Raw genomic sequence first — 72,089 nt, 5'->3', positions numbered from 1 at the left:
AACCCAAATCCGAAAACATCAAAATGATCGTGGAGTATTTAAGTGTCCCATACCGTCCGAGGAGTAGATTTGTCCTCGGAATGTTAAGCCGAGGATACACAGTATACGTGGAGGACAGTAGAAAGAGCGGTGGAACGTCTAAAGTAAAGCTGCTACCACCGCCCATATATTAAAGACCCTGTAATTGATACGCTGACAGTATAGATGGAAGGATGGGACCTGAGCATAGAGCTTGGAACTTGGTCCCAAATCCCAGCGGGCTTTAGGGAAGAATGGATGGGACAAGTATCCAAAAATCAGGGTCGCGGCCATAAAGTGGAAGATGATGAAGAGAAGAGGAGGAGTATAAATAGGAGGGAAGGCATACGAAGAAAGGGGGAGGCTTTTTGAGAAAGAAAAAGTGTATGATAATCAATATTTGTATCCACACTTGAGAAATACTATTAGAAACTATCCTCGGAAACAGTCCGAGGAGGAATTCTCAATCTTACTCTTTGCAAACGATTCTTTGTTTTGTTCCATTGGGTCCAAAGCCCGTTCTTTTTGTGATTGTCTAAAACCATCATTGAAATCTAAATTACAAACCCATCATCTACAAATTCATTGTGAAGAAAGGCCTTTCAAGCCCATTTTCCTCCCAGTCGTGGTTTGGGAATTTGAATTGTGTCCTTACATATATATATATATATATATATATATATATATATATATATATATATATATATATATATATATATATTTGAGAAGATAATACCCAAATTATGTTTTTTTTTTTTATGGGAATACCCAAATTATGTTAATTGCTTTATATGTGACATGTAATATTTAAAAATCACATAAAGGCTAACAAAGGAAAATAAATAAATAAATAAGTTCAATTAAAGAGAGTCTTTCCTCCCCTTTTATTTTCTCATGCAAAACATAGTTTTAAAAAGATTTAAAAAAAAAAAAAAGAAGGCCAAACCAAATAAATACATACTCAACTGTCGTAAATTACCTGATTACCCCCAAATATTTACCTGGCAAATCTGATCAGATGCTGAAACTGTCATAGTAATCTTCCAGAGCAGGGAAACGATCAATCAACTGGTCCAACCCCAAGAACATGAACTTCCATACTATCATAGAGGGCCACCACTTCGATTGAGCACTGATCATATTTCAGATCTCGCATAAAGTAAAAATCTTGATGATAATGATAGCTCCCTATTCAACCAGTTGTTTAAACCCTGTAGTCTGTAGGTATGTTTTTTATTTATGAGAGATTAAGGGTCCCATTAGAAATATCATCAAACAAGAAAACGAAGCAGAAAGCAAAGCAGTGAATTTTTATAGGATTGTTTTTTTTTTTTAAATTTTTACTGTGTGCCCTAAGAAATATCATCAAACTAGACCCTTAAAAAATGATTTTTTAACCGAACCCTTAAAATCTCCAGCAAATTTTTTAAATTTTTGTACTGTTTGAAGAATGAACAGTAACATTTAGCTATTACTTACACACTTTTTCAAATACACTTTCTAATAGATTATCTATCACATTCTCTATCTCATTTAAATATTATTTCTTCATTCATTCTTTATTCATTTATAATAACTACACATTTTTCAATATTTTTTTTATCCAATATCTTATTATTATAATAGGAAAAAAACATTTGAAGAATGAATAGTAGCCCATCAGATTTGATGAGTTACTGTTCATGAGCAAAAAAAAATTCAAGTATAGAAAAGCTATTGGAGGCTAGTTTTATAGTCTCATTCTCTATTATAGGCAATATTTTACCTTTACATATACTATTGGAAACTTATGTATACAATAAAAACGTCTTTTACATATTATATATAATTTTTTTTTTTAAAGTATCATTTTTGTCCTCATTCATTTCACACTAATCCGTAACACCCTTCCCTAGATGTGTATCCAAAGGAGTAGTTATAAATATCGGCCAAGTTCGGTTAGTTGGATCTTAGTGAACCGCTATTTAAGTCATTTTGGTCGTTTTATGCAATTAAATATGTAGAAATTTAGAGCAATTTGTTTCAACCCATGCATAGAATTGTAAATAAACTAAGTTGTTCATAAATAGTTTGAATTAAGCTTGATAAAAAACTTGCTTATGTTTATTTATTTATAAATAAGCCAAATTTGAGTTTGATATGGTATAAGAATAATAAAAAATATCCATCATTTATATAAAATTATCTACTTATTTTGATTTGGTGAATAAGGAATTATATAAGAGAAATAAGAATATAATTTTTTTATGAAAATAAGAATATAAAAAATAATGCATAATCATATACATAAATGTAGTTTTTTTTTTTTTTTTATAAATTTAGGGGGACATTATTTAAAATTTCACAAACACCATGTTTCACCATCAAAGCCGCACGCAGAACTAGCTGCACTACTGCCCTTTCAAACCAAACCAACATTCTATCACCCTCAAATTTCCAAATCATTCACTTTAATAAGGAAAAAAATTGAGAAAAAAATTCTTTCCAATATTCTACGCAACGCAAAATCCAATATTCTAATTAATTTATTTTTCCCCTCCTCACTTGTTACAAGAAAAAAAAAACTCAATTATCCCCCAATAAAAAAGAAGAAAACCATGCTACATAACTACACATAAGTGATGTTTATTTATTTATTTATTTTGAGAATCAAGTGATGTTTATTTTTAGTTAGGGTAAATGGTGTCTTTTATATGCTATTATGTGTCAATTGACTCAATTTGCTTTAGTAAAATTCAAACGGTTTGATACATGAGTTTAGTAAATTAACCAGGTTAATGTGAATAGGTATAAGAGGTGAATTAAAATGTTTTTGAAAGATCAAGCTTTCAATTGATAAAATTAGAAAGTTGGGGTTTAATTTAAAATAAGGATAAATCTTTTTTTTTAATTTCCACAAAAAAAAAAAAAAAACAAGTACCGCACGATTAGGAGATTTATTATCCAGACAATAGTAGGTGATAATTTATTTTTATTTTTTTCTAAATAAGTAATAATGTGATCTTAATGAAATAGACAAGTTTATTTCAATCACATGATTGACAATCACACTTTGCAAGAGGTGCTTGCGAGTATGATCACTTTGAACTATCAGTTTACTCTGAATAGGAATTGGGGTAAAAGAATAACAGAACCCACCTTTTATCTTTTTTTATAAAGAACTTACTATTTATCTGTATGGAGATATTTTAATAGAAATTTCCATTTCCTCCTAACAGTGATATCTTATATGCAACTTTTATTCTTATGACCAACTGAAAAAAAAAAAAATTGCTTATATTTTAAAAGGATAAAGTAAGATATCATGAGTAATACTAAAACTATATAATGTTTCATTTAAATATATTTATATTAAATAAATTTTCAAATAATTTTATAAAAGAAAACATAAAGTTCAATATGTTATTATAAACTTGATAAATTTGGACACGAACCTATTAACTTGACACGTAGTAAAGAGGTTCAACCCATACTTGACTCATTGAAATGTCAAGTTAAGCTGATTTAACCTGTACCCGATCAAACCTATCCCCTTTTTTAAAGAAGGGATTATTTTTTTTTTCTTTTTTGCTTTTTCATATTTGAAAGTAATATGCAAAGTTGAATGTTCTATTTTGGTGGAAAGATAATTAAGGCTTCATTTGAGATCTGTTTATTTTGTTGAAAGTATTATAAATAAAGGTAAAAGTTAATTGAAATAGTTCAGTGAGACTCATGAATAATACCAAAAAATACAGTGAGACCCATAAATTGTAACAAAAATATGTTGAATAGTAAAATAAATTGGGAATAATAATCTTTAACAAACGGACACTAAAACTGGATTTTTTTTTGGACTTTCATTAATAGAATGCTGTAAGGACATAATTCAAATTCCCAATCTACAACCGAAAGGAAAATGGCTTGAAAAACCTTTTTACAATTAATTTGTAGAGAATGAGCTTGTAATCTAGATTTCAAGGATGGTTTAAATAACAAAGAAAAGAAACGGGCTCCGGGCCCAATGGCACGAAATAAAGAGTTATTGTAAGAGTATGAATGAAAGTTCTTCCTCGGACACAATCCGAGGATAGTTTATAATATTGTTTCCTAAGGTTGATTACAATTATAGATCGTCAGATTATCATATACTATTGTCTTTCTTTTCAAAAGAAAAAGCCTCCCTTCTTCCGAATGTCTTTTCCCTTATTTATACTTCCTCTTCTTCTCTTTATCATCTTCCACCTCATGGTTTTAACGTTGACTTTGGATACTTGTCCCATCAATTTTTCCCCGAAGTCCGCAGGGGTCAGGGACCAAGTTCCGAACCTCATGCTCAGGTCCAATCTTTCCATTAATACAGTCAGTATATCAATTACAGAGCTTTTAATGGGTGGGCGGTGGTAGCAGCTTTACCTTAGATATTCCACCGCTCTTTCTATTGTCCTCCACGTGTGCCGCACCTTCCTGTAGTCATAGGATTTCTTATAACATAGCCCGGGGACATTAAACCTTTCTTCCTATGACCTCAGCTTAACTATCTGAGGACAAATCTATTCCTTAGACATTATTGGTCACTCGTTTATCACCTCTTGCCTGACATTTTCTTTATGAGGTACATTCATGCACTCCTAGATTATTTGATATCCTCGGATTTGAGTTTTTAGCCCAAAAGACTTTGTTGGGCCATCCTTTGTAAATTACTGGGCCCAATGTCCCTACAATAGCCCCTCGAGATTCTTTATTTCTTCACCTCGGAAGAAAAAGAAGATCTCGACTTAAATCTCCTTTTATCTTGCGGATTTTTGGCAACATTGCTGACGGGGACAATAACTTTTGAACTACCCGTCGCGTGTTCCGGATGCTTCGACATGTGAAGCGCCCCTGAATTAAATTCTGGCGTCTCTATGTCCCCTATGTTTCAATGATGCGACACATATCCAACGGTTGAGAGCTGTTCCTGGGTTGAGGCGGGAATTCTCCCGCTTCATAACTCCTATCTGATATATAAATACCAATTTCCTTCAAATTTTTTTCACTTCAAATAATCTTATAACGTACCTGCCACATTTACTACCTTCACGAGCCTTCTCCTTTTACCCAATACCCTGTCCGAGGTGACTGTGCCTTCTTCTTTTTTAAAGTAAGTTCTCCCATACTCTCTCCCCTTCTTATCAGCTTCTTTGTTTCTTTTGTTTTTCTCTCCCTTTCTTTTTCTTTTTCTCTGTATCTTTCGTCCTCGGCATAGTCTTTTTAGTTTCTTCACACCCTCTTTTTCAAAGATGGGTAGATTTGCATCCCTGGTGGATTCAAACGAAAAAAATAGAGCAGTTCAAGGCTAAGTACCGAATCCCCTCGAACGTATCTATTAGGTACTGTAACGAGGATGAATATTTTGTAAAAAGAAAAACGGGGGAGGTAGTAATCCCGATGATTGCATTCATCGAAGGGGGAATGAGAATCCCAATGGGAACCGTGACTAGGGATTACCTTAGGGCTTTTAGATTAACTCCCACCCAGTGCGCCCTAAATATCTTTAGGATCTTAGGTTCCATAGATGCCTTAAACGAGAAGATGAACCTAGGACTCACTTATCACAACGTAAACTGGGTTTATAACCTCCACTACCTAACAAAGAAATATGAATATTACCTAAAATTTAGACACCTAGCAGTTAGGCTAATTCAGTGTCTGCCTGAATCTAATAAGGGTCTAAAAAACGACTTCCTGATCATATCAGGAAATTGGCACGACGGCTTACCCTGTCCGACAAGGGAAGGGACCCCAGGTGAAGTTTTTGGATTTTATCTAGAATCCTCAAAACCAATTTTTTTTTTTGTCTTTTTATTTACTCTTACCCCTTTTCTTTTTGGATAATTCTACAGATCCACACGCAGCAGATCGTCATCCTCTCCTTGTCGATTTTGGACGGTTGGACAGGATCCTACAAGCCGAAGTTTTTGTGCATATTGACGGCCAACTCCGAGTGGCTCATCTCATCCTCGGCTACGATCCTATTTCCAAAGCTTTTCAGGCACCGAAGTGTGTGATCAAAGCCAAGGACCCCCGCCTTCCCCGGATTAGTGTTGCCGTTGAAGATTTCCTGCTACTCGAAGGGGCTCCTATTCCTCAGGGTACTTTGGTCACTCAACCTATACAACCCCCACAACCCGTTCCAGTTGGGATTCCCCTAGTACCTATCCATACACAAAACGTACTTGGTGAAACCACATCTTCCCATCCCACTGTAAAGGAGGAAGAAGACATCATCAAGGTATCTGATTTTGGGGACGAGTTCGAGGTTTTCAACCAACCCCACTCTCCCGAAGACTCATTTTCTATCCTTGGCACCTTTTCACAAGTCTCCCAATCCATTGTTCAATAGTCCGAAAACATGGGCATTCAGCGTAAGGTCAAGCCCAGCTTAAAAGACGTACTTGAGGGTCACGCAAGTTCTCAAGAGCCTCCTAAAGAACTGCGCTCTCGGGCCCAAGAAAAGGTTGCTGACAAAGGCCCTGAGTCTAGGCTCCCTCCTCCTTCTCCTCTTTCCCAAACTCAACGTACCAATCTAGCTGACTTTAAAAGGAAAAGGGACCAGCAAAAAGGAAAGGAAGTGATGGAGGTAGGAAAGGGCTCTCTTCCTAAAGAGCCAGAGATTGAAAAGGGGGGTAAGCAGGCCCGCACCGTGCAGACCAGGTCTGACAAAAGGACCGAATCGCAGGTGGCCGTGCACGCTCCTCTATGGCTCCTTGACATGACCATGGACGACCGGGCTATTACCGTGGACGTGTCCATCAGAAACTTTGATGAGGGAACTGCTGCATGCGTGGCAGACGCATTGGAGCAAGCGTTGCTGCTCCACGAGGACATGGGTGAGCTCAGAAAGAAAAGAGACCACAATGTCTTCATGATTTTGAAGAAGGAGCTTGCGATAGTAAGTTTTTTCTTCTAAACCTTGTCTTTTTTTTTATATTATATATATATATTTTTTTATTTTCGTAAAACTTATACATATATATATATATATATATATATTTTGTTCACAGGCTGTTCAATCTGCCCATAGGGCAGAAGAGATTGCCATCAGCTCGTACAAATCTCTGAGGGCCGAGGAATCAAGGCGCAAAACCGCCCAAAGGATCTCGGACCTGCAGAAGAAGAAGTTGCAGGAGGTCTCAACCAAGTTGGTTAAGGCAGAGAGTGAGAGGTCAGGTTTAGAGGCTGATCTCAAAACAACCACTAAACAGGCCGAGGACCAACGACTGATGCTCCGACAAGCCGATGAGAACCTCGCTGCAGCACGAAAGCTTATTGAGGATCTCAAAAAAGATCTAAAGGAGTCTGAGAGGGTCAAGGAGGAAGCCATCAAGGGCAGGGAGAAAGCCCTTCAAGAAAGGAAAAAGCTGAAAAGGCAAAAGAAGAGGCCGAGAATTCAAAGGACCGAGCTGAACAAGAAGGTTACGAGATCGGTGTGAAGGAGGTCACGGAAACCTTCAAGGCAGGTATGTAGACATTACTGCCTCCAAGTGTGGAACGAGGCACTTTCCCAAGCTGTGGTTGATGCCTCTTCTACTCTTTGGAAAGCAGAGAGTGTCTACTATCCTCCAGCAATTCGAGCCTCTGACGTTCCTCAAGCTGACGATGATGCTGCCCAGGTATCATCTGAGGATAAGAGAAGTGAACTGGCTGAAGACTTAGCTCTTTCTGAAGATCTTCCCAAGCAAGTTGATCCAATACTAGAAAAGGCACTAGAAGACATACAGCCTTCAGGTGACCTTCATGAATCTTCCAAGGATGAGTTGGGTGATCAAGCGAATTCGATAACTTTGAAGGATGATCCCAAAGGCAAAGGAATTGCCGATGAGTCTTCGGTGCAACTTCCACCTCCTCAAGACCCTAAAGGCCCTCTGAAGATAAAGTTGAAGCAGTGACTGCTCTTCCTTAGTTTTGGTCTTTTCTTTATTTTCTGCTAAGTGTAATTTCGCAAGTTCTTTGTATTTACAAAAGTACTCTTTGAATCTAATGTAAGTGCTAATTATACTTTCTTTGTTTGATGCCCTTTGCCTTTGTTTTGTTTTGATCATATCACTTCATATTTGTTTTGCTATATATTTAGAACAGTAATCCTTTTACCCTTGTTAATTTACTAAAGTCAAAGCCACAACCTGGATCGAACTTGATACCATAGGCAGGTTCAATATGCCAGGAGATGCGTGATGCTCATGGATTTCTTATCCATTTATTACTATCTCAGGGAGACTTTAAGCAGTTGAATTTTCATTTAGATGGGGCACGTCTAAGGGTCAAAAAATCCTCTAGTAAACTATGTTAAATACTTTAAATAAGGCATATGGTCTAATGATCTAGGCATACCAAGCTTTGATACTTTAATAAAAAGAAAAGGAATGTTAATTTCCCCAAAGTAGATGATCCGAGGACCAGACATAACTAAGGTTTTGTTTAACACTTGGTAAAAATTATCAATTTAGACGAGGTATGTGGTTCGAGGATCCAGGCATACCAAGCTTCAGTTTGATACTTAGATGAAACAATTGAAATGTTAATTTTCCCAAAGTAGATGATCCGAGGACCAGACATAACTAAAGTTCTGTTTAACACTTGGTAAAAAATATCAATTTAGACGAGGTATGTGGTCCGAGGATCCAGGCATACCAAGTTTCAGTTTGATACTTAGATGAAACAATTGAAATGTTAATTTTCCCAAAGTAGATGATCCGAGGACCAGACATAACTAAGGTTCTGTTTAACACTTAGTAAAAAATATCAATTTAGACGAGGTATGTGGTCCAAGGATCTAGGCATACCAAATTTCAGTTTGATACTTAGATGAAACAATTGAAATGTTAATTTTCCCAAAATAGATGATCCGAAGACCAGACATAACTAAGGTTCTATTTAACACTTGGTAAAAAATATCAATTTAGACGAGGTATGTGGTCCAAGGATCCAGGCACACCAAGTTTCAGTTTGATACTTAGATGAACAAAGACAATGAACGCAATACAGTTTTAACAAAAATGGCCGAAGTGCCTTTCATTTAATAATAGTACCTTCGTAGGTTATTTACATTCTAAGGATGTTGTACAACACGTTTGTCCAAATCCTCAAGATTGTAAGCCCCTATTCCTGCGATTGAAGTAATACGATAAGGTTCTTCTCAGTTGGGCCCCAGTTTTTCCCATGCTGGGTTCTTTGTTGTGCCCAAAATTTTCCTCAATACCAAGTCCCCAGGTGTAAGAGGTCGCAGTTTTACATGAGAATCATACCCCTGCTTGAGCTTATGTTGATAATAAGCTAGTTGAACCATGGCATTCTCTCATCGTTCCTCAACTAAGTCTAAATTTCTTCTCAATAGATTATCATTGTTATCTGGAACGAAGGAGCTTTTCTTTAGGGTTGGGAACCCAGTTTCTAGGGGTATTACTGCCTCGGCTCCATAAGTCATGGAGAAGGGTGTTTCTCATGTGGATCTTCGTGGGGTAGTTCAATATGTCCACAAGACATGTGGCAGTTCTTCCACCCATCTTCCCTTAGCGTCACCCAACCTTTTTTTGAGTCCATTAACTATCATTTTATTGACGGCCTCGGCTTGGCCATTCCCTTGAGGGTAAGCTGGAGTGGAATATCTATTCGTGATGCCCAGATCACAACAGTATTTCCTAAAGGCTTTGCTATCAAATTGTAGACCATTATCTGAAATAAGAGTATGAGGGATGCCAAACCTGATAACGATGTTTTTCCATACAAACTTTTTTGCTTCCATGTCTCTGATATTTGATAATGGCTCACCTTCAACCCATTTGGTGAAATAATCCGTTCCGACGAGGAGCCATCGCCTGTTTCCTATTGCTTTTGGGAAAGGTCCAACAATGTCCAAGCCCCATTGAGCAAAAGGCCAAGGGCTAGATAGAGAATTAAGGACACCTCCTGGTTGATGTATATTTGGAGCGAATCTTTGACATTGGTCACACTTCTTCGCATAATCCTGCGCCTCCCTCTGCATAAGGGCTCTATGAGCTAAAGACCTTCCCCCAGTGTGACTTCCACAAATCCCTTCATGCAACTCTTCCAAACGTAACTCCGTCGCCTCGGGGTGCATACATAACAAATATGGTCCCGAAAAAGAGCGTTTGTATAATTTCTGGTCCTCGGATAACCAGAACTGAGTTGCTTTCTTGCGAATTTTATCTGCTTCAGATTTTTCTCTAGGCAGGATGTCATCTTTGAGAAATGTTACTATTTGATCCATCCAACTAGGCCCTGTCTTAATTTGAAGAATTCGAGTGGCGTTACCATTCGTCTCAGCGGGTTCCAACAGATCTTCAACAAGGATAACCCGCGGTAGGCTTTACATCTGGATACATGTAATAAAGAAAAAGACTCAAATTTAGATTGCATACACCTGACCTGGGTTAGGTATCCTTGCATTCTTGAATCTCTTGCTTCTAGCTTCCCTTCTTCTTGGCCTACCACCAATAGTGAATCCGAGAACATTTGTACCGTCTTCCCTTCCATTTTATGAACCATGTTCATCCCTGCGAGGACGGCCTCATATTCTGCTTCGTTGTTGGTGGCCGAGAACCCCAATCTCAAAGATTTCTCAAAAGTAATTCCCTCCGGGGATACCAAAACTAGCCTTACACCAAATCCTTTCTGATTTGCTGCTCCATCAACGTGTACTTTCCATAACGGAGGCTCTTTCTATGAAATCATGCCTACTGATTTTTTACCCACGCCTGATCCTTCACTATATCCTTCTAATGAGGGCTTAGTAAATTCTGCCACAAGATCCGCGATGACTTGCCCCTTTATAGAGGTGTGAGGCATATATTTGATGTCGAAAGCTCCTAGGACAGTGCCCCATTTGGCAATTCTTCCCATATAATCCGCACTCCGAAGTATAGATTTAAGAGGGAGTTGTGTAAGGATAACAACCGTATGGGATTGGAAGTAATGAGGAAGCCTTCATGTAGCATACACTACCGCCAAGATAGCTTTCTCCAGTGGCAAATAACTCACCTCGGCCTCATGCAGAGACTTGCTTACATAATAAACTGGCCTCTGGATATTATTATCATCTCGGATAAGAACCAAACTAACTGCATGGTTAGCTACTGCAATATATGCAAACAGAACTTCATCAATTTCTGGTCGAGACATAATGGGCGGTTGTGAGAGATACTCTTTAAGCTGTTGAAAAGCCACCGTACACTCCTCGGTCCATTCAAAACCCTTCCATTTATTCAACAACTGAAAGAAAGGTCTGCATCTATCCGCGGACCGAGATATAAATCGGTTGAGGGCAGCGGTCATACCTGTTAGTCTCTGCACTTCTTTAGGATTCCGAGGTGGGTGTAAGTTGTTAATGGCCTTAACCTGAGCAGGATTCACCTCAATTCCCCGGTAAGTTACCATATAGCCTAGAAACTTGCCCAATCCCACACCAAAAGAACATTTAGAGGCATTGAGTCGCAGTTTATACTCTCTTAGCGTTTGAAAAGTGTTGCTCAGATCTTCTAAATGCGTAGAAACTGTTTTACTCTTTACCACCATATCATCCACATATACCTCAATAGTTGCTGTGTCTCAAACATTCTCGTCATCATCCTTTGATAGGTAGTCCCTGCGTTTTTTAAACCAAAGGGCATTACCTTATAATGGTAATTTCCTGTGGGAGTGACAAATGCAGTCTTCTCCTGGTCCTCCGCAGCTAAAGGTATTTGGTGGTAACCTTGAAAAACGTCAAGAAAACTCATCTGAGGATGTCCAACAGTAGCGTCCACCAATTGATCAATCCGAGGCATTGGGAAAGAGTCCTTCGGGCAAGCTTTGTTTAAATCTATGAAGTCCACACAAACTCTCCATTTCCCATTCTTCTTCTTCACCACTACCGTATGGGCTAACCATTCAGGATAAAAAACTTCTTTGATAGCACCCGCCTTCTTGAGTTTCAGCACTTCCTCTTTTACAGCCTCGGAATGCTCTTTGAAGGACCGTCGAGGTGGTTGCCTCCTCAGTACCACAGCTGGATTGACTTTTAAATGATGACAAATGAAACTCGGATCAACCCCAGGGGCCTCATAAGCATTCCATGCAAATACATCCATATTTTTCCTCAAAAACAAAATCAGCTCTGCCTTCTCCTCCTGTGGCAATTGAACCCCTACCTGAAAGAACTTCTCAGGGTCGTCGTCTATGAAAATCTTCTCCAATTCTTCACATGCAGGTTCATCTACCTTGGCTGCGGCAAAAGACTTTGATTGCTATGTCTCTTCGTCAACCGAGACCGAGGACTCCGGCTCAGGTTAACGCAGAATTGCAGCCATGACACACTGTCAAGCCACAGACTAACTCCCAAGTAGCTCCACCACCTGGTCTCCAGAATGAAATTTAACCTTGACATGCAAGGTTGAGGAAACAGCGCCCAACACATGCAGCCAAGGTCTTGCCACAATAACCGTATAGGGAGAATAAGCATCCACCACGATGAAATCTACGTTTACCACCTCTGGGCCTGATTGGACAGGCAGTCTAATTTGTCCTTTTGGAACGACAACCTTTCCTTCGAAGCTTATCAAGGGTGAGTCATACACTGTAAGATCTTCAAGCTTCAATTTCAAACCTCTAAACAGGTCAGGGTACATGATATCTGCATCACTGGCTTGATCGACCATCACCCTCTTCACATCATAGTCCCCTATTCTTAAGGTTACAACCAAGGCATCATCATGTGACTGGATAGTCCCAACTTTTTTCTCCCCCGAGAAACCCAAAACTGGTAGGATATTCGCCTTAATTCTCTTCGGCTGATCCCTTGATTCTTCGGCCAAAGTCCGAGCCACTGACATCACCCTAAAAGGAGCTGAACCAATCCTTCCAGGTGCTGTGAAAATTACATTGATTGTACCTAGAGGAGGCCTTGACGAAGGGCCACCGTGGTTTGCCACTCCTGATTGGTTTCCTTGCCAATTAGCCCGATACAGGAATTACTTTAGCTTTCCCTCCTTAACCAACTGCTCCAAATGATTCCACAGAGTGCGACAATCCTCGGTGGTGTGACCCCTTTCTTGGTGATAATGGAAATGGAGATTTTGGTTGCGTCTCAAAGGGTCCCCTGCCATCTTATTTGGCCATTTGAAGAAAGACTCATGCCTAATTTTCTCCAACAGCTGTTGAACTGGTTCTTTGAAAACGGTGTTGACCACCTGTGGGGGCATATGACCAGCTTGTTTGGAAAAATCTCTTGCAGGCCTATTGTTGTTGTATCTGTCAGACTTGAAATCTCTCCTTTCCTGTGGGATAACCTTCGCCTTACCCTTCCCCTGCTGCTGATCTTCCTCAACCCTTTTGTACTCGTCGATGCGATCCATGAGCTAGCGCACGCTTCTGACAGGTTTCTTCGTCAAAGACTTCCTTAAGTCATGCTCCGTCGATAGGCCGACCTTGAAGGTCCTTATCGCCACATCATCAAAGTCTCCGTCAATTTCATTGATCATCTCCCAATACCTATCCGAATACGTTCTCAGGGTTTCCCCATCCCTCATGGCCATGGATAATAATGAATCCAATGGCCGAGGAACTCTACTGCACGTGATGAAGCGAGAACCAAATGCTCTAGTAAGCTCTTTGAAAGAACTAATAGAGCCTGCCCTCAAGCCATCAAACCATCTCATGGCCATGGGCCTCAAGCTAGAGGGAAAGATCTTGCATATCAAGGTCTCATTCTTGGAATGTACTGCCATTCTTTGGCTGAAATGGCTCACGTGCTCCACGGGATCCGTCCGGCCATTGTAAATAGTGAAGGTTGGTTGTGTGAAGCACCGAGGTAACCTCCCTTCTTCCAACCTGCGCGTGAAGGGTGACTTGGAGATTTGGTGCAACGCCCTACCCATTGCATCATTTCCTAAGCCTTTAGAGGAGTAGTCTTTGCCATTCCTCCCATGCAGGTTGTCCTCCTCGGAAGAAAAAGATTCACCCGGGGGAGTCCTGGACCTCTGCCTATAATTGTCATCTTCGGATCCCTCCGAAGAGGGGTCGGAGACCGAAGGAGTTCGCCTTTGCCTCTCGTGACGTAACTTTCTTTTTAGGCAGTCAATCTCCTTCTGCATGGCCTTGGTATTCCTCTCGTGAGGAACTCTGTTTTCTCCTTGTGAATGACTCGTACTTCTGATAGTGTGCGTAGTATGCACACTACCTTCCCGGTTCTCTCCGTGATCAGGATGCAAGGAGTGATCCTCATGTTGGGAACCTACGGACTCCGCACTGCGTTGTGGTCCTGAGCCCACCATGATGTTCTAAACTTCCTTAAAGACTAAATTCCCACAGATGGCGCCAATTGTAAGGACACAATTCAAATTCCCAATCTACAACCGAAAGGAAAATGGCTTGAAAGGCCTTTTTACAATTAATTTGTAGAGAGTGGGCTTGTAATCTAGATTTCAAGAATGGTTTAAATAACAAAGAAAAGAAACGGGCTCCAGGCCCAATGGCACGAAATAAAGAGTTATTGTAAGAGTATGAATGAAAGCTCTTCCTCGGACACAATCCGAGGATAGTTTATAATATTGCTTCCTAAAGTTGATTACAATTATAGATCGTCAGATTATCATATACTATTGTCTTTCTTATCAAAAGAAAAAGCCTCCTCTCTTCCGAAGGTCTTTTCCTTTATTTATACTTTCTCTTCTTCTCTTTATCATCTTCCACCTCATGGTTGTAACGCTGACTTTGGATACTTGTCCCATCAATTTTTCCCCGAAGTCCGCAGGGGTCAGGGACCAAGTTTCGAACCTCATGCTCAGGTCCAATCTTTCCATTAATATAGTCAGTATATCAATTACAGAGCTTTTAATGGGTGGGCGGTGGTAGCAGCTTTACCTTAGATATTCCACCGCTCTTTCTATTGTCCTCCACGTGTGCCGCGCCTTCCCGTAGTCATAGGATTTCTTATAACATAGCCCGGGGACATTAAACCTCTCTTCCTATGACCTCGGCTTAATTATCCGAGGACAAATCTATTCCTCGGACATTATTGGTCACTCGTTTATCACCTCTTGCCTGACATTTTCTTTATGAGGTACATTCACGCACTCCTAAATCATTTGATGTCTTCGAATTTGGGTTTTTAGCCCAAAAGACTTTGTTGGACCATTCTTTGTAAATTACTGGGCCCAATGTCCCTACAAATGCTATTTCTTAAGCATTTCTATGACCACAATTGTTTTTTTTTTGTCCACAATGTTTAGTATTTTATAGTGATAATATGTTATACCTAATAAAAAAAAGTATGGTTCACGACATTAAGTATATATATATTTTTCTGTTTATTTATGATGTTGAGATTATTAGTGAACTATGGATTACGTAAATAAAGCTAAATTTTTATGTATTACTTAAAATTTATTTTTGAGTATTTTATCATTTAATCTTTTATTTGTATTGAAAGGAAGACAAACAATTTGATCATATTAATATTATCATGCATGTAATAAAATACAGTCAACACATATTTCAATTATCCCAATCTACTTACAACTTGTTTAGGCCGATATACTTCGAACCCGAACCAAATCTGAGGTGTAATTCATTTGAACAAAACTCGCCTTATTTGCAAAATAGTAAGTCTAAAGTCCGTTTTGTAAAAGATTTTTAATAACGTTGTTATTATTTTGTGAAAATATGTGTGAGGAAGAAAGTACATGAAAATATATATAATATTATTTAAATAATAAAAATTATTATTTAAATAATGATACGGAATATTCAATCTTTTAAAATTTCCTTTTATTTTATTTTATTTTGTTTTATAAATGGGCATGAAGGGTAGGGATGGCAGGTTTGGCAAACCTCACGTGGTGGAAGGGAGTGTTGAGTTTGGGGCATTGTATTACTTTAGACTTTAGTAGAGATTTTCACGGGTGTCAAACTTCTTTGGGAACATAAACACACCCAGCTGCGGCACTGAAAAAGATTATATATATAGAAGCAACCGAACCTCTCTCTCCCTGTGCAGAGTCCTGAGCAGTGAGGTCGTATCTAGGATCTCCCAGAAAATCTTTTGATGAGAGACTGAACTATCATACAGATAACAGATTCTTTAACCACGAGGCAGCAAGGACTGAGTTTATAGACTCTTGATTCCAAGGATCTGAACCTAACCCCCCTACCCTATGCTTTGCATGTAGCCTAATAATGTTTCGTCAACTCACAACAAATACAACTTTGCTTTCTGTAGGAAAATCAGAAATCTTTGGTGGTGTTTAGGTACCAAGGTGTGTCACTACTGACTAGTTGAAAATTGAATGACATACATGGTCAAATTTTGTGAAAAGGAAAATATGTCGGTGTCGTGTTTCGGACTCTACAGACAGACGACAGAGAGAAGAAACCTGTGTACATCATGGACTTTTTGTTTTTTTCACCCTGAAAAAGTTATATACACTTTAACAAAAAGCTAATAATAAAAGAAATTTTTACCACGTTAATTTAGACACGTGTTTTTAAGTTTTAAATAATATTATTTTTTTAATATATTTTTTTACATGTATTTTTAAAAAAATTGTAAAATTATTGTTTAAACATACGTACTAAACGGACCTAAAATTTTGAAAAATGTTAACAAGCATGCTTGTTAAGATTTCTTTTAATGGGTTGTGTTAATAAAATGACAAAAAATTATTAAAAAGATTTTAAAAAATTGCTAAAAATTATCAAAATGATAAAAAGCTGCAAAAAGTATAAAAGATGTGCAAAAAGCTATTGTTAACGGGTACCAAACACAACCCTAAAGTTTTTTCACCGACTTCCCAAAAAAAAAAAAAAAATTCACTGTCAAGGTTGTAATGTTACCATTTTTCATAGTTTTTTTAATAATTAATTTCTTATGTGATTAATAATAATAACTAAAACATCAAGTTGATTTATTACTAAAATTATTTTTATTATTATAAAAATGTTTTAATTTTTATTTTTATTAATATTAATTAGCACAAATGATTTCAATATAGTTGTGGGGTCATGGATTTTGGGATTTGGCCGAGAGCATGTGGTTTTGGCCGAGAAGTATAAGTGGTCCGAGTTCGAGGAGTACTATCTCCTCGAATAAAGCTAAACGCAAATCTGGTATAGATCCTAATGATCAAGGATGACCTTTCAGGAAGTTCTAATGATAGCAACGAGCATCATGAACGTACAAGAGGGATAATGACTAAAAAATATCTAAGGGAAAACTGTTACCACCGCATTAATGAGGAAGTGACCTCTGAACAGTATTATGGCAACCTTACAGCTACCCCAGAGGACTTTTAGAGGGGCCTGATGGAACAAGTATCAGCATAAACCATCAACTGTCCACATGTAGTCCACGTGTAGGGTAAGGATGAAGGGAGATATGTAATATAAATAAGGGTAGAGATCCCAAAGGAGGAAGAGGATGAAAAAAGGAAAAGAGAAAGCACTATAGCAATCTTAATAACTCCTGTAACCATTGTCATCCAATATATACTAGAACAGGGCTCCTCGGACTGTGCCGAGGACAAACTTTCTCGCACAAACCGGGTTCAATTCTTATTGGCTCATCATCCAAAACCATATTAACTGTTATTCAGGCACTAAAGCCTAGCTCTTTGACTCACTCTCTACAAATTTATTGTACTGGGTTCACAGGGCTAAGATCCCTTACATTTTTGGCTTGGTCTGAAAATCGTGTCTCCACAATAGTTATAAAAAATTATAAAAATAAATATATCCTAAGATTATAGGTAGACTTGTGTTTTGTTTAAGGGTCTGTTTGGATACCGCTTATTTTGCTGAAAACTGAAAACATTGTAGTAAAATAATTTTTAAATGTGTGAATAGTATTGTAGGACCAGTTAAATTTTTTTTTTTAATAAAGTACTTGTGAGTCTCGTGAACAGTTACTGGAAAAACATAATCCCACGTAAAACGCTTTTCTCAACAAAAGAAAAAAAAAAAAAAAAAAGCCAAAACGCAGACGCTGGCTTTAATCAGTTGTATCCAAACGGGTACTAAGTTTCATCATATTGTTTCTATGCATTTACATGCACTCTTAATTAGTCATTAATTTAATTTAATTTATTTTATTTTATATTTAAAAAACTAGTATCATTGTCTTTGACTAGATTAAGAACTTCTTTATAGATTTTACTTATTTATATAAACTCTTCTTAGCTAGATTTAAATTTCTTATTAAAAATACTCCCTTCGTTGTTTTAATTTCATTGTTATATAAATTTTGTGCATTTTAATCATATGAGTTATATATTTTTCAGGGTTTACTCAATTTTCTAAAATATTCTTTAACACATAATTAACATTAGTCCTTAAAAAAAGAAAGAAAAGAAAAGAAAAGAAATGAGAACCAGAAAAAAAAAAAAAAAAAAAGGTTGATCAAATAAGAAAAGATAATTAAAATTCTTTAAAATGAGGTCACATATTGATGATAAGCTGAAATCATCAGTGAGTTGTAGGCTCCTAAATCGCTTTAATGGATACCTGTGGAATAAGAACAAATAGACCAAACAGAAGACACCGGTATGGTACTGATCAAGAACCCTCCAAAAGTCAAGTTAGTAAATGAGAAATCTCTAAGAACTCTATAGTGAGAGAGCTAAGGATTTTCTGCGTACTTGAGGAAAGAGGAAGTCTTATGCTTATATAGTGATGAATAGTGAATCAAGATCCCTTAGAAGTAGGACTCTTTCCTTGTGGAGGGTATTTGGTGTTATGGTTTCCGTAATTTCAAGATGCCTTTCCATATGAGAAAAACAAGTGGATGTGATAAGATCTAGGTACATGATGTGCAAGATATTTCCATATATGAGCATGCGTGGAGACCACGCATGGCTACGTAGGACCCGTCGGTCTTATGGCCCACCATCGCTCCAATTTCTCCTGTCGATATGTGGGCGCGATCCACCGCCTTTGGTGGCGCCATGTTTTGAAGGTGCTGTTGGCTGATTAAGATCCTCCATCATTTTTTGTGAAGCCGACAACCCTGTAGAGGTCGTCCTTCTCCCTTACCTTCTGCCTTTTAGATAGCTTTATTAAACTAAAATATCCTCATCACACATCATTTTCATAAAAAGTTACACGCTCTCTCTCTTGGTGTGTAACGACTTCCACTACAAGTGGGTTTTTTTTTTTTTGGTTATGTATGATTCAAATTTTTTCTTATTCTTAGTTTTCTTTTTTCTTTTTTGCGATTTTCCTCACACCTTATTGCAATTTGCAAGCTTCACTTTTTTTTGTTAATATTGTTCTTAGAGGAAAACACAAAGAGAACCTGAGATAGGCTCTAGAGTTTGAGCACACTCATAGTCATAGCACATGCGAGGAGCTTAAGCTTAGTATTCTATTATTAAAATTTGTAATTTATTTGGTTAAATGTATAATCTACCACAAAACCATTGTGATTATGAACGAGGAAGTCGGAATATAATGAGGCCAGATTGGGTGGAGGATTCGTTGTTTGGACTCGATTTGGTGCATTGTTTGGTGTGATTTGAATGGGTGTACTATCTTTCGCCTATAGAGAACAGGTCAAAATTATCTGCTATGGCTACTACTAGGTTAATAAATCAATATTTGGTTAAATGAATGTGCCAACCTAGTCTTCTAGAAAGGAACACACGAGGAAAATGCCATTCATATTGAAGAATTTTTTACCAAACCTTGTAGAAACATTACAGATAAAAACTGGTTAATGTTGTAAAAGGACGGTTTTGTTAGTTATGAAATAAAACCAGTTGATTCGCATTGATTGTTACTATTCTTCAATGTATATTTGTTGTTAATGGATCTGTGATTTATTTATGGTAGATCAGATGTTAGAATGTAAAGTTTAGGTGTGTTACGTGTGTAGTACGAAGGACTGTTTTTTTTTTTTTGGTAAGTAAAATATTATTGAACAGGAAGCCCAAATGGGGGCAAAGACAACAAAGGGGAAACCTGCCCATCAGAATCCTCACAAAGAACCCAAGAAGGGATGGATGAGATGGGTTAGGGTCCCCAAGTAGAACAAAAAGATGTCCAAAATAGAATGGGCTAGATTTATAGATGAGATGTGTAGTACAAAGGACTTGAAGGTATAAATCTATCATCTTAAATTGAGTCTAGCTAGATTTATAGATTAAATACTTTGTACTCCACACCTAACTTACATTTTGCTTTAAATATTAACATCAAGTTGAGTTTACAGGTAATACCAAATCACGCTTATGACAAGTTATGTGGATTGATAAGGTTGTTCTGCCAAAGCCTTTGTATTCCCTACACATCCAGAGCTCTAGTATGGACTAGATTCTGAGCTCTAAAATGGATTCAAGGGTAGATAAAGCATTCACAGTAAAGCATCTAAAAAATTTAGTTTTTTTAGCAACTCAAAACACTATTTTATCTATTTTAACAACCCACTTTATAATACACTTTGCAATAAAGGTTTTATATTAACATTCAACACATTAAAATAATATTCTATAAACAACACAATAACATAATATATTTAACACAATAAACAACAACTACAATCATCAATACATTAAAATACTTTTTTTTTAACACTACATTAAAATATTATTGTTTGTTTTGAGTTTTGAGCTACAGTGGGCTGCTATAGATGGCAGCCCACTGAAGCTGAAACTCAAATACTTTTCTCTTTAGCTTCTTTGCTATAGAAGCTGTTTTAAGGGAATTGGTTGCTAAATTGACATTTTAGTCAATTTAGCAACCTTACTGCTAATGCTACAGAAACTAATACACAATGCTCAGTTGCTCACCACCTGAATGCCCACAATGTCCATTGTCATAGAATATGAGAGAGTTTTTACCTTTGATAATATCTTCCATGAACAAAAATGACCATTCTTGAGCCTCATATAGGAATGGGTGGAGAGCCAGAGACAGGGGGCCTCCCCCAAGCTCTCTTTTATCAGTGTAATCACCCAAAATCTCTTGAATTAGTATAAATATTAGATTGGTAAATCTATGAAAATTATGGTTTCTTACAAGTTATAACAATTAAAACTTATTTTTCTCATATTACAACATTTATTAAGTTTAAATTATATTTGTGTGGGGCGGAAATTTGAGGCCCAAAAGATGATTGGGCTTGGATCAAGGCCCACTACAATTAATTTGTAGAGATGAGTTTTTTGACCAAAACTTGGACTTCTAAAAAGTAGGTTTTGATTAAAGATAAAGAAAATGTATTTTAATTAAGTTTAAACTAATTTCATAAAGATAATATGCTTGATTTATTTTCCTTGGAATGGCTGAGGAGCCTCTTACACTTGATAGATTACAAAGATAAGTATTTTCTCTCTCTCTTTCTCTCTCATGTTAAGAATTCAATCCCTATTCATTGGGGATCATTCCTCTTTTATAGTGTTCTTGTTTTGATCCTGACCCTACACGTGGAGGGCTGCTGATCACTTCATAAGATACCTGTCTCATCCTTCCTTTTATGGCCTTGTTGAGCTAGTTACAGGTTGTTTGGACACTGTTCAGGTGTCAATAAGCCATTAATGCAGTTGACATGGTTGGTATAGAGTATTCAATGTGAAGGTGATGGATGCTTCTCTGAGAAGTTTCCTCCCATCCTTATTAAAATTGGTTTCCATGAGACTCTTCAGATTGTATACCCCTCCCCTACGTGATCCCCATCTTGTTTTCCTTATGGGGTCCTCGTCCAATAGCTTTCCTTTGATTGATCGTTCTTTGGCCTCGAGCCTTTCTGATGATTTGTTTAGGCACGCTTGAGTTAAGTGGGTCGAGAATTGGGCCTAAAAACTCCTCGAACCAGGCCCAGTGGAACTAGTATTTTTGGCCTCCCACAATATTCATCTTTCTCATGGCATTTAAACTCAAAGTAATCAAATAAATTTAAAATAATTTATATAAAAAAAATTATTTGTCTTATTTTCCCACTACACTATATTCGTATTGTCTCAATCCTAGGGGTGACAAAATTTGACACGACCCGCGAACCCGACACGACACGACACGACACGAAATTAGCAGGTCATGGGTTGAGGCTTAACGGGTTCATGTCATATTCGGGTTGACACGGCTAACCCGTTTAATAAATGGGTTGGGTTAGTGTTGAACACATAAAACCCGTTTGATCCGTCTGACCCGTTTAATTAAATGATATTTTACCAATATACCCTTCAAACTCTAGGTATATAAACTTATTAGTTGTTGTGATTTATTTTCTTTGACATATTGTGATTGATTATTTGTGATATTGGGATATGCTTTAATTTTGAATGATTATTTGTGATGCAGTTACTCGTTAGTTTTGAATTTTATATTAAAAATATTTATTTGTTTGTTTTTTCATTAATTTTTATTTTTCATTTTGATAAAATCTGATAAACAGGTCGACACGACTGACCCGTTTAATAAATGGGTCGTGTTAGGGTTGAGGAATCTTGATCCGTTTAATAAACATGTCGGGTTAGTGTTGACCTATGTAGTCGAATACTCATGACTTGACACGACACGAACCCGACACGCGAACACGAATTACCACCCCTACTCAATCCCCTCACTAATCTTTTACCCTTTAATATATAGACTCTTTCACAGTTTCAAACTTTGAGTTTTTCCCATAAGCTTAAATTTTAAATCGTTAGAAAAAAAAAAGTTTAATTTCCCATATTTTTTCCTTTATCTCATCCCCTTCCCCTATATATGTGTGTGTGTTTTTCTCAAAAAAAAAAGGGAGTGAAAGCAATATACAACTTCTAGGTATATTGCTACACTTTGCATTTATTTATTTTTCCACTTTACCGTTTGGACTGGCTTTTTTGTTAGCTTTTAGTTTTTATCTTTTCTTATATTTTCAAAGTACAAGCATACTTTATCACCAAAAAAAAAAAAAAAAAAATCAGCAAAAAACGAAATAAGCTAATGCCAAACACACTTTATATACTTAGATTAATAGTTTGAACTTATTTTGGGATTAATTTTTCTTACAATCTTACCTCCTTGAATTGAAATCCCCTGTCTCGGCCATTCCAAATAGGGAACCAACAAGTTGTTAGTCACAACATTTAAGCCATACATTCATGCCTTAAAGAGAAGACCATCACTGCAGAAAATTACCAGGAAGTGTAGCAGCTGAAGAGCTACTTCCATCCGGGTTGGATTAGGTCTAGTCATGCCCTTATGGACACCTGGCCCAAATGCTAACATCTCCCACTTCCTCATTGTGGACATGACAGTCATGCTTCCCTCATATCAATATGTAACTCATTGTTTATGCTGACAGATAGATTGTGCGACATTCAAATTAATAATCTTGCATTGCCCTAATGTTAATTTGCCTAGGTCTAGTTGGTTTCCCAGTCGTGCCGCTTTAGAACACATCACTCGTGGCCATAAATAACATGCTAGAGTTGCAGGCACTAGAACATTTATCTTGTAACATAATCATAAGTCACATTGAGCATAGTCTGGGTCTTAATAATGACCAATACGATTCACACTGTGAGGAAACAGAGATTCAATCACTCACTTCCGTAGTTGGTCGTAAGACACATGCAGTATAATCACATGCTACGGTGAAGTTTTATTTTCCAAGTGTGTATATCTATTCTCTCTATATCATTGTATAGATCTAAGTCTAGTCGCTACATTATTTATAACCAGTATATGAGGTCTTTTGATGACCTCAAATAAAATTGGAATACACAAAGGAACCATTATATAAGTAATTGAGGATTCAACAGTGATAATAGTTTAGGGAAAAAAAAGAAGGAAAGATAGAAATCAACACCTTGCTAAAAGTGAAACCTCAAAACGTTTGCAACTATAACTTTCAAAACAAGGTCTGTTCATATCAGTGTGAAGATTCTTTAATTCGATCTAGAGTTGGATTACAACAATAACTTGCAAGTCATTACAGTAATTTCTTCTAAAAACTTGCTCTAAAACGTAACACTTGTCCTATCCCATCCTTTCCACACCTTAAAAAAGATCCTCTTGAAAAAGAAAGTACAAATTTCCTATGTAATTATTATTATTTTGATGTGAATTTCTAAGATTTTTAGAGGACCTAACTAATCCCCCGAGTGTTTGTAGTCTTCCTTTCTATGCATAACAAATAATTCTAAGGAGTAATCTCTTGGGGGGTTGCCTTAAGATCTTGGTTAGGAGATACTAATCCAAGACCTCATGGATCACATGAGTATTGAAAGCCACTCGACCAATCCCTTTAGATTACCTTAACAATTGACAGGCTACTATATATTTAATCTAAACAACATTGCAATTCTAAGGTTCTGAACTCCTCCGGGTTGGCACTGCTGCCACAGCTCTTTGGAGTAGGCCCATCATTCTCTGGATTATGGCTTCAAATGAAGGACGCTGTTCTGGATCACTGCTTGTTTTTAAGTAAATTAAGGTTTAGCTCAACTTGTAGGTTCAATATAAATATATAATAGTTGAAAAATAAATTACCTTTGCCAACAGTCTTTGATGATGGTTGCCACCTGGGGATCAAGGTCTTCTGGCAGGTCTAATCTTCTATTCATGAATCCCACAACTCCAACAACCTATCAAAATGGAAGACAATGGTCATAGAGGAGCTTCAACGGCTAGATAACTTGAATGTGTGTGTTTGAGAGAGACAGAGACCTGTAAAGCATTTAGGTTGTTCCATGGAATGGATTCCGTCATTAATTCCCACAGGATGACACCAAAACTGAACACATCAGATCTGCTTAGAAAGAAGGAGTTTCATTACTTCAGCATTTTTATAAGATTATCAATTTACCACTCAGAATTTTGAAGCTCAGTTTCTGTAAATTACTTTTCATTTGAAGGTTCATTCCTTAGGACTTCAGGGGCCATCCACTGAGGCTGCATTTAATAAATAAAAAATTAAAACAAACAAACAGTGGATGATTTTCAATGATAAAAGTTAGTTATGCATATGGATACAGAGTTAAAAAGAGATTTTACATTAGAAAATAATAGAAAAGAAAAGAGAGAATACAAATCATTACTGTTCCTCTCCCAGATTTTGCTGTTATAAAGGTTGAGTCCTTTAACCTCGACAGGCCGAAGTCTCCAACCTGACAAATTGAATTCCTTGTATAAGCAACTGCTATATGCTCAATCTGCTTGAATTATTTATAGCAATTAACCAGCACATATTACCTTGACAGTCCAGTTTTTATGGACGAGAAGGTTAGAAGATTTTAGGTCTCTATGTACTATTGGCGGATTTCTGTGATGCAAATAATTCATACCTCTAGCCTGCAGTAACATAATAGATTATGATGGCCCAAACTCAAGTTCAAAAAGTTGATACACACGCCATGTGCGCATACACACACACAGAGAGAGAGAGAGAGAGAGAGAGAGAGAGAACATACGACATCCAGGGCCATCCTCAGACGCCGTCTAATGTCTAATGCCTGATTGTTCTTGTGAAGTGTTTTGAAAAGGCTTCCTCTGACCATGCAAAACAAAATCTACTTAAAACACTGGAACATATATTTAGCATTAAAAGAGAGAAACGTAGGAGACTATGCAGAATCGCAGATAGTTGGGCTGATTGAATTGAACCCCAGTATGTACACATCACCCAGCATGAAGTATCCCAATTAATAAAAATATCACACGCTCACAAGGCGAATCCATGGGCTTCTAGAAAAATACTCTAAACAAGAAATTTTGAATGACATAGACATAGGCATGTACTCTCAGCCTTACCAATGAACTTTATTTAGCATGAAAGATGGAAAAATTCAATTCAACATAACAATCAAATACTACATTGCTAGGTGGACTGCATTAACTTAAGATATCATTAGTTTAACCACTCCTTAGAAACACTTCCATATCTATTACCTGGGTAGGAACTCTGTGACAATTGAAAGTCGCTCCTGCGTATATGCTGCCCCCATAAACAGCAGTACATTTGGATGTCTTAGTCTCTTCATTATATCAATCTGAAAAACATGCAAATGAGATCCTGGGATAAGGTTCTTCCTTTTGCCACCAAGATTTACAACTACAAGCAGTTGGCTGAGAGTTTAGAGATACCTCTTTTTTGAAGTCAAGTAAAGTTCCCTCACTATATTCATTCCCAAAGTAAACCTTAATGGCAACATCCTGTTATGAACACACAAAAAATTATTAATGTCAAGATATTGATTGAATAACCTTGCTTGGAACAGTAAATAGAGTAATTTGAGAATTTTAAATTTACCGATCCATTCCAAAGTCCATGATAAACAACAGCATAGAAACCTGTCAGGCAAGAACAGATACATATATTCATATCAAATGTCCAGCAACATTTCTTGTGTACATTCTTAAATTTCCATTTCCTGACTTTGTGCCTAAATCTTCTCATAAAATGTAAAGGGCAGCATAGTATAATTATAAATTAATAGAGTAATAAACTAAAAATGAAAGGAGGACCAACCTATTTTTGGGGAAAAAAATCTTCTCACAATTAGTTGTAATAAAATCATTTACTTCCATTATTCTAGTGATTGAAAATGAGTCAAATATTAATATATCAACTGTCATTGTTATTTAATTTTATCAGTGTGCATTTAACCTGAGACAGCCAGAGTAGTTGACAGTTCCAAATTTAATCTGGATCTACTTCACCATGGGCCAACATCATAATACGATGAATTGGCTTCAATTTTTAATCATAGAATGTAATTTAGATTCAGATAAAAATGAAGAATCTCAAGTATACCTTGGCCAATCTCTTCCCCAAAGTGAAGGTCTTGCCAGCGAATCTCACAATCTACTATAGAGTTTGACTCATTATCCCCTTTGCTTGATGAACTCCCATTGCTGCCAATGCTCTCCCCTGAATTTGGGAAATGTTTATCACCTGGTTGTCTTTGCATTTCATGTTCTATTTCCAAGGCTTTCAAGTTTGATACTTCTGGTTCCAACTCCTTCACTTTGAATTGGTGGCCTAATCTTGGCAATGGGTCTTCAGGTCTGGATAAACCAAAACACTCACAGCACTCCCTTGAAGAGGCTACAACAGAACTCCTCTCAAAGTCACTTTGTTCTCTCCTAGTTGCAAAGGAAGAATTTTTTCTGTGGGAGCTCTCTCCCTTATCCTCTGTATCAAGGGTGCAATGGTGTGAAGTTGATGCCTTTGGATCTCTAAAAGAATTAGGATTGTCTGTCACCTTGCTTTCTGAAGAATCAATTGCACCATTTTCTTGAATACTTCCATCATCTTCTTTACCACAGTTGCTATTTCCCTTAATGTGCTGCAGCTTTGCCAAGACCTTGGCTGCCTACAATCATCCAACCAGTCAATATAGAATAAATGTTGACAAAAGCAGAGGCTATACATACTGAAATGAAGGAATACAGATGCTCAGGTGATATCATTTTGAAAAAAAGCTGATTTTGACCCCAAACAACTAAGCAGTGGATTAACCAAACATGTTATGATTGATTCCAAAGAGATGAGCACGTACAGCTATTCAACCTTTATTATAATTTACCAAATCAAAAGCAATAAAAATGTATAGTAGTAAAAAGATATACAAATATGGTAACAAGGTAGAAAACCAATGAAGAACTTTTTTAAAGGAAAAACCACCCTGGGATCCAATCTCATAGAAAATTTAGAATGAAATAGTTACAATAATCTACTTACAAAATCTTTGTAAAGCTAGACTCTCTATTGTAACCTCAGCAAACACCCCACTTGCCTCCCACCATAATGGCCCTAAAATTTCTGGAATCCCTCTGCGCAAAGTTCCTCCACAGACAAACCTCATCCGTGACAACCTGGAACTCTGATTATCAACAATAGTAACCCCCTGTCAAAGAACTAACTCTGTGGGTTCAAGGAATCAAAGCTTTAGGCTTAAGGAGAAATTATCAAAGATAAAATTATAAAATCTCATAAGGAGAATCACTTCAGGGAGAGGAATTTAAAACATTTTATACTCAAGAAGGTTTTCTCTCAACGTAATATTGATTCAGTAGCCTCTCTTCTCTCAATTTGTGCAACATGGGTTGGTTTTATATAGGGAACCATTAGGTTAAGTCATAAGATCTTGAAAGTTGGTTTACTCTTTGTTGCAACTTCACTTGAGCTAGTGTCTAGTGAGGATTGAGTGAATTCTCAGGGACAACATAGTTATGCCAAATTCAAATAGTCATATCTCACTCATTTTAAATCCAACTAAGGTTAATTTGTGTTAGTTTTGAAGCCTCGAATGCCTACTTTCCAACGAAACAAGTTTTACTCAAGAATTCATTACTGTGTAAAAGATATGAGCAAAAGATCAACAACTCATCATCTTTGAGTAGATTAAATTCTTGTCATCTTTGAGCAATTTCTGAACCAGAATCAACCCTAGCACCACTATGTTGATACAATCCAAATTTGATATGCTTTGGTACTAGGATTTGACAACACATTTATGACCACTAACTCATTTTAGTAGGTCATGAAATGACTGAAAGCCCCAATGTTTTTAGTATCTAATGAAAAAGAAGGAAAAAAAAACAACTCTAAGAAGTGTACACAACACTGCAGTGTACCAGGTTTGGAACAAATGGCATGTAGAGAGAGATGTGCTAACTAAAAAATTGAGAGTATCAAAGCATTACTCCAATCAAGCAATAGTGTTTCATGGGAGGATGACTTTTGAGATAGCAAGGAGAGTGTAAAATTAATCCGCACTTTGGTCCATTTCTAGAGCCGATTTATTTAATTTTAAATTGGTAAGTAACACATGCATTCAGTGGGTCTTGAGCTTACAATCTCAACCTATGCCCACACTTAATTATGAGATGAGATAGTGCCAATTAATCCAAGGCTTGTTGGCCATTTCCGAAACCAATTCCAACCAGTGACTTGAGAAAATTATTACCAACTCATAATACCCAATTGTGGACTCATGATTGCATTGGATGAATACAAATCCAGAGTCCCATACTTGACAGAGTGATAGGTAGTGAAAGTATTTTTCAAGAGTCAAAGGTAAGAAACATAATACAATATATTTTATCCAAAAATACAGACATAAAATTGATTGAAGTCATTAAAAAAGGGATTTACCAGTGTACTAGTTTTGTCAAATTTAGCATCTTCACTATTTGTTGCAGTATCCTCCCTGTCCATGGGTGCATCACATGCATTTGATGTATCATCTCCATGTCTCCGTGATAAAAATTTTGAGGCCTGATTGGTCCAGCAGTTCAATTTTTAGAACACACTTTCAGAAACTAGAATTTAATTTGATTACTATGAAAACAGTTGTAATTACTAAAATAAGAGGAGGAAAGAGGAAGAAAGGAATTGTTAAAATTGTAACTCATAAGCACCAGATTGGAAACAGAAGATGCAATCAGTGGCACTGGTGCAATTGGTGGACGCTGGTGCCACTGAATCCTTTTCAAGTTTAACCCCCGTGGTCTAGGTTGGCCATTGACATGATCCTGATGTGATCTCAGGTTGACTGAACCTATACTATTAAATATGGCTGCATCACTTGAAACAGTGATAAAACTAGCAAGCTCACCATCCTCATACAATGGGCTTTTTGTCACTATTGCCATAAATATTTCACCTGACCTCTTCTTAAAGGGAAATTGACCTGACCAGGATTGCCCAGTGCTCAAGCTGTCCATGATTTTCTTAAGAGGTGCATAATAATCTTCAGCAACAAGAAGTTCAGCAACTTGTTTTCCAAGGACTTCATAGTCCTTCCACCCATAGAGACTTTCAGCAGAATAATTCCTAAAATATAAATTTTCCTTTGAGATAACAGCAATATTTGATAGTACTAACTTGCACAAGAAGTTTTTATGAAAAATATCTATTTCTTTCCTAATCTTAAGTGGAACCTCTTCATTTCTATGAGAAACACATAGCTAAGGATGAGATGGAATATGCATATTAGCAGATCCAGAGCATGCAGAAAAGATCTTAACAAATTCAAGAGATTGAGGCCTCTTTTATTATTCAAAAAAAGCAGCTTTAAAAATAGTCTAGAAAGAAATGATATGATCTTCTTGTGATACAATGTATCATTAAGCATATCTTATAACATTGTAAGGAAGGAAGGGAACAAGTTATTCTGTCCCCCTTTTTATATATGATGTGGCATTCCTTTTCCCAGTGTCTCAAACCATAAAAGCTTCGGTATTAGAATTTGGGCCTAGTAGAAGCACAATCAAACGAATTTTTATTTTATTTTTTAAAAGTAATCAGAAAGCTTTTATAAATGATAGAATAAAAAGACATACAAGAAGTTTATGATGATAAGCAACAAGAAAAAAGCTATCAGGAAACTAAGCTAAGGGAGGACAAAACTCAGAGAGAGAAGAACAATTAGTAAAGCCCCAACAACGAGACCACTCCAAAAGACTACGCTGGCATAAAAGTTTTAACTCAACCAATGTCTTCTCTTTGTCCTCAAAGGATCGACGATTTCGTTTCAACCACACAATCCACATTAAGCACCTTGGAACCAAGTTCCATATGTCCGACTTATGCTTCCCATGCCACTGATGCCAGCAAGATATCAAACCCGTCACCGATCCTGGCATAACCCAAAGAATACCAAAGGCCTGAAGCAAACAAGTCCATAGGGAATGGGTAACAGGGCAATGAAGAAGAAGGTGGTTTACCGACTCCCCATCCTTGCAACACATACAATACCTATTAACCAAAGGGCATCCCTTAAGCATAAGGTTATCCAAGGTGAGGATCTAACCATGAGCAGTAGACCACAGAAAGAACGCCACGCACTTAGGGATCTTTGGTTTCTAAACCCTCTTCCAAGGAAGCCAAGAATTCGAAGCACCCCGGATCACAAGGTAGTAAGACCGAGTGTCAAACTTACCATCCCCTTTAAGCCGCTAGTAAAGGGTATCTCTCCTACTACCATATGGAATACGAGTTTGGATAAGCCAAAGAATAGAATATGAAGCAGCCAACTCCCAATCTTCAAAAGCTCTATAAAACGTTAAATTCCACACTCTAATAGTACTCCCTTCTGAAATCCACAAAATCTCAGAGATACAGGTATCCTTGACCGCTAAACACACATAGAGCTCAGGATAGAGAACTTTTAGAGTAGTGTCACCAATCCACCTGTCATACCAAAAGCGGATACAAGTGTCTTCCCCTACTACAAAAGACAGATGCTTAGAAAAGCTCTCCCAACCTTCATTAATGCTTTTCCATAGGCCGTACCCATGGGACCTCCTACAAACATTAGTCCTCCACCCCCCTTGACCCTCACCATTTTTTGAGGAGATAACACGATGCCATAGGTGGGTATCTTCATGGCCATATCTCCACAGTCACTTCCCTAATAAAGCCTGATTAAACAGCATCACCTTTCTTATCCCCAATCCACCCATCTCAATGGGTAAACACACCTTATCCCATGCCACCAAAGGATATTTAAAACCCCCCTCAGAAGACCCCCAAAGGAAATTCCTCTGAATACTTTCCAATCTAGTCGCCACTGCTTTAGGAATAGTAAATAGAGATAGAAAATATGTCGGGAGACTTGAGAGAGTACTCTTTAGTAACATGAGCCTACCACCCTTAGATAAATAGAGACGCTTCCACCTAGAAAGTCTCTTCTCCATCTTCTCCAAAATAGGATTCCAGATCGAGGGTGACTTAAAAGAAGATCCCAACGGCATCCTCAAATATTTCATAGGCAAACTGCCCACTCTACAATGAAGAACATTAGCCAAAGCATCTAGATTATTCACCTCCCCAACGGCGACAATCTCGCTTTTCCCAACATTGACCTTCAAACCCGTAAACGCCTGAAAATAAGACAACACCAACCTTATTGACAGCAGCTACTCCCTAGAGGCCTCACAAAATAAGATGGTGTCATCCGCAAATAATAGATGGGAAATACTCACCCCAGCAGAGTTCACAGCTCCCACCTGAAATCCCCGAATAAGAAATATAAATATGCACACAGCCTATGTCCTAGGCAATGCCAACCAAAATCTAATGTCAACGATATGAATTACAATCTCTCAATCAAAGATCAAAAACTAAACTCATAGACTCTTACATCCAACACTCATAAGCCTCACTAACATAAACGTAAACATCTCTCACAAACCTCACAAGCATGAACCCACAAACCCAAATCCCTAGTACATCCAATATCTCTCTCTATTACACACCACAATATACAAACACTCAAACTACTCTTTAAAGAACCTACTCCATGTTCTTTTAAGTGTCTTCTCCTTTACTTACGTAGGAGGGCCCTTGGACCAAAGTGCACATATAGCATTGCTTTAAGAAGTAGATTTTTAACTATAGAGCTTTTGTGATATAGAGCTTCAATTGATAAAATCTTCAATGTTTTGAGTGTTTGGCAAATTACAGCGAATAGTACTTTAAAATTTTGGATTTATAAAGCATGAACAATATATTGTAGAGCTTTTTCCTTAAAACTCCAAATTTCAATTTTAATGAACCCCTTAAAGCTCTTTAGCAAAATTGCCATACATTGGAAATTTATGCTAAAAGAGTTTTAAGACTCTTAAAGAACTTTCCCATTAGTGCTTTAGCAGGCATTAATACACACACTCCAAGCCATCAAACCCATCACAAGACCGTCTATATATGAGACTTCAAAACCTATTCCTTGGTGGACTAAGAATACCTTACTTAGTGAATTAGGATAGGAATACCAGATTTCTTGCTTAAGAAGGAATAAACTTTCATCCCAAACCAAGAAGATCTAATCCAAGTCAAAATAGGAATTTTAAGCAAATTCTAACAAATCTCTACCTTGATTCAAATTCCATCAACTAATCTTCATTCTTTTTGCAGTAGCTCCACCTTAATCCAATTAATCTTTCCTCAACTAAGTTGATTTTTTTTTCTCATCTAATGATAACCTTTTGTGTGACTATATCGTACCAATTACAAACTTGTATAAATGAATAATATTCTCTTGAACTACACTAAGATCAACCTTGAGCTCTAATATTAGTTCCTTGAAATTTGGGGCTAGCAGAAATACATTCACACGAATAAGAAATAAAAACATTCACACAAGACAATAATATTTAATGTGGTTCGGTCAACTCCATGCTTCCATGATTACATTCATGGGCAACACCAATCAAAATCCACTATCAACAATAGGGATTACAATTGCTCTCAATTAAACCTCACAAGCCAAACTCATAGACTCTTATGAACAACACTCACAAGTCTCACTAATACAAACATAAACAAATACTCTCACAAAGACAAACTATCTCTCTCTCTCTCTCTCTCTTTCTCTCTCACACACACACATACAAACTCAATCCCAATGCCCTCAATTTTGAAATTGAAGGCCACATTGTAATTACACTATAATTAAAGAGGAAGTGCGATTGAATCAAGTTTTTTACAAATTAGTTACCATAAATTTGTGGGTAAGATTGGTCAGTGGAGGTTGGAATAAAATATGTTAAAATATAAAATAGTAAACAAGATCATTATTGAATCTCTGTATTGTGATTTAGATCCTTTACCTTTATTTACATATGAGACAAGGATATTAGAGATTAGAGAATGACAAGACATTAGGCATGGACGATTGAATTATCTTATGAATCTTATCATTGTGATGAAGACCCTGTACCTTTTGTTGACCTATGAGATAAGCATATAGACGTACAACAAGAGGCCTAGCATGTTAGGCATGACCAGATGAGGCTCAAGCTATTTAAACTTGCCTTGAGACTTAAGCCTGATTAGACTTTGAACTATGTTCTATATATTGTTGTTGGAGTTCCTTCAATTTGTCTCTACTACGCACAATAATTTGACTGTTGAGAAAGATAGCTGAAAAGGATACCCGGTCAACAGTTAGCATGAGTTTATCATCCATCCTCATTGATCTGCTTCCAACAGAGAAATATATATGTAGAAGCATATACACTAGTAGGCAAACAAGGATTAAAGGGCTCCATTAATTAAAAGTAAAAACATTGGAACCATTGCACCATTGATAGATGCACGTCTGTTGGTGCTCAATAAATTAAACTTGTCAATGTTAGCTAGGCTAACCAATTAAGCAGTCCCCTATCATTGTATATGTTAATATGTTATTAATAGTAACGTATAACGATATGGTATTTTCATTCCAGTGAGCAAGTAAGGATATGTTAACTGAAGAACCGGGATTTCCCATTTCTTTTTTGTTAGGCAAGATTTGAAACTAAGATCTAATTCCAGACCTTACTTTGCCTCAACAAAATTCTTGAATTTGAAAAATGGAACATCTCCGGATTAATTCTCAATCTGTATTGTCCACAACATGAAAGAATATGACACACACTAGCTAGCCTTCACGTCTTGCATTAAATTCCTATCCCAACTCTTTTTTCTTCTTTTTTTTTTTTCTAACCAATTCCTATCCCAACTCTTATTTTTATAATGAGAAAACCAGAAGATTGTAGTCCTAAAAATGAAGATATGCCTGTGTGAACTTCTGTCAAACATCTTTACACTTTGATAGAAAGATTAATATCTCCCACCAAAGTACACCACCATCCTATTCAACCTCTACTGCTTGTATATTAATTACTTCATTTACCTGCAGTACTTCAACTTCCGTCTTATCCAATTTAACATGGAGCTCACTTTTTTCCGTGACCTTATACCTTCACATTAATTAAACCACATCAAACATTCTATTCCTACATAACTGTTCCATCGAAACCACAACAGTACACTCACAACCAAACATGGTCAACAAAAATAAATAAAGTTCAGGAACATACAAACTTTCATGAAATCTCTTTGCATACAAAAACTCATACATATATATACATACATACCAGTATATGATCTCCCCAGAAGAAGCTGTGCACACGTGAACAGCATGACCCATATGCTCCAACACACTTCTGTACGGACCCCCAGCCCCAAAGAACCCAGGGAAGCAACCCCACCTCGAATCTGAGTATGAGCCCACCATTTCATCATCCACCTCCTTGTTCTTTATAACCTTATTATTTTCTTGAACCAGCTCATCAAACTGCTCTCTCAGCCTCTCGTGACTCGCCTCCAAACTCTGCAACCGATCCAGCAGAGCTTGGTACAGAGCAGTTTCTGATTTATCTCCGGCCATGGAGGTCCCCTGAGCCTCGCCGGAGAAAGCTTGCGCAATGCGCATAGTTGTGGTGGTGGTGGAGGTGGTGGTGGTCTACTATATTAGTTTATTACTTCAAGCTGGTGGTAGTGCTGGCAGCCATGACTTTTGTATTTGTATATATTAGTATTATATTTTTGTGTATATATTATTCTTATTATTATTTTGTTTTTAAAATATTATATGCGTGGTACTTAAGTTGTCGCCACGTGTCACTGGCGATCAGGGGAAGCTATCAGGTACGGACAGGTGTTGGGTTAACGGAACACGGTGGCGAATGGGGACATAGGATTTTGCGGCTTTCAGCTTTTGTAATGTTTTGCTGTTTGAAGAGGGTTCGCTATTGGTTGTTGACTTGTTGGTTGACGGAACTGAACAGGTTTTTTGTCTTGTTTTATTCTGAATTTGCCCCTGCCGCCATTGGTTTAAAAAAATAAAAAAAGAGCAAGTGGGATGGGTTAGGTTGCTTTACACGACTCATCCTACAATATGATATTCAATTATTTTTTACAACTTGCAGATGTGCTGACGTGGTGCTTGGTCAAAATCAAAATCAAGGAAAATGATTTATTGTGGAGGATATATTTCCCACCAATTGATTTATTAGTTTTTTTTTTTTTTAAATTATTAGCTTTACATACACTTTTTTAATAATAATTTAAGGTTGTGCTTGGCATTGGCTTCAAATTTTTTTTTTATACTATTTTGTTTATTTTTGTTATTATTCTTCGGCCTTATTATACTTTTTGTTACTATTTATAAATCTTATTATACTATTTCAGTTACTTTTTAGTTATATTTGTAATATTTTTAGCAATTTTTTTTTTAATTTCAACTAAATATGATATTCTCAAACCAACCCTAACTATTTTTTTTATAGATATAGTTTTTATATTATTAGGAAAACTGTACTTTCACTAAAATTTGCCAAAATGAGAAATAGGATCATATTTGATATTTGCCTTTATCTATTGGAAGCCAAATGGGTCTCCACAAAGAAAAAGTAGACATGACAATGAGAATGATTGAATTTATTTGAATGCATCATCTAACTAGTTGTTACACATTTCCGTAGCGTGTTAAGGATACAGAAAGATTCAAACATCTTACCATTAATTCTTAAAAGTTTCAAACCTTGATCACGTTCCATCAATTACTTTTAATTTTAAAATTAATAAGAAATAGTCATGCTGTTTTTTTTTTTAAATAATAATAATAATAATAATTGTAAGTGCACAATTTGTACCCGGACTCAAAAACAAGTGATGGGCTCAGGCCCAATGAGCCTTATACAATGAAATTTGTAGAGTATGGGTTTAAAACCTAGGTTTGGGATGTTGGAAGTTGATTAACAGGTTAGAGTGTCACAATCTATGCAAGTTGATAAATAAATATGACAAAAAAACCTCCTCGGACATAAGCCGAAGACAAATTGTATAGTATTTCTCTTTCTATGCCAAAGATTACAATTCTTAATTCTTTTTTTAGCTAAGAAGAAGGTCCCCCCTTCTTCTTTCCTCTCTCGTTTTCTTATATACTTCTTCTTCTTCTTCTTCCCTGTTTCATTCACGTGTCACACAAATCTTCCTCTTAGATACTTGTTCCATCCACCACCTTCTTGAAGTTTTAAAATAATAGCAGGAATGCTAAATTCTACTATTCAGAAGTCATTTATCCATTAATGTGGTCAGGGAGGTAGATGCATGTCCTTTAATATGGTGGTAGCAGTTTTTTTCTCAGATATTTCTCACACGTTCCTGCTTCTAAAGGGTGCTTAGACCACACTTTTACCCACCAGTTTTTCCAGAATTCTACCTCTAACTCGTTTAGTAAGTCTCAGGGCCATTGTTGGGCTTGTCCAAGGATATACTCCTCCTCGAACAACTCCTTGGACCACTATAGTGTGGACTGACCTGTAGGCCTATGGAACCTGACCAAACAGACTTGTATCAACTATCAACCAATCAGACCCAAAGCCCAAACGTTTGTTCAAACATTTTTACCCCCCACAATAACCTCTCAAAACTTTATTTTTCCCTCCCATCCGAGATGAGAAATAGAGTTTTGAACCAAACAGCGCATCCCCCACACACTTTGCAAACCTCCACACGTGTAGGGGTCCTTTCGTTCCCTGAAAACGTCTCTGACGCTTCGAAACCCGGAACGCACGCATTTATGACCGCAAGTTACATCCTGTTCCCCATATTCAACGGTGGGATACACATCCAACGGCCCAGATTTGCTCTAAAAATTTGAGCGGGAGAGTTTTAATTTTGAGGCCGCCTCCCGCACGTCAAAACGCCTGGGAACCCGTATCTCCATCCATTCTTTTAGAAATCAATCAAATCTAAGTGCCAAGGATTATCTTTTCTCTCAAGAAGCTCGTGAAGACTCGCCTAATCAACTCCCGTAAGTTCTCACTTTTCCTTACTCATTCCTTCTCGGCTTCTATCCTCAGCCACCATCTAGATCCCTTTCCTTCTTTAAACTTTCGTTTCCTTCCCACCAAATGGGTAGATTTAAGTGTCTAGTTGATACTGACGCCGGTATGGAGGGTTTTAGGGCCAAATATCAGATTCCTCACGACGTAGGCTTGAAATATTGCCTAGTAGAAGCCATAGGTGACGCTAGGAAAGAGGGAGAGGTTATCATTCCCATGATCGCCTTCATAGAAGGTGGGATGACCCTTCCCATGAAAAATGTAACCAGCGAATACCTACGTAACCACAGGTTATGCTCAGATCAATGCACACCAAACGTCTTTAGGGTCTTAGGTTGTGTCGATGCTTTAAACGAGCAAATGGGTTTGAACCTCACATGGCACGATGTTGCCTATATGTACGAGTGCCATAAACTCAAAAGTGTATGATACTACATTAAATCCAGGTCTAGCGTCATTAGGCTGATATCCTGTCTTCCCAATCCAACAAAGGCATGAAAGACAACTATCTCATCGCCTCGGGAAATTGGTATGACGGTCCTCACTGCCCAGTCGAATGGGGAGAGCCAGGTGTGACTTCATAGGAGTTAGATTTCCTAACCCATGACTCAATCCCGTTACCTTTGCCATTTTTGAATTATATTGCGTATTATTGTTTTTTTTTCTTGATATTTATCACTAATCCAACCATGCTCGTCTTCTCAAACGTTTCTTTTCATAGATAAACAACACGTACGTCCGCGTCTAAGCTTTTGCAACGTCGCAGACTTGAATCGCGTCCTTCGCTCCGAAGTCTTTGTCAGTGAAGACCTACAAGTGAGAGCTGCCCACCTGATACTAGAATACGATCCTTTATCAGCGGACTTCTAAGAAATTGACAACGTGATCACTGCGGGAGACAAACGACGCAGAAGGATAGACGTGGCACAACTCGGCTTCCTTTCTAGCCGCGAACTCCCAGACGATCCCTCCATCATCCTATACTCTCGCCCGATTGCAGCAATTCCTCTCTCAGCACATTCCCAGAAAACTGCCGTCCAAGAAGAGCCAGGGTCCTCGCAACAATCGTTAGACGAGGAGATAGACCAGTTTCGACTCGAGGAAGTTGAGAGACCTCGAGAAGATCCAGTCGTCATCCTCTCAGACAAAGAACACACGCCCCCCGAAACTTCGGGCATACAAGGTCTGGTAATTGCACAGCCTGATTCCAGCTCCGAAGAAGAAGATATGGACGCTCTACGGAAGCTGATGAATAAGAGGGGCATGAAAGTCTCTCAAAAGGGAACGGATGGGTCGCAGGTCCCTCCGTCCTTGCCACCACCCCCTCCTCCCTCCGATCCTAAGCCTCCCGTTCCGGAGCCTAAGAAGAAGAGGAAGAGTGAGGCCCATGAGGCAGATGTGAAGAGGCAGAAGAAGCTGAAACAACAACAACAACAACAACAACAACAACAACAACAACAATAGAAACCTAGCAAAGGCAAGGGACGTGCCTCTTCAGTGGAAAGCGGGAAGAACAGGGACCTTATCGAGGTAAACTGTACACCGGCTAACTGGTCTCCCGAGCTGAAACTGGACGAGGCACCAATCTCCTACCAATCTAGTATTAGGGTGTTTCAACAAGGTCACGCTCACCACCTGGCCGACGCCTTGGAACGTCCCCTTCTTCTGCCCAAGGACATAGACGCCTTGGACAAGATGAACCAGCAGCATCTGTTCCTTTCGCTAAAAAGGGACTTGGCTTTGGTGAGTATTTAAGTCTTATCCTCACTTTATTACTTTCATTACACCTTAACGAAAGAAACATTCTTATGTACTTTAGACTCGTGCTACTAATGATGCATTTATTTTGATATTTCACCACAGGCCATTCAGGAAGTCTTTGCTGCTGAGAAGTGGGTGGAAGATTATTGGAAGAAAGCTGCACTTGAACTGGAGCTTAGGCAGGAGACCGAGAAGTCCCTAGGCCAAGCTCTTGCGCAGAACGAGAAGCTAACCACACAGTTGGCAGAGCTAAAAAGGGAAAGGGACGGCACCGAGGCCAGCCTGAAGACAATGAGGACCCAGGTGGAGGGGCAACGCAAGCTTCTTCGTCAAAAGGATGAATACTTATCCAAAACTCAACAAGAAAACTTCGACCTGAAGAAGGAGCTTGCCAGGATGAGGGATAAGGCTTGTACCTTTAAGGACTCCATGGAGGCCGCAAAGAAGGTTGCTTACAGGGAAGGGGTGGAGGCGACAGAAAACCAACTAACTGAGGAGTTCGCCGAACTGTGCCGGGAATATTGTCAACAAGTGTGGGAGGAAGCCTTAAACGTGGCAGGGATTCCCACAGCCTTCGAGTTGAGGAAGCCCAAAAACATCTGGCTCCCCCAAGACATCCAGGTGATCGAAGAACTTCCTCCTGTCGACCCTGCCCCTGAGACAGTGTCTTCTACGCTCTCACCCATAATTCCAGAGCCCATTCCAACTCCTAAACAACCTGAGGGTTCCAACAAAGAGAAGGAACATGGCGATGGTGTCGAGAAGACTACGAGTCAAAGTGCCGAGCCCAATGTCCCTCCACCGGTGGCAACAGATAAGGGAAAACAAGCCCAGACCTCATTTGAAATAGAGCTAAAACGAACAGAGGCTGCCAGCACTTCTGGGCAGGACCCCCCTTCTAAGGCTTAGGGCTTAGGCTAGTTAGAACTTCTCTTTTTGTTATGTAACAAATTTTTAAGTTTTTTGCTTTGAATGTACATTAACAGAAATTAATGAGAAACTGTCTGGTTTGATTTTTATTTGACTTCCAATCTTTAGTATAAAAATACTCATCAACACAAAAATGAATGAATGGAACAACTAACTCCACTTCCAATATTTCAATTCGCCATAACTTTAAATAAAAGTACACATACTTAGCTGATACTTGTAAATCATGCCTTAATAGCATAATATATGTGACACAGCAATACACAATCAAAAACTTAACTTAGAATTCAATTTGGGGCATAAAGCAATCCAAGTGGTTTATCAACACCTCAACACTAATGTGGTATGGTTTCTGCTAATATTCCCAAAGTAGAGGGTCCAAGGACCCGACATAACCAAACTTCCTTTCAACAACAAGTAGGATGTCAATTTCCACAAGGCATGTGGTCCGACGACCATGCACGTCCAAGTTTCTATTTGATACTTAGAAACAGTAACTTGAAATGTTAATTTCCCCAAAGTAGAAGGTTTGAGGACCCGACATAACTAAGGTTCTATTTAACAAACAATAAGATATCAATTTCCACAAGGCATGTGGTCCGAGGACCATGCATGACCAAATTTCTGTTTGATACGTAGAAACAATGAGAGATAAACCCAAGTACATACTGATATTTTGAACAACGAACGATAAAAATACTTTTTATTAATAATAATACCTTCGTAGGTTGTTTACATTCTAGGGGCGTAGTACAATTTTTTCATCTAGATCAGCTAATCGATATGACCTTATGCCTGCTACAGAGATGATCCGATATGGTCCTTCCCAATTTGGTGCAAGCTTTCCCCATGCTGGGTTTTTGGCAGTACCCATGACCTTCCTCAACACCAAATCCCCAGGTGCTAGTGGCCTTGGTTTCACATGAGCATCATATCCTTGTTTAAGCTTCTGCTGATAATAAGCCATTTGGACCATGGCGGCCTCTCGCTGCTCCTCAACCAGATTCAGGCTTTTTTCAAGGAGGCCATCGTTATTTCCCGGGCTAAAAGAACTCGTCCTTAACATGGGGAAACCAGATTCTAAAGGTATCACCGCCTCGGCCCCATAGGTAATGGAGAAGGGCGTTTCTCCAGTGGATCTCCGTGGTGTGGTCCGATATGTCCACAAAACGTGTGGCAACTCCTCTACCCATCTACCCTTCGCATCATCCAGTCTCTTCTTAAGTCCACTAACTATGACTTTGTTAACGGCCTTGGCCTGCCCATTTTCCTGAGGAGAAGCTGTGGTGGAGTATCTATTTGTGATGCCCAGGTCATTACAATATTTCCTGAAAGCTTTACTATCAAATTGTACGCCATTATCTGAAACAAGTGTGTAAGGTACTCCAAATCTAGTGATAATATTCTTCCAGATAAACTTCTTGGAGTCGATATCCCTAATAATTGATAAAGGCTCAGCTTCGATCCACTTGGTGAAGTAATCAGTTCTCACGAGCAGCCACCTTTTGTTTCCCACAGCCCTCGGAAAAGGCCCAACTATATCCAGTCTCCATTGAGCGAATGGCTAAGGACTGGACAGAGGATTAAGGACTCCCCTAGGTTGATGAATATTGGGAGCAAACCTTTGGCATTGGTCACACTTTCTTGCGTAGTCTTGAGCTTCCCTCTGCATACTGGGCCACCAATATCCTTGAGTCAAAGCCTTATGGGCTAAGGATCTTCCCCCAGTATGGCTTCCGCAAATTCCCTCATGCAATTCTTCCAGAAGTGCCTCCGTTGCTTCAGGATGTACACACAGCAGGTATGGTCCGAAAAAGGAGCTTTTATATAACTTCTGATCCTCGGACAACTAGAACCGAGGCGCCTTTCCACGAATCTTATCTGCTTCAGACTTCTCCTCAGGTAGAATATCATTTTTTAGAAAAGAAACCACAGGGTCAATCCAGCTAGGTCCGGGCCTTATCAGATGGATATGGACGGCACTTGTAGTGGTTAGAGTTGGTTTCAGTAAGTTTTCGACAAGGATAGTCCTAGGTAAACATTGAGCCGAGGATGTTGCCAAAGTGGCCAATGAATCCGCATGTGTGTTTCCACTCCTAGAAACGTGCGAAAGGATGAAAGAATCAAACTCAGATTGTAAACATTTGACCTGGGTCAGATACTCTTGCATTCTTGGATCCTTGGCCTCCATGGTCCCTGTCACTTGGCCCACAACTAATTGAGAATCTGAGGACATATGAATTGCCTTTCCCCCCATTCTCCGTACCATATTCATACCGACCAAGACCGCTTCGTACTCGGCCTAGTTATTAGTGGCCGAGAACGCCAATCTCAATGATTTCTCAAAGATAATTCCCTTAGGGGATACCAAAACAAGTCTAACGCCAGACCCCCTCTGGTTGGCCACCCCATCGACATACGCTTTCCAAATCGGAGGTACTTTGCCCGTGATCGTGCCAACTGATTTTTCATTCATGTGTGATTCCTTCGCAGTTTCTTCTAACGATGGTTCGGCGAATTCTGCCACCAAATCCGCGAGAACCTAGCCCTTTACTGAGGTGCGTAGCATGTATTTGATATCAAAAGCTCCCAGAATAGTTCCCCACTTGGCTACCCTCCCTAAATAGTCAGCACTTCGTAACACCGACTTGAGAGGCAGTTGAGTCAAAACCACAACGGTGTGGGACTGGAAATAGTGAGGAAGCTTCCGCGTGGCATGGACTACAGCCAGGATTGCCTTCTCTAAAGGCAAATAACGCACCTCAGCTTCATTCAAAGATTTGCTGACATAATAAACCGGTCTTTGTACCCCGCCGTCGTCCCTTATAAGAACCAAGCTGACTGCATGGATAGCTACGGCTAGGTATGCAAACAGGATTTCATCGACCTCCGGCCGAGACATAATGGGTGGTCGGGAAAGATATTCCTTAAGTTGCTGGAAAGCTAAAGCACACTCCTCGGACCATTGGAATCTTTTCCATTTATTTAACAGTTGGAAAAAAGGCATACACCTGTCAGCTGACCGAGAGATAAATCTGCTGAGAGCAGCAGTCATCCCGGTCAATTTTTGAACTTTCTTTGGATTCCTTGGTGGTTGCAAGCCTTGAATGGCTCTGACCTGTGCCGAATTCACCTCTATTCCTCTATGAGTCACCATGTAGCCTAGGAACTTTTCGGAACCCACCGCAAAAGAACACTTTGAGGCGTTAAGACGCAGCTTGTACTTCCTAAGTATTTGAAAGGTGTCATCCAGATCTTTCACATGCATAGGTACTGCCTTACTCTTCACTACCATATCATCCACATATACCTCAATGGTCTTTCCAAGTTGCGATTCAAACATTCTAGTCATCATCCTTTGGTAAATAGCCCTGGCATTCTTCAACCCGAATGACATTACTTTATAGTGATAGTTCCCTGTTGGAGTAATGAAAGCAGTCTTCTCCTGATCACCCAACGCCAATGGTATTTGGTGATAACCCTGGAAAGTATATAAAAAACTCATCCGAGGATGCCCGACCGTAGCATCCACAAGCTGATCGATGCGGGGCATCGGGAACGAGTCCTTTGGGCAGGCTTTGTTCATATATATGAAGTCCACACATACTCTCCACTTTCTACTCTTCTTTTTCACTACAATTGTGTGCGCCAACCATTCTGGGTAGAAAACTTCTTTAATAGCACCAGCCCTTTTGAGCTTAAGTACCTCTTCTTTGACAGCCTCGAAATGCTCTTTCGAAGAACACCGAGGTGGTTGCCTCCTAGGAACAACGGCAGGGTTGACGTTCAAATGATGGCAAATGAAGCTTGGGTCAACCCCCGGAGCCTCATAGGGATCCCAAGCAAAGACATCGATATTGTTTTTTCAAAACTTCACCAATTCCATCTTCTCTTGGTGTGGTAACCGTACCCCAACTTGGAAGAACCTTTTGGGATCATTGGTTATGAGAAATCTCTCCAAATCTTCATACATGGCATCCTCTGCTGTCACCGCACTGGGCGCATCCAGAGTTGTTAATTGCTATAAGTCTTCCACAGCCGAGGCCGAGGGCTCTAATTTGGCTTGATGTAGTACTGCAGCCGATATGCATTGCCTTCCACTGATTGGCTGCCAAGAATTTCTTCGATGAATCCCCCCGAAGGGAATTTTACTTTAACATGCAAAGTCGAGGAGACGACACCTAAAGCATGCAGCCAGGGCCTGGCAAGGATGGCCGTGTATGGAGAATATGCGTCAACCACAATGAAATCCACATCGACCGTTTCCAAGCCAGACTGTACGGGCAATCGAATCTGTCCCTTTGGTATAACAGTCTTCCCTTCAAAACCTATCAATGGCGAGTCATAGGGAGTGAGATCCTCCAGTTTTAACTTAAACCCCTTGAATAAGTCAGGGTACATAACATTCGCACTACTACCTTGATCGATCATCACCCTTTTGACTTCGTAATTCCCTATCCTCAACGTGACCACCAGGGCGTCATCATGGGGTTGAATAGTCCCAACCTTATCTTCATCAGAGAATCCTAAAATAGGCACAGTCCCTCTGATCCTCTTCGGCTTCGAGCCTGACTCCTAGGCCTGGGAGTGTGACACTGCCATCACCCTGGTAGAATAGGAACCGGTCCTGCTAGGTGCAGCGAAGATGACGTTAATCGTCCCCAAGGACGACCGAGAAGAGTTGTTCTTCTGATTATTTGAACCAGATTGACTCCCTTTCCCATTTGGTTAATACAGGTGCTGCTTCAATTTTTCCTCCCTAACAAGCTGCTCTAAATGGTTCCAGAGGGTCCAACAATTCTCGGTGGTATGACCCACATCCTGATGATATTGACAAAAGAGGTTCTGATTCCGCTTCGTGGGGTCCCCAGCCATCTTACTGGGCTACTTGAAGTAGGGTTCCTTACAGACTTTCTCCAGCAGTTGGTGCACTGGTTCTCGGAATACAGTATTAACTGCTTGAGGAGTGGCTGAGCCAGATTGCCCAGAGTAATCTCTCCTCGGTTTATTTTTATGGTACCCGTCCGACCTGAAATCTCTTCTATTCTCTCCTGCGGGATAACCTTCGCCTTACCCTTACCCTTACCTTGTTATTGATCTTCCTCAACCCTTTTGTACTCGTCGATGCAGTCCATGAGGCGACGTACACTCCGTACGGGCTTTTTGGTCAGGGATTTCCTTAAATCATGATCAGTGGGAAGGCCCACTTTGAAAGTATTAATCTCCACTTCGTCAAAATCTCCATCGATCTCGTTAAACATCTCCCAATACCTGTCGGAGTATGCTTTCAATGTCTCACCCTCTCTCATGGCCATAGATAATAGCGAGTCCAGCGATCAAGGGACTCTGCTGCATGTAATGAATCGAGACGCGAATGCCCTAGTAAGTTCCATGAACGAATCTACAGACCCCGACTTTAGTCCGTTAAACCATCTCATAGCAACAGGCCCTAGGCTAGAAGGAAAGACTTTGCACATCAAGGTTTCGTTTTGAGAATGCACCGCCATCCTCTGGTTAAAGTGGCTCACATGTTCCATTGGGTCTATCCTGCCATTATAAATGGTGAAGGTGGGCTGGGTGAACCGTCTAGGAGCCTTCCCTTCTCAATCTTGCGTGAGAAGGGCGATTTAGAGAGTTGGTGTAACGCTCGGCTCATAGCATCGTTCCCCAAGCCCCTGGAGGGAAGCTTCCTATGCTTATGACTTGGTAGGTCATCCCCTTCGTAAGAGAAGGTTTCGCTAGGGGGAGTCCTGGACCTTGAATTGTAACTGCTTCCCCGGGACCCCCCTGAGGAAAAATTGGATGGGGGTGAAGCCCGCCTTCGTCTGACACAGCGTAGCTTTTTCTTGAGGTGGTCAATCTCCCTCTGCATGGCCTTGGCATTATCCTCATGGGTGGCACTGCTTCCACCACGCGTATGACTCGCGCCAAGATATACAGTATGCACACTTCCCTCTCGATCCCTCCGACGCTCAAGATGCTCAAAAAGATCTTCACGCTAGGATCCCTGAGATTTTGCATGATGCAGACCTAAGCCTGCCATGATGTTCCAATTCCTTCAACGCTAGATTCCCCACAGACGGCGCCAATTGTAAGTGCACAATTTTTACCCAAACCCAAAAACAAGTGATGGGCTCAGGCCCAATGAGCCTTATACAATGAAATTTGTAGAGTATGGGTTTGAAACCTAGGTTTGGGATGTTGGAAGTTGATTAACAGGTTAGAGTGCCACAATCTATGCAAGTGATAAATAAATATGATAAAGAAACCTCCTCAGACGTAAGCCGAGGACAAATTGTATAGTATTTCTCTTTCTATGCCAAAGATTACAATTTTTAGTTCTTTTTTTAGCTAAGAAGAAGGTCCCCCCTTCTTCTTTCCTCTCTCGTTTTCTTATATACTTCTTCTTCTTCCCTGTTTCATCCACGTGTCACACAAATCTTCCTCTTAGATATTTGTCCCATCCACCACCTTCTTGAAATCTTAAAATAATAGCAGGAAAGCTAAATTCTACTGTTCAGAGGTCATTTCTCCATTAATGCGGCCAGGGAGGTAGATGCAGGGCCTTTAATGTGGTGGTAGCAGTTTTTTCCTCAAATATTTCTCACACGTTTCTGCTTCTAAAGGGTGCTTGGACCACACTTTTACCCACCAGTTCTTCCAGAATTCTGCCTCTAACCCGTTTAGTAAGTCTCAGGGCCATTGCTGGGCCTGTCCGAGGATATACTCCTCATCGGACAACTCCTCGGACCACTATAGTGCGAACTGACCTGTGGGCCTATGGACCCTGACCAAACAGACTTGTATTAACCAATCAGGCCCAAAGCCCAAACGTTTGTTCAAACATTTTTACCCCCCACAATAATAATAACAATAATAATAATATAAAAAATATAAACAAAGAAAGAATGAAAGAAATAGTCATGCGTGTTACTTATTGATTTTTAGTTCATTTTTCTTTTAGTCCAAGGGTGTATGCAATTTGTCTCACCTTAATGGTGTATTTCCTAACTATCTAATCCCCATCATTTCTCAGTTTCTCACCAATGACTGAATGACCTATTACCATCACTTAAAGTTTCCCACTTTTCTTGCCAACTTTGTAAATTAAAAAAAAAAAAAAGGGGGTCAAGCTAAAGAAGTAGGTAAAAAGAAAATTAAATTAATAAGCATAGTTTAAAAGAGCAAGTGGTATTTGTGCTATGTAAGAGCATCCGCAGCGGTCATGGTAAATGCCAATGCCAAGCCCTTTTTTCCATTCTCATCCAAAAAAGTGGCTCCATCGAAACTTGTAAAATGTTTCAATTGTAAAATTTTTTACAATATTGCTACAGTGCCATTCTACAAGTAGAATACACTGTAGCACTATGGTATAAATTTTTTAATCAATTCTATTCTTTCTCTCTCTCCTTTGTCTTTTCTTTCTCTTTTCTCTGGGCTGAGAAGTCTTCTTTCTCTCTCAACTCACTCTTCCCGTTTTCTCATCTACCATCTCTCACTCTCTGACTCGCTGTTGGCCGAAATAAGGTCCGACGAAGGCATGGCGGTGATGGCGTTTGCTGATCGGTGATGGCGTGGGTTTCAAATCGGTGGCTTGTGGAGATCGATGGCGTGGGTTTCTGATCGGTGGCTTGTGGAGATCAGTGGCGTGGGTTTCGATGGCCTGGGTTTTAAATCGGCGGCGTGGGTTTGCTGATCGGTGGCTTGTAGAGATCGGCGAGTTGGCGCGGTGGGCTTGAAGTGATTTCCTCGTGGCTTTCTTGTGTTTCTTGGCAATTTTTTGGCAATTTTCTCGATCGGTGGTGGTGGTTTTTGGCAATTTTTTGCGTTTCTTTCCCTCTTGGTGGTTGTTTCTTGTGGTTGTTGTTGGTGGTGAGTTTGGTTGTGGTGGTGGTTGCTAGCCAGTGGCATGGTGGTGGCAAGGTGGATTTCTGGGTTTTTCTTTTCTGGAACAGGGTTTCTCTGAGAGGACATTTGGTTGGTTATATATTTTAACGTGTAAATATATTATTTTAATGAGTAGAATAGTAAAATAGAAGTTTGGATGTTGGGTGTAGTAAAAAATGGTATTGTATAATTGAAAAAGTGACTTTTTGAGATGGTAAAATATGATAGAATTGAAATAATGAATGTGGATGCTCTAAGTAAAAAGTACTTATTCTTCACAGTTCGCTTGTAATTTGTTTTAACTAACATAGTTTGCCTTTTTGTGGGGTTAAAAGCACTAAATTTGGGCCGAGACCTCTACTAGTACCATAATCATCACAACTAATTTATAAAACATGAGGGCAATCCACAATGGGAGATCTAAACAAGTAAAATTTAAGTCTGAATAGATATTATATTGATTATGTTGAAATATGAAATTTTCAACATAAAATGTAGTTACTTAAAAATTGCCAAGAAAAATTTATTAAAAATAAAATAAAATAAAAGTTTTGGGTAAGTTTATGTGGTAAAAAAAAATGTCCTTTTAAAAAAAATGACAAGATGTTGAAGGGTCGTGTGGTTAAATAACATACCTTTGGCCACATGTACCACTACAATCAAAGATGGGAGGTTTGCCTTATTCAGCAAAAAGTGATAAACATAGCAAAGGCTCATGAAGTATATATAGTGCTGGAATCCTATACTTATCAAAGCCCAAAAGGAGGTCTAGTCCTAGTAGGAAAGACTATTGTTCCCAGGAACGTTTGTCACACAAAGAATTCCAATTCTTGCATGACACACGGGGACAACTATTAAAAAAAAAAGAAATGTTAACCAGCACAGTGAGTTTGTTAACATTTTTTTTTTTGTGTTTTATTTAAAAAGAAAAAAAAATTGTCAAAAAAATTGCTAAAAGAAATAAAAAAATTTGTCAAAAATTAAAAAAGTGTCAAAAATTAAAAAAAAATAATACAAAAAATTACTTAAAATGTGTTGAGGGCACCGTACCAACCCTAAAAAAAATGGGATGGCATTAGGTGAAAAGCTACCTAGTGTGCCATTACCTATGAAAAATGACTAAGAAGAGAAAAAGAAGGAACTAAAGGAAAGGTAGGCATGACTAGTCTGCCATTATCCCAAAAAAGAAGGAAGATAAAAAGGCTGAAAGGTAGCCACGGCAGGAAAAAAAATAATCAAATAGAGGGCAGAAACACGCTGATAAAAAAAAAAGGAGAGAAAAAAGGGAGGAAAGAATTAAGATAAGAGAAGAAGGCAGAGACACAAGAAAAAGGAAAAGAAAAGAGAAGTACGCGCACGGCAGAGAGAAAAAGAGAAGAAAAAAAAAAAAAAAAAAAAGAGGCTCGGACAGAGAGCAATATTAAGGGTCCGTTTGAATACAGCTTATTGCTGAAAATTGAAAACTGAAAACTGAAAATACTGTACCAAAATAATTTTTAAATGTGTGAATAGTGCCGTGGGTCCCATTTTTAATTTTAAAAAATCTGAAAAGTGAAGTTTGTGGGTCCCGTGAACAGTACACGGGACCCACAGAGGTGCTGAAAAGTCAACAAAATCGGCTACTGTTCATTCACAGTGCATGAACAGTAACCTCTGTCCCCTGAATCGTGCATCAGCAGAAGAAAAAAAAAAAAAAAAAAAAAAAAGACGCACAGACGCGGACGCAATAATTTTCATCCGTATCCAAACTCAGCCTAAGTAGAGGAGTAATAGCATAGGTTGGTATGTGAGACTTCATCAGTTCATTTTTTCTCTAAATCTCTCTCTCTCTCTTTCTCAAATATGAATTTTCGCTTGATAATGCAAATAGGATTGGGTTTCATGAGGAGTTCCTAACTCCATCCATGAAGCTTTAAATACGAGTCATTGACTCGTAACTCCTATTTGTACATTACTAAATAAAAATTCAATAAAAATTCTCTCAAGTTGTGGTGTAATGTTTTTTTAAATTAGAATCCTTGATTCTACTAAACTAATGGAGTCCTTGACTCTACCCATTATTGGAGTCTTTGACTCTACCCATCATTGGAGTCCTTGACTCCACAAAAATAATGGAGTCCTTGACTCCACCCCATAATGTAGTCCTTGACTCTACCTCATTATTGGAGTCCTTGACTCTACCTCATCAATGGAGTCCTTGACTTTACAAATTTAATGGAGTCATTGACTCCACCCCATTATTGGAGTCCTTGACTCTACCCCTTCAATGGAGTCAAGGACTCCCAGAAAAATAATGAAGTCCTTGACTCTACAAAAATAATAGAATCTTTGACTCTACCCCATCAATGGAGTCTTTGACTCCACCCCATTATTGGAGTCCTTGACTCTAATTGTTTTAGCGGAGTCCTTAATTCTAATTTATTAATCATGAAGAATTCTTTGGGATTATTAATTCCTTAAATAAAATTAGATTTAATAATTCCTAAAATAAAATGTCCATAAAAATTAATTTAAGGAAATTTTCTAATTCCAAATATGTTCACAATGAGTAAATTGTTTCAAAGGAGTTTTCTTTCCCTTATATTTGGGAATTTTAATCAAAATGTCATTAAAATTCCTACAAAGAAGCAAATGAAAGAAAGGAAAAATTGCTTGGACATTTAGTTTCTTAAAGATAGAATCATTGGTTCAATTTCCATAAAAATATGGTCCATAACTTATCATTGAGATTAAAATCAATTGTCTCACCCAAATTCAAAAATTATGTCAATACTTAATTAAACACCAAGTATTGACTTAAAGATCCACCATTTAAAATTGGACAAAACCATATTTGAGACTTTAAATCTAAGATCTCAAATTAAGAATTACGAAGTAGCTTGATCCCCGCCAAGGGTACGTAGGCAATCTAAACAAATTATTAGGTGCAACCACAAATAAATAAAAACACATATCCCCTCACACATAAAAATAGATAAACTTATGTACAAAAATAACGTGGTTGGAATCAAAGGGTTTTCCCTTGAAATAAAAGGTTGTAATTAAGAGATACATTATCTTGAATGGGCACTACTCACATCAATAAAACTTATACGCCCAAAGGCCTATGGATGAAATTATGTTTGATGAATTGTTAAACATAATTCGAAGATGTTTGTTAAACATAATTTGACAACATTTGTTGAACATAATTTGACAACGTTTGTTAAACATAATCTAACAATTATTGTTAACAATTTTCGTCAACAGATTATTAGTATGATTATCTCTTGTCGAGGTTATAAGCAACCAAAGACAAGCACAAGCACTCTCTAGATATTCCTACACCTTCTCTTCTTAATTTTCCTATCCCACACAAGTGTCTATTTGTCAAAAAATTATTTTTGCCAACTTATTTTACTATTCAGCCTATTTTTGCTACTATTCATGGGTTTCACTGCACTTTTTAGTACTATTCATAAGTCTCACTGTACGATTATAGCTAACTTTTATATTTATCTATATTATTTTCATTAAAAAAATTCCAGTTTCAGTAAAATAAGTGAATCACAAACGGATCATAAGTACAGGAGAATGTCTTATTAATGCACTTAGTCCATCCCTCAATAGTGGGCTGTCAAACAGATCATAAGTATACGAGAATGTCTTATTAATGCACCTAGTCCATCCCTCAATAGTGGGCTGTCATGATGGGAATAAAAAATGCTTAGCCCATCAAGTGTCTTCTACTCCATTTTGATTATGAAAATAGACTTTTAGGGTGTAAAAAATTATTCGGGTTGGTCATTTAGCATTAAATGCGGCATGGGCTATGTGGGAATACCTAATAAATGTAGAGGTGATAATTGCTTAGGTTACGAGCCACCTCATATAGTTCCTCGGTTGGATTTATGGGTTTGATCTTCTCCTCGACCGTTTCACCGATCGTTCATCCTCAACTGAGATTGTTCACGGTGCGTTGAACTTCATCAGCTCTCCCCAGTGAATGGAAGGGGGCTACTTCCCAATTATGCCTTCATTTCCCCTCTCTATCTTGGGCCTTCTTTCTTTGAGGATACGGTTTGGGCCTAGGATCTGTGACTTGTGAAGCATACTAGAGAGATGACACCCTACACTTTTGATATGATCTCTGTGTCATAATTATTTTTCTTGGTTTATTTTGTGTAAATGACAAGTACTTAAAAACAAAATGACAATTATACTTTGAAAAATGTGAGACTTAGAAAATGAGTCATTCTTTTTTAATATAAAAATAAGTTAAGTTAAATATGTTCTTACCATGTAAGAAAATAAGGGTGTTTAGAAATCATAGATTCAACAAAATTACATTATGCTACTTGGTGAGAAAACCTTTGACACATTTTAACACATTTACCCATGGAATTAATAGAGGATACAATATTGAGATTTTGAAGAGATTTTATGATTCAATTTACACTAAATTCTATGATTTTTTTTTTTTTTTGTGTGGAAAAAGCTAATGTAGATGAAATAATTAACCAAACCTATTACTTGATAGCAAAATCACCATAAAAATATTAAATTCTCAATAATTCTATTTGAAAAGCCAATGTAAAAATATGAAACATGAATGTGAATAAGTCAAAATTTTGGATTAATTAAAGAGAGATACTATATTCACAATATTTTTACAACAAATCACAGATGGTTAGTTGTTATTGGTTCAAATATGAACCTAATATTAAGATTACTTTTTTACCCCAACAATAACAACCAGTAACAACCTGTCACTTAAGATTTGTTATAAAAATGTTGTAAAAATGTTGTGGACATATCATAGGAAACTTTGAATTGCTTAAACTTAAGAATCAATATAGTATTTAACTTATATTTTTGAGCAATTTGTTATTTTAGATATTTAGTTATTTTTTGGGTTCATTCATCTATACTACTATTTAAGAGGTTTTCCTATTTGGACAAGATTTTTTTCTTTCTAAAATACCCTTATATCCCTTTGTTTAAGTAGAGACAAAATTAAAGGATAATTTGGTAAAATACAACCCTAATTTCCACTAAAACATTGCTTAAAAAATAGGGTCACTCTCCTATTGATTTTTAAATTTATTTATCCATTTATAAATTAGATTCTCAAAATAAAAATTATATATATATATATATAATAAAAAAAACAAAGATTTTTTTTTGCTACTATCACTAAAAAAATAAAAAAGAAAGCCTATTACACACGCGAAGCGCGTGTGATGGGGCTAGTTCATTATTATTCTTTTGCATGTGAAAAATATTGATCAACCTTTAACTGGATTAAGTTTTTTTCTTTGGAAAATAAACGACAGAATTTTATTCAATAAAAGGAACAAGTCTATACAATAGTAAGGCAACATCTTAAACCAAGCATGTTAAGATTGAAAAATTCTTAAGTAGTCTCGGAAGATGGTGAAATTGTGCCCCCTTCTCTCACATTCATAGTGGGTTCTACCATGAATTTAATGAGCGAGTCCCACTATAAATGTGAGAGAAAAGAGCACCATTCTTCGTACTCCGAAAGTACCTAAGAATTACTCGTTAAGATTGGACTATATCAGCTGCAGGGCATTCTCTTTCCCTAAAAAATAACATAGTGACAAAAGGAAAAGGAAAGAAAAATCCAAAAAACAAAACCGTTACATGCGGTTTCAAAATCAAGACCCACTTTGTTAACTAAACCCCGCCAAAACCGGCCCCTATATTTTCGTGTCCCTCACACTCACACTCACACTCGTACACACATTTTCAGTTTCACGAAATTTTCAAAGCAGAGAAAGAATCACTGAGAGAGTGAGTTTCTCATCTCACTAAGAATTGAAGAAAATGAATACAAAGACGACGATCTTGTTTCTCTTATTCGTTCTCGCTTCTCATGGCGTTGCCGGAGTCCAGATCCTCTCTAAATCTAAGCTCCAGAAATGCGAGAAGAGTTCCGAATCCGGTGATCTCAACTGCACCAAGAAGATCGTCTTGAACATGGCGGTTCCCAGTGGCTCCGTACTTCTTCTTTCTCTAATGTTACATTTCTCTTTCTGTTCTCTCTTTTATTTCAATATTATATATATATATATATAAAAATAAAATTTAGGAGAAATTGTTTACAGGTCTTGATAATGGATTTTTTTATATATAAAAAAAAATTGTCGTTATAATTTGTAAAATTCTTGGTTTCAATTTCAAAACTAAGTAAATTTTGGTATATTTATTTATTTTTTAAAGTATATATGATGTTGTTGTAATTGGTAATACTTAGTGCTATTTTCATGACTATAAAGAATTTTAAGAAAATTACATTTAGTTACTAAAATTTTGTTACAGGCTTACTGTAGATGAATGTGGCAAAGGTGTTTGTGAAAGTGAAGTGAGGGGCAGCCAGTTTAGATTTAAATTTTTTAGTGCAAGCTATTTTGTATAGTGTTGCTCGAATTTTTGCCTTTAAATGTCACATAATTTGTAATGATTATACAGAGTGGGGGAGAGGCCTCGATTGTGGCGGAAATAGTGGAGGTGGAGGATAACTCATCCAGCAACATGCAAACACTGCGAATACCACCCGTGCTTACGGTCAACAAATCTGCTGCATATGCCATGTATCAGCTTACATATATACGAGTATGGAACTACCTTCTTAACTTGTTTTTCTTAACAAGTGTGGCTCAACATGTAAGATTTTTAATTGGGAGGTGGAGTGGATACGTGGTCCAAATTAAAGACCACCCACTTTGATTTCATGTTAAAATACCACTTGTCTTAAAAGTTTAAGCTGTTTGGAAATGATGAATTTAGTAATTGAACCATTATTTTAACATGTTTGTTGTGCTAGAGATTAGAGAACATTCTTATTCATTTGATAACAAATCTTCTGTAAAAGCTGTTGCCATTAGTCAGAAAAGAAGTCTGATAGGATGATAGATGGTTTTATTAAGTAAACCCTCTACTTATTACATCACTTGATGTTTTGTTAAGTCAATTGCTATAACATTGGCAAACTCTACATTTTTCCAGGATGTTCCTTATAAACCTGAAGAGTTATACGTTAAGACACGTAAATGTCAGCCAGATGCAGATGCCAAAGTTGTGCAGATATGTGAAAGGCAAGCAAATTTGTTTTTTGCCCTGACATTTCATTTTTATATGATTTCACAATATTTGGTTTGTAATTGTGTAAATTGTTTTGGGTGAAGTAGCGATTTTGCTATACCAGTGTTTGCACTTCTGTTTTAGATTTTAGATTTTACCAATTTATCTGCATTTAGTGGCTGTAAACATTCAAAATTTTGAAGAGAATTGATAATATTCGGGTGAAAGCATAAAATTATGCGGTTGTAGAAGTAGAAAGAAAAGGACAACTTTTGTATCAACAATATTTGATTTACTTTAGTTAACTAACTTCTAAATTTGTGGTGATTATATTTATATGATCTTGCATACAACAACTTTGCTTATAGTTATAGACCACCTTGCATTGTACAATTTGGTTTAGAAATGTTTCTTCGGATTAGATTTCCTCTCAGCAATATAATGATAATATCCTGCTCTGTCTATGGGGATCATAAATCTAAAAGGAATTACAAACTTCCATATTCAGTCTTTGGATAATTGCTTCATTTTCATGCTTCAGCAGTCTGTGAGTTGTGTTGACCATCTGGTAAAGTATGCTACTTATTAGTGAATAGGTAGGATTTTTGGACTTGGGTGTAAAGTTATAAGAATAGAATCTACATATTTGATAAATGCTTTGATGATTCTATATCCTTAAGATCTGCTTTAATCTCTCTGTCTCTGTCTCTCAATAAAAATAGATTTTATTACTATTTACTAAAGACGCTCTATATAAACTACAATATCAATTTTAATGTAGTCTAAGGCTATTGTGGTGTGTAATTCTGAAATATTGTACTATGGAATGTGGAACAATGTGATAGAATGCAATAAAAACAAAGACCCAGAGAGTAGTTACTCTTAATGGTCAAAGTGAACAATGTATGTCAAGCTTAAAATAACAGTAACACTCTTACTCATTTGTAGGCCTGCCCAATTGTGGGCCTTACGCAGTAGAAGTAACTAACATAGTTGGGGTGACCAAGATTTGAATCACATAAACAATCTTGCCTCTAGTACGCTGTGGTGTTGATGAGAGAGAGAGAGAGAGAGATTGTGATAGCTCAACCCTGGAGTGGTTGGCTTATAGGTTATATATATTGTTACTAATTATTAGTTATCAAATTAATTATTTGAGAGTATAAGATTGCCTTTTCTTACAATTTTTATTGGTAACACCCACAACCTCACTCTCTACCTGTTATTATGAAAGGAGGAAGTACCATTTGAGACAGCTCATTGGCACCTTTCCATACATATAATACTTTAACAATGTACAAGAAGCATTCAATTCTGGAATAGTTTGTGTAGGCTGTAGTTATTTTTTAATGTCTTGTTTTCATTGAGGGCTTTCTTTTAACTATATAGTGTTTGTGCTGAAAAGGTTCAACTAATATACTTTTTGGTGAAGTAGGCTATATGAAATTCTACCAGTAGCTTCACTACACTGAGAGTGGTTTAGTTCTCCTGGATTTAAATGAAGTCACTTATTATACAAAGAAGAGTTATGTGAGTGAATTCAGCTGACTGGATTTTTTATGTGTTTTGTAGGTTACGAGATGATAAAGGTCACATTATTGAGCATACCCAGGTGCATTTCTACTGTCTTGGATCTAATTTGCTTTTGGACCTGTCATTTTTTCTTTTAAGTGCCAATAATACTTAGGATACATTTTTTCTCGATAAGTACAGTAGTGTTTTATATTATGATCTACTTACCGAACCTGAACTTGAGATTTTTATAAAGTTATGCCTGGATTAACAGTTGCCATATCTTAAGCAGTTTGAACGTAATATGGATTCTTCAAAATTACCATACCATCACACTTATTAAAAAAAAAAAAATTCCATATCGTCATGGCCTCAACGCTATCTCTGTATTTGATTATATATTCTCTAATGAATTAGAATTATTGCAATATCTGCATGTGTCATGTTGATGCCTGGAGTTGGATGCAGTATTTATATGTGTCAGCTTAACTTTAAGTTGAAGGCTTTTCCTTGATTTGATGATTAAGATTTTGATATTTATTTAATGAAACTGCTTAAGTTAACTTTGCAATGGTGATCTTCATTTTTATAGATTTCAATTATTTTAGTTACATCTGTTTTTGTTCTTTCAGTAGTGATACTTCTGTCACTCTTTATCTACTGTCCCTTTATTGCACTTGAATATCTCACACTAGGGAAAATTGTGGAACGCATTTAGACACATTGATACTCAGCTATGCTTCTTTATTTTTACCTTTCACAGATGTTTTTAACCAGTGTCCTTTATTCCTTACTCTTTTTCATATCCTTTCTGCCTAGCCAATTTGTTGTCCTTGTGGGCCTCAGCGGAGGGTGCCTTCATCATGTGGAAACTTTTGTAAGCACTTTTATATGGTTCATTACTCTTCAACTTTTTATGCAGGATGCCTCTTACAACATTGTGATTGATTATAGATTTATTTTTTAATCAGTTGACAAGTTGATGAAAGGAAAGGCCAACACTGCACATTGTCTCCGATTTCCAGGTGATTGGTATGGCCATTAGTTACCTTTTCTTATCTTGATAGTGTTTTTCTTGGTAGTTAGATGTCAAGATATTCAACTATTTTTGTTTCTTGAGTACATGTGAATCGAATGTTTACAGCAACACATTAATGCCATGTTATGTCAATTTATGTATATCAATGAATCAGCATTTAGTTGTACACGCTTGTATTAGTTGTTTATTATGGTTGTTTAATGAGTGCTCTGTTGTTTCATAATGTTATTAACAACTTCTACTTTTTGAGGTTTCATAAAATAGTTTGTAGGTTTTGAAATATTGGTAAGTTTTTCAGTAAGTAGCCATATATGAATATTTTGGGGAAGAAGCTAATTGAGATCATGACATCTCTGGTATGTATCCAATCCTCTTATTATTAACATTGTTTACTCCTGGATGATGGGTGGAGAGTGCAGAGTATTTAAATTTTGCAATCTATTTTACATTATGCCATGAATAATATTTTCTTTGATCTATTTAGGTTCCATGTTTTTGGTATTGGACAGCGATCATTGGGATTCAGTGTCCAAATTCAAGTCAAGACTGGATCTAAGATTTCGGTAATTTTTTATTTTGTTTGGGGGTCAATATCCTTGTACTTTATCCACACTAGTTGAAAGCAAATGCACTGCATGCTTGGTAAAACCAAGCTTTGATATATAGTTAAGTCTAATGGAGAGAGATATAATGGTAGACATATGGAAGTTCAATGATTCATTATTGAATGGCAAAGCAACTTTTTTTTCTTTTCTTATTAAATATGTGTTATTGATGACATGCAGGATATTTTAATTTCTGGGGGAATATATTGATAAATGGACGTTTATTAATTAATCATTGCTTGGTGAATATCAAAACAATTTCCCTTCTTCTGTTAAATATAAGGAAGATATTCTAATTGGCTATTTGAGCTCATCTTCTGCTGTAATATTTTAAATCACGGTACTGAATTTTTTTCCCCTTGGCTGGGGCAGCATAGCTGTCCCTGAACCAACAATATGCAAGTTAGTTGTTAATTCTTTGTACAGAATTAATGGGAGAGGTGCTTGAATAGTGAAGCAGCAGGACGTAGTGGAAGGGGAGAGGAGAAAGAACATAATTCAGATATGGATTAAAGATTGGATGATAGAAAAGAAAATTATTCTGAACCATATAAAATAGCTCAAGGAAGCTTTAATTAAAAAAATGTCTAGTAAACTAAAAGAAATTTGAAGTATCCTCTTGATGACTCTTTAAAAAAGGTTGCTGAAATAAGCTAGGTGCACTAAAATATATTCTTTTAAAATTCAATTATGGTTTTGGCTTATGGAGAGCCTGAGAGGGAATGCTTTGTTCAGCTGTATGCTGGCACTCCATCACACCAGCTTTCACTTTGTTTGCTATGTCTAATCTTTCTGATGCTGTGTTCATATTCTTGCTGGATTGAACATGGATATTCATTCTGTAGATTGAACCCCGTATGATGAATTTAAGAAGTAATTGCGAAAAACCATACTAATTGTAGAGTTGTGTAATTTTCAATCTCTCTAATGTTTTGTATTGAAATAAAAAAGACCTTGTTATTATTGTAACTGAAGAGTTTTTGGTTGTTTCTTTGCTATCAGGAAGTGGTTGTGGGTCCTGAAAATAGAACAGCAACATCTAATGATAATTTCTTAAGGGTTAATCTTATTGGTGATTTTGCTGGATACACAAATATACCAACATTTGAGGACTTCTACCTTGTTATACCCAGGCAGGTATGCTTGCTTCACAGACATATATTTGATGAATATCCATTCACTTTAATTGATGGAAGCAGTAAACTGGCTGAAAATTTCTTGTTAATCTATCTGTTTTGCATTTTTTTATTTTTTGGCTTCTGCATTATACATAATCGGTGGGTCTTGAACCCACAACTAAGAACTCACCCTCCATCCCATTTGTATGGGAGGGGGAAAGGCATTTGAGCGAGAGCTTATTGGTCTTTTTATTCATATATATCATTTGTATTGGGGTTTTTATTTTTGCACACATTTTGAACTTACAGCTACAGTAGAGATGCACTTGGAAAGTCAGCATGTCCATCTCTTAGATCATTTTATATTAATTATCGTCTCATTGATTTTTAAATTGAGTGAGTATTTTATATATGGTTTCTTAGTTTTCTATTGCTGAGAGTTTTTTCTTTCTTTGTGGCAGGGTGGCCCGGGTCAACCACAGAATTTGGGAGGGAATTTTTCTCTGTGGATGCTGCTTGAGAGAGTTAGATTTACCTTAGATGGGCTTGAATGTAACAAAATTGGTGTTAGTTTTGAGGCCTTTAATGGGCAACCAAACTTCTGTGCTTCACCATTTTGGAGTTGCTTGCATAATCAGCTGTGGAATTTCAGGGAGGTTTGTGAAATTGAAAAGTTAGCACTTTATTTTGTCTTATGTTCTCATGTTGGCCATTTTTCTTTTTCTTTCCTTGATTTCTAATCTCCATGCAGTTTAAAGAATTTACCTAACATGAATTATTTATTATTGATGGTCAATGCTGGTTTTTTTTTTTTTTTTTTTTTGCATCTTGAATAATATTATATATGAAGGATTTGGTCTTTATATATATGGAATCATGGACAAGCTTTAGTAAATATTAATTAGCCTCATCCCACGCGCTTTGCGCGTGAGATGAGGCTTTTTTTTTTTTTTTAGTGGTAGTAGCAAAAAAAAAAAAAAATCTATGTTTTTTATTATATATATAATTTTTATTTTGAGAATATAATTTATAATTGGATAAATAAATTTGAAAATCAATAGGAAATGTTTACTAAAGCAATGTTTTAGTGGAAGTTAAGGTTTTATTTTTACCGGATTGTCCTTTAGTTTTGTCTCTACTTAAAGATAGGAATGTAAGAGTATTTTAGAACAAAAACAATCCAGATTGTCCTTTAGTTTTTTATTATTATTTTTTATTATATATATATATATATATAGATTTGTTTTTAGATAAACGTGGGGTGTTTAACTTATTTTTTTATTTAAAAAAAAAAAAAACAATAAACGTATAGTTACTTTGAAGAAGTGGGTTAGTGGAAGAGCGTTCCTATTTTGTAGGAAATATTTTAGTGCAAGTTAGACATGTATTTTTACCAAACTATCCTTTGGTTTTGTCTCTACTTAAACCTAGGGGTGTATGGTTATTTTGGAACAAAAAAAAATCCGGTCCAAACAGGTGCAGCTGCTTAAATAGTAGTATAAATAAAGCCCAAGAAAAATGCTAGCCAAATTTGTGATGTAACCTAAAAGGACTAGTCTAATCACAGTTGAGACTCTTTTAGTTGTTAATAAAACCTAGATCAACCCAGTATATGCCTGAGGTGAGACTCAACACGTGCATCCCACAACATACACGCAATCAATATCCAATTAATTTGGGGCATCACACATTCATTTTCTCGTTTTATGTGTCATGTTCTCTTCCCATTTTTAGAAAGAAAAACTCCAGAGGATTGTGATTTTTTTAGTTTTTGAATCAAAAGTTGGCATTTAGTATAGTTACAGTTGTTTTGAATTAAGAATAAGCTTTCTTATTTCTGACAGGCTGACAAGAATCGAATTACTAGGAATCAGTTGCCACTATACGGTGTGGAAGGAAGGTTTGAAAGGATAAACCAGCACCCAGTTATGTTCTAGCCATTTATGAATTATATTCCTAAGGATGCCTGTTATTCTTTCTATTTATCATTGATTTGGATGCAGAATGCAGGGAGTCATTCGTTCTCCATAGGAGTCACTGAAGTTCTTAATACAAATCTTTTGCTAGAACTAAGTGCTGATGACATAGAATATGTTTACCAAAGGTTAATATCATTTTCTGACATCAATAACTGCTACAAGTGGCTTGTCATAGAAGTTTATTTCAAGTATTGATCCAGAGATGAACTATGCAAGATGATAACTGCTATTCATTATTATAGATGATGTTTATTTAACTATAAAAAATTAGATAATATTTAATTACATTTAATCTTGTCAGATGTCTAATTGGTGCAACGTCTTAGTGGCTGACTATTTACTGAATTACAGTTTGGATTATATTTCCAAGAAGTGGTTTGTAACTTTTCAAATAAATTGGAACCTAAGGATGTTGTTTTTAATGACTTTGATCCTTTTAAATTTTGATTACAAGTAATATATGATATACTTCTGATGCAAATAAAACCGCTTTTATAAAATTCTGTTATTATGCACCTGGCTAAGTTACCCATCTAATAAGGGGAAAAGAGAAAGAAGCATATACATGAGAATGATGTTTATGGAAGATATCACTGATTTGATGAATATGTTTTAACTTTGTTAAGAACAGATTAGAGTTGAACATGGGAAGTCTGGCTTCTTTCACTTCAAAATGCATTTTTCAGATCAGCTCCTTGAGTCACCAGAAAAAGGGTGAAAAGTCCACTACTTAGTATCATGACTTATGATGTTAAAATTGGGGTATTTTGTATTAATCCAAAGTGGCATACCTGATTGACTATTAGAGCCTGTTTGGATTGAGGGAAGAGGAAGGGGGAGTGGAGGGGAGTAGAGTAGAATTGGCTGAAAATAGGTTAATTTTGGGCCAATTCTACTTTACTCTCCCTCCCTTCCCCTCAATCCAAAAAAACCATTAGAGTTTTCAGATTTCTAGGTTTTAAATACAAGATTTAGAAACTCCAGAAGCATTAATTTCGAGAATGATGGAAGAAAACTTCTTGAATTTAGTTATTTATCCATAAAAAAAAAATTCTTGAATTTAGCTTTGAGAAAATTATAGACATCTTTGACTTTAAAGACTTTTTGGTTGTTACACAATTGTTTGCTATAGCTTTTTGGTTTCAGCAGTTATAAAAAATACCACATCTTTTTCAAATGATGCCAAATGATATTTTTCCCCCTTTCAGTTTGATATCTCTGCATAACTTCATTCTTTGAATTCATGTCATATTTTTGTAGGAGCCCTGGAAAAATCTTGAGCGTTAGCATACCAACATTTGAAGCCCTTACTCAATTCGGAGTTGCTACAATCACAACTAAAAATACTGGTGAATTGGAAGCATCATATAGCTTAACGGTATTTCTATTGAACTTTTCCAAACTTCATTTTGTCATAATACTGAAATGTTTTCAAGAAATAGGAATGTAGCTTTTGGTTAGCTGGGGAAATGGCGAATTACATAGTTGTTATAAAATGGCGAATTACTTTTAGATATGCATGTGAAGTTTTAAATGCCCCTTTTCATACATTGAGAATACATAGTTGTTATAAATCTATCCTGCAATCTTTTTACTTAAAAAAATCTTGTTTATAAGATGCCTATTCATATGGGTGCTGGTTTACTTCTATAGTCATTATCATTTATTGGAAGTCTAGAGCCATGTGACCCATGTTTGTGGGGCACTAGATTGATGTTAACTTGAATTTTATTTTTCTGATAAATTGTATATGTTCAATATGGAAAATAGTTGCATAATTTTCTTAATTTTTTTTTTTGTCATTCAGGTTCAATTATGAAACTGGAAATGAACTGATTTTGCTTAGTTTCCCCTGTTTTTCAGTTACATGTGGTTTTGACTACTGCAAGAAGAAGAAAATTGATTTTTTTTTTTTAATACTGATAACTGTTGTCTCTATTTTCTGTGCTTTTGAGGAGGGAAATAGGAAAACCTCATACCATGCTTATATGTGATAGAATGATTCATACAAGAAAAATATGACTTAGCTATCATATAGATTTCTCATTGAGTAGTGTAGAAATTTGTGATGTGAGGGAGAAAAGAAAAGAGAGAAGGCACGAGAGTTTACGTGGTTTGGCATTGTGGCCTACATTCACGGGACAAGCCCTTAGGGCTACATTTTTTTCTATACTCTTCTTGATAATATATATTACAATGGAATCCATATTTATAATGGGATTACATACAAAAGTTAAAGAGAATTTGAAGTTGATTGTCTCAATCCCACAATTTACTCTAGCAATCAATCCCATAATTTTCTCTTGAAATCAATATCTTGATTTGGTCTTCAATGACATGGAAGGTGAATTATACTTTCGAACAAGTAGCAATATATTAAGGCATTGCTTGATAAAATTATATCAAATTGAATGAAAACATGGATGCCTTGAGAATAAATTTGAAATTTGTAATTATGGACTTGATGAATGCTCCCTTCTTGCAGTTTGATTGCTCGAGAGATGTCATCCTCATGGAGGTACTATTTTTCTATTTTTAAATGGATATTTCATCAATGTGTTTAGTTATTCACTAGCATCAGACGGTTGCAGGAACAATTCTTTATTATGAAGCCAAAAGAAATTACGAATCGATCTTTTAAACTCTATCCAACTACAGATCAAGCTGCCAAATATGTATGTGCTGGTATGATCAATGATACAAAAATGTAGAATCATGGTTTCTTTTTTGTTGCGGGTAGGGGTAGGGGGGCAGGAGAGAGAGATTGGTAAGGTGGCTGAATGTACTAAATCTTGATCAATGCAGCAATATTGAAGGACTCTAATTTTAATGAAGCTGATAGAGCTGAGTGCCAGTTTACTACTACAGCTACTGTTCTTGATAACGGATCACAGGTTTGGTGATAGTTTTGAGATTATGATTTATCCAGTACATCCTCATTTCCTTCAGCTCAGAAATTTATGCAAAAAAGTGTCTTGTGAAGGGGCTTTGGTAATGATCAAAGTGTGAGTGGAGAGAAAATATTGTTTGCAGCTAGAGGATATAGGAATTACTACTTGTCTTTGAATATGTTTTTGAAACACAATTTCTTTATAGACAGATAATAGTTAATTTATTAGCTTTAAGCTATATGCCATTTCTATGTAGTAAATAAAGCTTGAGGAATTATGAATGATTTTATGGTAGTTAAGTTGTTCAGCATAGCAAGGACGTTCTTGGATGTTGACAATTCAGGAAAGACTCTTCGGATATTCGGAATTTAGCTCCTAATAAAGGATATCCTAAATTGTCAACATCTGGAATGTCCTTTTATGCTAAACAACTTTAGCGCTGTAAACTCTTTCATAATTTTCAAGCAATGTTTACTGTATAAAAACTGCACATAGCTTAACAATTCAGTTCCTTATCCAAAAACACTATTTGGATATTGTCGCCAATGCTAATTAAGGAATCATTAATGAACATATAGGGTAACTGTAGCATGAAAAATATATCCAATTCTTGATTTAGGAGAAGATTATACCTATAAATCCAGTTGTAACCGATGCTAATTTAACTCTCAAAATTTAGTCTAAAATATAATTTGTTCTCTATAGAATTTTAAGAAGCATTTTTTATTTGAAAAATCAATTATGTAATGAAATATTGCAAGGAATTTTCATGTATTCTTATTCAATTTAGTGACATTGAGAGACACTTAAATCATTACTTTGTTGTAGAGTACTCCTTTTCAACCACCAGAGAGCGGTATAAATGGTTTCTTTGATTCTATAGAAAGCATTTGGAACAAAATACGGAGAGGTTTGTTAGATTTCATCACTGGAAAAACTTGCAGGTACTTGCTCTAGAACGAAAATACAAAATAGATTTAAATATCTCACAATTCTAGTCTATTTGCAAATGTTTGCTCATTTTTTAAGCTATTTTTCTATATTGGTATGAATACGAAGGATTGTTCTGTTGGGATTTTCTATCACCTGTAAATTTCTTTCTCTGGTGATATATGTGATAAAACACATAGTTGTAGGCTTGTAGCCAAAAAAGAAACTCCATTGGTTAAACAAAGACCTTTTTTTATTTCCTTTTGTTTTATAATATATTTCTACCTATCAAATTGAGTTTGAGTTGAAAGAAACTAAATATAGATTGGTAACTGAGTTGGATTTTATTAATGCATTTCTCTTTTTTTTCTATATTCCTATACATAAATGAGTTTAAAGTGATTCAGATTTAAGGATTTGGAATCATATCTTTCGATATATCTAAAAAATTTCAGGGATTGAAAGAGTTTTATGAAAGTTGAAATTTCTATTTACATGGGGTATACTTATTCAAGAGTCTATATTCCACTAAAGAACACATGACCTACATATGCAAGGGATAAGATCTCCTCCCATCGAAAAGCCATAATAGTTTAAATCCCAAAAATTTTCAATTTTCATGCTTTTTTGTATTCTCTAATTGTAGTTTATCAACAAAGGATAAATGGCTTAGTCATAGCTAAATTTTAAAAGAAGTGAGTCTAGAAAACTCAAATTACTTTAGCTTTCCAGGCCGTGTTAGTTCTACAATTTTAAACTTTTATATTGCTCTACCATGATATGATATTAAAGTTGAAAATTCTATGATCAATAATTAATTAGATTGTTTGCTAATCTTACCATTATAATGTATAGTGTGCATGATGATTAAAATGAGAGACCCAATAGAATATACAATAATGATATTGAGTGTTTGATAAGTACATGCATTTAGACAGAGCCAACGTGTAGGGGTAGGAACTTTTTTATTATTATTATTATTATTTTTTTTTTTTAAATGTGGCTTATTATAATTGTTGCAAAAAAAAAAAAATCGAGTTGTATGAAAATTCGCCATTTCTAATGGGACCATAAAATATGTGTTTGCTTAGAGGATATCATTGCGTTTATAACTTTTTTATTGGTAATGTGCTTGTAACTTTTATTACACTGAATCTTAGTCTTATTGACATATATAGTTGCACTTTCTTTTTAAATTTGGAATCGTTAATTCTAGAAGCACCAAGCGAGGCTTCCCTTGTGACAGTGCAATTGGTGATCCAAATTGTGACTGGTGGGGGCTATTTCCTCCTGAAGTTTTTAAGATTTTGAGGTTCTTTCCAAAAAATAAATGTGGAATACTTTCACCTAATTATGGCTTTATATGTATAACACATATTTAAGTATTATATTTAGTCTGTTTACCTACTGATATTCCATATCTTTTTGGTGAGCAGAAGAAAATGCTCTGGGTTTTTTGACTTCAGGTGCCACATACAGTATATATGTATGAGTTGGATAGTGATGTTTGGTTTACTTTTGGCAATTTTTCCAACAGGTAAAACCTTTTTTTTTTTCATTAATCTGAGAACTACACATTGAGAATTTTGGAAAAAGCAGGGATTACATAATACCTTATACTTTTGAGTTGCAGTGCTTGTGCTTCTATGGCTTTTACATCAAAAAGGACTCTTTGATCCTTTTTATGACTGGTGGGAAGATCATTTTGGGGATGATAATCAGAGTATCAGGCAAAGAAATGATTTTGATCACCACCACATTCATGTCAATAAACATCATGAGCAGCCAAGGCACCACAAGCATGGTGCCCACCATAAACGAAGAAGCAATTACAATGAACGAAGACATAACCATTCTGGCAGAGACACTGATTATAATTACTATGTTGATCATGTTCACAAGGAAAAGCACAAGCATAGGCGTAGTAAGCATTTAGGTAGTCTTCAGCAAGTTGATGACAATATTGGGCATCACAGACGGAGAAAGGAAAGAGAGACTATGAAAGGGCTGTCCAAAGCAAGCAGATATATTTAGGAGAAACAAGATGAATTTTACAAACATAGATGTGGACTGCTAAATGACACACTCTTTTGTCTGCATGCTAAGCAGAGAGAATTTTGGAGCTTAAATTGATATTATTTATATGTAATGGTATTTCGTCAAGTAATACAAATTTCCAAGAAACTACATTATAGTCTTTTAACTCTTTTCCTGTCTATCTTTCTTCTTTTTCTTTTGGGGAAGGCGTGGGGGTGGAGTGAAAGAATGCAATCCTTTTTGACAATCTTTGATGTAATTTTGCAATTTGGATTTTCAGATATTCTTGAAGGATGACAATGAAACATTTACACTAATTCTTACAAGTAAATCATTGTTTTGATAAATTTGTTATATATTGGATCTTATAGATACATGTTGAGATAAAACACACAAATTTGTATGTGCTGTTGGGCAAAAGTAGAGCATGATCATTGCTTGTGGAGAGAATATCATAATTTTCTCCCTCTTCTGCACTCAAAATGCAGCTTGAGACCAGTGATCTTGCTGGGTGTGAAGACAAGTTGGAACCTCTGGTATAGTGTTTCTAGCAACACAAATGGCTAGCTCAGTGATTGCTCTGTTTTGTTTATGTGGAGTTATATGTTGTTTGTTGTTCCCTTGTATCTTTCTTCATGAGATGAACGTGGAAACCATTTGGAAATTGTAAACCAGGAGTTCGGACAATATTTCCTCCTTTGATTGTTTGCCACCTGGAAGTTCAAATGTTAAATAGGTTACTCTCTCCCTCTCTCTGTCTCTCTCTCACACACACACACACAGATTTTAGGACAGTTACCTGTACTTTGTTACCAGACAATGGAGAAACACAGCCATTTGCGCCTTAGTAAATTCTGTTCCAACACAAAATCTTATGCCACCACCAAAAGCCATGAAATGTTTGGTTGCACCGTTTAATTCCACTCCCTGTATGCCAGCGTTATTGATACAATCAAGATATAAGAAATTCAAGCATGTTATCTGTAGTAGCATAAAGGAAGGAGTAAACTAATTTGGAAGTTCTCAAACGTATGACTCACCTCCCATCTCGATGGATCAAAAGCAAGGGGATCTTTGTATTTTACAGGGTTCAAGTGTACAGCTGGGGGACAGACCATAACCCCCCAACTTGCTGGAATGGTATATCCTGCATCAATATTTGTATTATTTGTCATATTAGGCTTAACTTTCTTTGCATTAATTACTGTTATAAGAAGCTGACTAGTCCTGGACAGTGTAAATGTATGCATACCTTTAAACTGTATATCTCTGAGTGCTTTGCGGAAGATCCCGGGAACAATATTTGCCAGTCTAACTGTTTCATTGATGAACTGCAAGTTGAACTTGTCAAATTTTGTTTTGTAGAGATAGAAAGAGGAATGATCTCTTATATTCTATTAAGGCAAAAACTGAAAGGGCTTAATCCACCTGAAATGTAAATGTCATTGATTTGTATTCTTTCCATGTAAGTCCAGCATCAGCATTTTCCCTTTGGTTAAGAATTGCCTCATGCTCTTCCTGACAGAAGGTAGAAACGTTTAGAGTATGTTGTTGGTTGGTAACAATAAAGGTTGTGAAGGAATATAATGGTCTTGAATTTAATATAGAAATTCTTTACCGTTAATTGCTTCAACACGAGAGGATGGTCTGAAAGAAACTTAATTGCTAAAGTTATAGCAAGGGAAGTCGTTTCAAAGCTGGCAAACAGTAGCACAAACATCAAATCCAGAGCTATTGCCTCTGTGAGTATCGTTCCATCCTTTCGAAGTTCTTCAAGGACATAATCAAAAAAATCACTTTGCTGCTTCCTAGGCATTGCCCGTCTTTCCTGTAGCATGGTTTTCAGCATCCTCATTGCCATTTTCCTTCCCTGAGAAAACTTGAATAGTTAAGGCCAAGAAACATAGACAGGGTTGCTTAGAAAGTCATATTTAGTTAAAAGGCTTATTCAGCTTCTGTGGTCAGATGAAACCAATTCAGTCCATGACTGAAATATCAACCATATACTGGGTTGTGTGAAATACTAAAGATTCAGTCAATTAAGGGAAAAATTGGTCCTTGGTTTGCCTGCTTAGCTACATTCCCCAATGGCCAAAATTTGAGAACAAAAGAAAGAAATGCATGATATGCATGACACAAACTAGTATAATCGGTTTTGGTTCGTCTACCTGTAAACATTTGTGATAAGCTGTCCCAGGAATGTCCAGAGGAAAGGAGATTAATCCCTGTATGAATGCCACGAAGTTCGTCCTTAGATTCTCAGAGGACTTATCAGGTTCATAACTGATCAGTTTCTTTGCAGTCAGATCGAAAATCATCTGTAAAGACCAAATCATTATTAGACTTTTGAACAAGAAATTCTCTTTAGTTTCTTTAATGACAAGAGAAATGGCTAGCCTGGATTTACACTTGCAGTTGCATCTTTTAATTCAATGGTGTCTTGACATGACCATTGGTGTAATGTTCTATTTGCTGCTTGTTCAACTTCAGGGAGCATCTTCTTAAGGCTCTCAGGACCAAAGAGATTTAGCACCATGTTCTTGAGGTACTTGTACAAGAAACCATGTAAGGAACCCACGTTCTGTCTTCCAAAAATCTCTGTGAATGTATCTGGGTACCAGCTCTGGAACAGTACTCCTTCTTGTTGGAATATAAAGTAATTGAGATCCGGGTCCGTTGAGATTACAACTGGTCGTCCCACTAAATTGGTCTTGAATATTGGTCCATACCTGTAAAGTAAAATGTGTTATAACAAGAAGAATGCAATACTCTTGATCAAAAAGAATTGGTGAATTTATTAGAAAGTTTACCTATCCATTCTTTTTTTTATGAAAGGAGGAATATCAGAAGAAGTGTTGGGAGTGAAGAACTGCAGAATCTCACCAAGGAGTGGTAATCCCATTGAACCTGGTGGGAGTTTTCCTTTGCATCTGGGATTTCTCCAGCGGTAAACAAAATGTGTGATGCTTATGATTACTAAAGCTCCAATGCACAAGCCCCACATCCTGCCTATAGTCACTAATTGAAGCTCAGAGAAGCTCTTGAGTTGAAGAATTATGTATATAATGCTGTGATGTGCTTTAGACCTTTGACACAAAAGGAAATGGGACAGGGTAAGATTACTGGATGTTAGAAGAGTTTGAGGTGAGAAACGTGGGAAGAATAGACAGGGTGGAGCAGAAGATCTTAAATAGGCAGGCAGAATTTACAAATAGTTACGAAAAATAATAGTATATAAAGTTGCACTAGCTGTTTAGATAGAATAGAATACATTAGACTAACTTGTCTTTACAACCCCTTAGCCTTTGTCAACGGCAGCAATAAAACTTTGTATTATGACTCTACATTGAAGGTTACAGGATGCTTCCTCTATGTGTGGGAGTGTGTGTGAATCATCTGTTTGGTTATCGTTAAAAGTTCATCAAAAGCTAAACCAAAGGAGCACGAGGCAGAATTATGGCCATTTTTTAAGGAGATTTTGCAAGAACAATGAGCTTGTATCTAGATTTGAGAAGTTTAAAGGATCTTTCTGACAAAGCTAAGTATGGAAACCAATCTTCGATTGACCATTAAAAACTTAAAAAAGTCTAAAATTTAATGATTTTCACCTACTTAGGAAATCTTCCCAATATCCTTGCTGAATACTATAGTATCTATGTGATGAAATACCATGAAAGATGCCACACTTATTCTTTCTTGTGCTTCATTCTTCTCTTTTTATTTATGTTTCAGAATCATATCTCTTACTAGATCTCCTTCAGCTGTAAGTAACAATTATCTCGTATAATCATATTCTCGATGTCAGACTCTCAATCTTAATGCATACATCACAAGCGATTTAGTTTCTAAGGTGTTCTAGAAAATGCATGCAAGCACTGCCACATGCTTATTTTGTTCTTATTCTTGGAGAAAATAATTTCACACAAGTAGGTAAGCTAAGCTAGTTGATAAGGTAACCCATTTCAACACATAGAGCACCGCCCCCATTGAGCCACGGACTCACTCAACTTCCATGCAACAAGTACCATTGAGCCAAATGTAGGTAGGTCACTCATTACTGTGAATAATGACCTCCATTATGTGCAATTGCCGACTAGATTATATAGCTGGTACAAATTTTCACCTCATATTGGAGAAAATTTCACGTGAAAGAATGGTTAGAGAGCTGAAATTATGAACATGGGAATCCTAAAAATTTGTCTGACCAGTGACTGTGTTCTGTGATTCCTTTAACATCTTGTCTGCAAGATTAAAATTTGGAAGTAGATTAATTAACATCTCTTTTTTTTTTAGGTTGACTGAAGTAGATATCATTTTAGGTTACCAAAGCTGTAAAGTTAATGCCCTTTCTAGCTTGTATACACGATGTTACTATTAAGTATTTGAATGCTATTTTTCTTGGACTAACTCATTTCTCTAGAAAAATGCTAAAGTTACTACTAGACTTACTATAAAAGCATACAAACTGACGTGACAATCACTTCTACAACAAAATAGATAAATAAATATTAGAATTATTCTTTTAGTGACGAATAATACGCCAGTTTGTAAAGTTTATATATATATATAGTAAAATACGTAAGTATGTCTTAACATCAATCTTTTATAACTTTATATATCGGTGATTAGTTTAACATGTAAGGTTCCCTTTAAGTTTAAACCTTTAATGCAGAAATTTC

The 72,089-nt window shown here is 36.9% G+C and overlaps 3 protein-coding genes across 6 annotated transcripts; 1 reads left to right on the top strand and 2 right to left on the bottom strand.

Annotated features, from left to right (window-relative positions):
* Positions 1 to 23,823: 23,823 nt before the first annotated feature.
* Positions 23,824 to 35,295, bottom strand: LOC142613817 (uncharacterized). Of its 3 annotated transcripts, XM_075786326.1 has the most exons (15): positions 34,882 to 35,174; positions 34,638 to 34,704; positions 29,377 to 29,791; positions 29,111 to 29,233; positions 26,765 to 27,326; positions 26,261 to 26,301; positions 26,095 to 26,163; positions 25,900 to 26,000; positions 25,422 to 25,500; positions 25,204 to 25,302; positions 25,050 to 25,118; positions 24,854 to 24,903; positions 24,679 to 24,760; positions 24,502 to 24,596; positions 23,824 to 24,421 (listed from the first exon to the last, which is right to left on the bottom strand). In XM_075786326.1, the coding sequence occupies exons 1-15, from the start codon at positions 35,027 to 35,029 to the stop codon at positions 24,316 to 24,318; spliced, it is 2,106 nt and encodes a 701-aa protein (XP_075642441.1). In that variant the 5' UTR covers positions 35,030 to 35,174; the 3' UTR covers positions 23,824 to 24,315. The 3 variants fall into 3 exon arrangements, 2 of the variants coding, with proteins under 2 accessions (XP_075642441.1, XP_075642440.1); XM_075786325.1 differs by lacking the exon at positions 34,638 to 34,704 and having other exon boundaries at positions 34,882 to 35,295; XR_012840313.1 differs by lacking the exons at positions 23,824 to 24,421; positions 34,638 to 34,704 and having other exon boundaries at positions 24,540 to 24,596; positions 25,040 to 25,118; positions 34,882 to 35,295.
* An 18,747-nt stretch (positions 35,296 to 54,042) lies between these two features.
* On the top strand, positions 54,043 to 67,530 carry LOC142612098 (protein HAPLESS 2). Its single transcript, XM_075784222.1, has 18 exons — positions 54,043 to 54,216; positions 54,688 to 54,831; positions 55,225 to 55,313; positions 56,872 to 56,911; positions 57,631 to 57,688; positions 57,783 to 57,843; positions 58,335 to 58,413; positions 59,458 to 59,592; positions 60,035 to 60,229; positions 61,418 to 61,498; positions 61,577 to 61,677; positions 62,813 to 62,930; positions 64,038 to 64,070; positions 64,144 to 64,237; positions 64,358 to 64,451; positions 65,274 to 65,387; positions 66,810 to 66,910; positions 67,007 to 67,530. The coding sequence occupies exons 1-18, from the start codon at positions 54,043 to 54,045 to the stop codon at positions 67,405 to 67,407; spliced, it is 2,112 nt and encodes a 703-aa protein (XP_075640337.1). The 3' UTR covers positions 67,408 to 67,530.
* A 246-nt stretch (positions 67,531 to 67,776) lies between these two features.
* Positions 67,777 to 70,414, bottom strand: LOC142611702 (cytochrome P450 87A3). 2 transcript variants are annotated; one of them, XM_075783810.1, is made up of 9 exons: positions 70,221 to 70,414; positions 69,818 to 70,139; positions 69,579 to 69,728; positions 69,029 to 69,280; positions 68,839 to 68,928; positions 68,663 to 68,741; positions 68,451 to 68,596; positions 68,210 to 68,337; positions 67,777 to 68,123 (listed from the first exon to the last, which is right to left on the bottom strand). In XM_075783810.1, exons 1-9 carry the CDS (start codon positions 70,412 to 70,414, stop codon positions 68,000 to 68,002), a joined length of 1,485 nt encoding a protein of 494 aa, XP_075639925.1. In that variant the 3' UTR covers positions 67,777 to 67,999. The 2 variants fall into 2 exon arrangements, with proteins under 2 accessions (XP_075639925.1, XP_075639926.1); XM_075783811.1 differs by having other exon boundaries at positions 68,451 to 68,557.
* Between the last annotated feature and the right edge of the window lie 1,675 nt (positions 70,415 to 72,089).

This window comes from Castanea sativa, chromosome 10, assembly GCF_040712315.1.
Source record: "Castanea sativa cultivar Marrone di Chiusa Pesio chromosome 10, ASM4071231v1".
In the NCBI taxonomy this organism is placed as follows: Eukaryota; Viridiplantae; Streptophyta; class Magnoliopsida; order Fagales; family Fagaceae; genus Castanea; species Castanea sativa.
This window is presented reverse-complemented; position numbering and strand designations above follow the sequence as displayed.

Bases quoted from the DNA above. Each gene is read 5' to 3' on its own strand.
- LOC142613817 (XM_075786325.1), bottom strand. From the start codon at position 35,219: ATGCGCATTGCGCAAGCTTTCTCCGGCGAGGCTCAGGGGACCTCCATG. The intron at 25,501-25,899 runs GTAATAGATATG...TTGCATGGTCAG, and splicing joins GTCACAGAGTTCCTACCCAG to AGGAAGCCTTTTCAAAACAC. The intron at 25,119-25,203 runs GTAATATGTGCT...TCAATTTGTCAG, and splicing joins ATAAAAACTGGACTGTCAAG to GTTGGAGACTTCGGCCTGTC.
- LOC142612098 (XM_075784222.1), top strand. From the start codon at position 54,043: ATGAATACAAAGACGACGATCTTGTTTCTCTTATTCGTTCTCGCTTCT. The intron at 61,678-62,812 runs GTTAATATCATT...ATATTTTTGTAG, and splicing joins ATAGAATATGTTTACCAAAG to GAGCCCTGGAAAAATCTTGA. The intron at 64,452-65,273 runs GTGATAGTTTTG...TTTGTTGTAGAG, and splicing joins GATAACGGATCACAGGTTTG to TACTCCTTTTCAACCACCAG.
- LOC142611702 (XM_075783810.1), bottom strand. From the start codon at position 70,414: ATGTGGGGCTTGTGCATTGGAGCTTTAGTAATCATAAGCATCACACAT. The intron at 69,729-69,817 runs GTAAATCCAGGC...TGGTCTTTACAG, and splicing joins TAAAAGATGCAACTGCAAGT to ATGATTTTCGATCTGACTGC. The intron at 68,124-68,209 runs GTAACTGTCCTA...TTGAACTTCCAG, and splicing joins TGTCTGGTAACAAAGTACAG to GTGGCAAACAATCAAAGGAG.